General features: G+C 43.4%; 3 protein-coding genes across 6 annotated transcripts; 2 read left to right on the top strand and 1 right to left on the bottom strand.

Annotated features, from left to right (window-relative positions):
* Positions 1–572: 572 nt before the first annotated feature.
* Positions 573–3585, bottom strand: mb (myoglobin). Its single transcript, XM_035746502.2, has 4 exons — positions 3494–3585; positions 2243–2328; positions 1110–1326; positions 573–914 (listed from the first exon to the last, which is right to left on the bottom strand). The coding sequence occupies exons 2-4, from the start codon at positions 2323–2325 to the stop codon at positions 774–776; spliced, it is 441 nt and encodes a 146-aa protein (XP_035602395.1). The 5' UTR covers positions 2326–2328; positions 3494–3585; the 3' UTR covers positions 573–773.
* A 2040-nt stretch (positions 3586–5625) lies between these two features.
* Positions 5626–9093, top strand: LOC118364786 (serine hydrolase-like protein). Of its 3 annotated transcripts, none has more exons than XM_035746496.2 (12): positions 5626–5857; positions 6037–6180; positions 6377–6490; positions 6927–6968; positions 7076–7095; positions 7227–7301; positions 7403–7509; positions 7633–7712; positions 7858–7892; positions 8000–8076; positions 8236–8323; positions 8601–9093. In XM_035746496.2, the coding sequence occupies exons 1-12, from the start codon at positions 5800–5802 to the stop codon at positions 8739–8741; spliced, it is 981 nt and encodes a 326-aa protein (XP_035602389.1). In that variant the 5' UTR covers positions 5626–5799; the 3' UTR covers positions 8742–9093. The 3 variants fall into 3 exon arrangements, with proteins under 3 accessions (XP_035602389.1, XP_035602388.1, XP_035602390.1); XM_035746495.2 differs by having other exon boundaries at positions 5627–5857; positions 7400–7509; XM_035746497.2 differs by having other exon boundaries at positions 5627–5857; positions 6023–6180; positions 7400–7509.
* A 4990-nt stretch (positions 9094–14083) lies between these two features.
* Positions 14084–39316, top strand: LOC118364785 (neuronal-specific septin-3). Of its 2 annotated transcripts, none has more exons than XM_052527877.1 (10): positions 14084–14215; positions 28178–28441; positions 28976–29104; positions 29556–29637; positions 29926–30063; positions 30664–30781; positions 36333–36428; positions 36833–36929; positions 37137–37188; positions 37355–39316. In XM_052527877.1, exons 2-10 carry the CDS (start codon positions 28180–28182, stop codon positions 37482–37484), a joined length of 1104 nt encoding a protein of 367 aa, XP_052383837.1. In that variant the 5' UTR covers positions 14084–14215; positions 28178–28179; the 3' UTR covers positions 37485–39316. The 2 variants fall into 2 exon arrangements, with proteins under 2 accessions (XP_052383837.1, XP_052383838.1); XM_052527878.1 differs by lacking the exon at positions 14084–14215 and adding an exon at positions 15155–15345.
* Positions 39317–60948: the final 21632 nt, after the last annotated feature.

Here is a 60948-nt window from a genome sequence, read left to right as displayed (position 1 = left end):
AGCCTGGTCTGAACTCAGAGCCCCGCCTGAGATGCTGCTCTGTGGAGTGAGTCACGTCCACACTGACCGATAAGACTGCAGGAATGGCAAAGGACCGAGCCAGGGAAATGTCCAAAGAAACAGCGTGGTGGGGATTGTGTGTATGTAGCACTTTGGTGTGTTGAGTGCAAGAGAGATCATGCATGCGTTTCAGTCAAGGAGGGAGGAGATAAACTGCTGACTGACCGCTTGCTGACCTGCACTGGAACAGAAACCGGACAGTCAAAGATAGAGGGCTGTAGAGGTTACTACCAGAATAGAGGCAAAACAGGTTTGTCACAGAGCAGACTTAACTTCAACCCTTCCTTCTGTCCTAATCAGACCTAACCACATTTTATATTTTGTCCTTAAACCACAATTCAGCTTTTAACTGTTAATGTGTACAATAGCAAATCAACCTTACTATATAGAACAGGTATGAGAAAAAAGAACTTGTATCCTCCACCTCAGAAAATACATCTGTCCATGTCACTGGGTGAATGTTTGAAATTAGGCAAAGAGATGAAAGGCAGAATAGACACTTTAAACAGTCATTTGCAGCCGATGGAACATTTATTGGTTTAGTGAAAAGAGTAACAGCTTACATTCAGTAAGCCAACTACAATGAAAGGGTAGATTAAGGCAATATACTGTATAGAGAAATGTAGAATTTGCACAAATGCTTTGCCTCATACACTTTTCCAGTACGTTTTTCTGGAAGTCACAAGCAAACCAGCGTCGTTGAGGTAAACCCTTTACCCAGCAAAGCCCAGCTCCTTGTAGGTGACATCGATGTCAGCTATGATCACACCCATCACCTGCCTCAGAGCTTCTTGTCCTGCCCCATCCAGCCCTGCCTCCTCACCCATCACTTTGCAGATGATCTCAGTGATGAGCTGGGGAGCAGCAAGAGATGTTGATGTTTAACTTCATACTGAATAAAAGCACTAAAGGAAATTTCTCACTCAGCATTTTAGTAAACTAAGCATGACAGTGTCATGGTAAAACTGGAGTGAATGCAACAAATGTATGAATAAGGGGAAAGCACAGTTTCAGATAGAGGGAGGGAGACTGGAATCATTCATCCTCACCGTGAAGTTGTTGAGGGCAATCTTGTGCTTGGTGGCGTGGGTGGTTGCCAGGAGCTTGATGGCAGCGTGGTCACCTTTAGCTTTCAGCAGCTCACCCAGCTTCCTAAGCACAGTGGCCCCATGGGCAGCTACTGCTGCGTTCCCTGACAGGTCGCCCGCGGCGATGCCTGCGAACTTAGGGAACAACGTCAGGGTGTCTGGGTGCTCTGCAAACAGACTAGAGGTAAGGCGAGAGAGAGGAAGAGAGATTTGTAAGGAGAGTTCTGTGAGCCTCTACAGTACAAAAACAGCATTACATTTAAAAAAACTCATTCCTGATTGCTATATCTACACATTGGCATCAACCCATTTCTTAGTATTACATTCAACACAGTCTAGTAGTTGATGGCCAGAACCATTCTCCAGTCAATCGCTTAGCCAACTCAGTAAAGTCTGGCTCTGGTCCATGGCATTTCGTGCATCTTGCTGAGGTGTCTGCGCATCAGTAAGAAAAATGTAACAACTGGGCTCCCTGCCTGTGCCATTAAACCCCTACAACTCATCCAGAACGCCGCAGCCCGTCTGGTGTTCAACCTTCCCAAGTTCTCTCACGTCACCCCGCTCCTCCGCTCTCTCCACTGGCTTCCAGTTGAAGCTCGCATCCGCTACAAGACCATGGTGCTTGCCTACGGAGCTGTGAGGGGAACGGCACCTCAGTACCTCCAGGCTCTGATCAGGCCCTACACCCAAACAAGGGCACTGCGTGCGTTCATCCACCTCTGGCCTGCTCGCCTCCCTACCACTGAGGAAGTACAGTTCCCGCTCAGCCCAGTCAAAACTGTTCGCTGCTCTGGCCCCCCAATGGTGGAACAAACTCCCTCACGACGCCAGGACAGCGGAATCAATCACCACCTTCCGGAGACACCTGAAACCCCACCTCTTTAAGGAATACCTAGGATAGGATAAGTAATCCTTCTCACCCCCCTAAAAGATTTAGATGCACTATTGTAAAGTGGCTGTTCCACTGGATGTCATAAGGTGAATGCACCAATTTGTAAGTCGCTCTGGATAAGAGCGTCTGCTAAATGACTTAAATGTTATGTTAAATGTTAACCTGGGCCAAAGCAAACTACAGACCAATATTGTCCACTGACCGGCTCAGAACCAGTCCTCCGTGTTTGTTGTAGTCAGCCTCCACTGGCCCCCAGCACTTCAGAACCATGTCAAAGTTATCCATGACCTGAGGAAGACAGACAGGAGACTAAGGAGTGACATGACATACAGTACAAATCAGGGCTTGGGTCTTAACTAATAAAACGGCATCCATTTTCAGACGCGTAACTCAGGTTCTCGCGCTCGTTGTTGCCAGTTTATTCATTATTACGCACACCTGCTGCTACCATCGTTACATTCACCTGCGCCTCATGACTCACCTGGACTCCATCGCCTTCCTGATTACCTCCCCTATATCTGTCACTCCCGTCGGTTCTTTCCCCAGGCATTGTTTCTGTTTCATGTCTGTACGCTACTCATGTTTCGTTCCATTTTAGTTTATTTTTTAAAATTAGCTGCCTGTACTTAATTCCCGATTATTAACGTACACCTTACAAAAGCTATTTATTCCCAACATGTTTCTTTAAAAAAAAAAATCTAATTGACCTTCAATTTGAATTTACCTCCAGCCCTATTACAAACACGTACAATAGGAAAGCTAATATTTTCTGTGCCAAGCAGTCAGTGGGTTAGTAAGACAGGCTGAAGCTGGTCTAGTAGAGGAACAAATTAATATCAGATTGAACAGGACCAATGAAGCAGCCAAAAAGACAGAATTATAGTTTTAATTTACATTACACTAATTCAGTAATGCATTTATCTAATTAACATATGGCAAGTCTACTCAGCAAAACGCTATAGAAACGGTCAGCCATAAATCCTAGTGGAGGGGAGAGGGTAGCTACGGATTGCATGCATTGTTAGAGGTGGTAAGTGTTAGGTGGGTAGCAGGGGAGAGATTAGATGTCATACAGTTCAAGTAGTTTACTGAAATACATTTTGGGTTACAATATCAGCTCACCCAAACTCTCACTCATGATTACTAATGTGATGTGCTTTTGCAGCCACTAATGCTAGGTAAAAATGATAAACATTGTTTTTTAAAGTGAATAAACATTTGATCCAAAAATGTATTTCTAAAGCAGGGCTACCCAACCCTCTTCCTGGAGATCTACCATCCTGTGGGTTCAGTCCAACCTGAATTTAACACACCTAATTATACTAATTAGCTGCTCAACAAGACCTCAACTAGCTGAATCAGATATGCTAAATTAGGGTAGGACTGAAAACCTACAGGAAGAGGGTTGGGCAGCCCTGTTTTAAAGCGTGACATAGAGGCATTAATACTGTACCAGTAAAGCAGGTAAATGTCCCGTGTCAATATTTCAAACTCCAAAATACTTTATAGTCAAACCCATCCCCAAACCATACCTTTTATACCTCCTCCTCCCTCTCACGCACTCATCCCAGACCAACCATCAATCTCTCTCTCCAAGTTAACTCCACCTCTAAACCTTTTAGCCCGCCCTCCCGTTAGGTTACCAAATTATGATACCATACCAGTTAGATTCCTTTCTGTCCTGCACTGCATTGTGAATTCTATTGTCTCATATTAAATGGTCATATTAAGCCGAGCCTGTAAACGGTTTGGAGTTCTGATGAACTGTAGCAATAGAGCATCAGCATACCAACTTTGGAAATAATTTCTATTCAGAATTTGATTGACTTGGAAATCTTGATTTTGGAACCTTCTTACATTTACATTACATTTAAGTGATTTAGCAGACGCTCTTATCCCTTTTCTTATGAACTAACATACATAAATCTCTCAATTGTTCATAATGTGTAAGAAATGCCATTTGACTCAATCCTATGACCCTTAGTATACGACAATAGCAGTGGTGTGATGCCGACAGCATTGCTTTCTTTATGACACACTCATTGTTTTGAACAGGGCGAAAGAGCATCTGTCCTTTACAAATACATTATTGGCATGGTCAAAGACAAATGCTGCCAAAAGTCAGCAAATGAGAAAAGCAGTTGTTACACTGCAATGACATAAACTTTTGAACCTAAGGCCAAACAGGACTGTGACTCTCATATATGTCCATGAATAGGCAATACATTGTCACAATCTTTCACTATCTATCTTCCTTCCTTCCTCTCTCTCTCTTCTTTATCTCACACCTCTCTGTCTCTTTTTGCCATTATCCCCATCTCTTTCTCATCTCCTATCTTTCTCTCTCTTCAGTCACCATGTAGCATTCTCCTCTCCTATCTTTCTCTCTCTTCAGTCACCATGTAGCTTTATAAATAACTACTGGCAGCAGCCAGGACCACTAGACAGCTAGAGCATGTAAGAATGGATATGTTTAGTCCCTAGCCCTTTCCCTCCTTTACTGGGGTTCAAGTTCAGGTCAAGTTTAAACCTTGCCAGGTTGGGATATAACCAACTATTGGTATTCTCTATTTTGTTCTACTGAGCTATATGGAATTGTTTTAAGAAGGAACATTTAGCTATTTGATTTTGAATTTTAAGACCCCTTGAATTATCCCCAAAATATATTTCTACATAATTTAATAAAACAATATTTTGAGCCTTATTGCTATTAGCCCATACAAGCACATTGAATAACAGATTCACTACACGGAAAAACAGATAGTCCCTAAAAAATATCAAAAAGGAAGTTTGTTCTGAAGTGTCTCTCCTATATCTATTCTCAAACTATTTTAGGCTTAGGGTTTTACCATTTCTGCCACCTGGTGACCTTTTGCAGATACAACAGCATCCACTTTGTTTGTTTAAAAGGCCTTGTCGTCCACCTCTAGAATGTTTCCAAGGCTGGAATTTCCTCACTATTTTTCAAAATTATTTTTGTTTTTCATGCCGGTAGGCTAAATGTCAGGAAATATTTCAAAATTATTTTTGTTTTTCATGCCAATAAGGCTAAATGTCACGAAATGGTTGGAACAGACAAATTCTGCAACAAACTCTAGACCAATGCCTTGAGCTATACTCAGATGGAAAAAAATATATATTGGGGACAAAGACACGTTGTTCATAGTCTTGACCACTTGTTTGGTTTATTGTTAGAACGATATAATTCTGGATTGTAAGTATATGCAGGTCCCTTAAGGTCCTTGTGTAATTGTAATGTGATATTGTACCCCCTAGCTCGATTATCTATTGTTTGTGATCTATGTATGCTTGTGTTCCCTCATGTGCTTTATGTATTGATTTGTTATTAATAAAAATAAAATAAATAAATAAAAAATATATAAAATTCTGGATACTTTGTGACCGCACCTTGTCTTGTAACGCCTTGTGTTAACCCGCCCTGTTCTCCTGACAAAGAATGTGATTGGACAATGTCTGACATAGAATTGTGCGTGCACTTGTCAATCATTTAACCGGCCGCTAGCTGTCCAATGTTATTCGCTAAGGGGGAGACGCATTCACGTTTCATTGGGCAAAATAACACGTATCACTTCACCCGGAAGTAATGGAGAATCATTTCGAAGGTTACATAAGCGTGAATAGTTGTTGTTATTTCATAGCTAACGTTTTATTATATATATATTTAATATATCCATGCTGTGGACGTATAGTGCTTATGTTTAGTTAACAACCTGACGTTGAAGTTGGTCTTTCAGAATAATGCAAACTTTGAAAGGAGTCAGACACTTGATGACATCAGCTACCATGAAACAAGCAGGTAAGAATGAATCCTTTCTTGATCGTCAGAACTTATGGGAGCTGTCTTGACATGAACTTAGTGAACTCATTAGTGTGTTTGTTTGTTGAGCTTCTTATAACACTTCCTCAAGCACTATTACTGATTGTTGTGGCATGTTAAATGCTTAGTAATGTGTCTTAACAGTAATTGCCCTTCAGTGACAGAGTTCAATATGCCAGTGCCGTGGGGAGAGATAAGGGGCAAGGTCTGGGGTCCTGACCATGGTCGACCAATACTCTGCCTGCACGGCTGGGCAGACAACTGTGGCACTTTCAACACTCTCATTCCACTCCTGCCAAAAGGTGTGTAGGCTGCCTGCCCGCTAGGTCAGCACAGAGAATTATACAATAGATTCATGAGAACTTGTCATTGGAATTGGAAGGACATTCAGTTGCATAGTTGTTCAGTACAGAGGGAGTCAGTCTCTTACAGTCTCTCTCTCTCTCTCTCTCTCTCTCTCTCTCTCTCTCTCTCTCTCATATTCATATATACATACAGAGTGGAAGTGTGTAGCTGTGGATATGGCTGGCCATGGCCTCTCCTCCCATAGACCTCCTGGAGTCTTCTACAGCTTTCCTGCTTATGTGGCTGACATACGGCGAGTCATTGGAGGTATTAATAATTATTCAAATGAATTTAGTGGATGCATATATTTGTCCAATTTCACACAGGCACAAGTGTGTTTTAATACAAATGTGTGAATTGAAAATGTGTTTTTTGCATATCCCACTCTCTCTGAGACACCCTCTGAGAATGGGGTCATGGCTGCCTGGAGGCGACCCTGGAGCAATTAGGGTTAAGTGCCGACCTTTCGGTTACTGGCCCACTGCTCAAGCCGCTAGGCTACCTGCTGGTTTGAGCTTATTCAGACCAATGTGACCTTTGCTCCAGTAAGAGCTGAAAAGCAATGATTGAATGTAAAGTGAAGTTAGACACAGCTATATGAGGTTTCCTCATTCTTTCTCTCCTAGGTAGGTGTAATTTTAAAGTATGAAGCTACATTTAGCAGATTATCTCTCACTATCTAATCCATTGAAATGGTTTGCAGCTCTCCAATGGAAGAGATTCTCTATTATCGGACACAGTATGGGTGAGTGACTGTTCATCTTCATCTCTCTTCCACTCATTGTGTTCTGATCAGACATGGTTGTTTTCCTTTCTGTACAGACATCTGATCATGTGCTCTCCATTGTACAGGTGGCAATGTAGCTGGAATGGTAAGCATCTTAAAAAAATAAGCATGTTAATGCTGTTTGATATCTGTGTGTCTCTTCGCAATGAACAATATCCAGAGACAGTACCTGTGTATGGTGTGTGTGTGTAACCATGTCCTGTTGTCTTTGTCCAGTTCAGTGCATTGTATCCAGAGATGGTGGATTCAGTGGTTCTCCTGGACTCCTATGGATTCTTACCCACAGACGCAGTACTGAAATACTCAACTCTTTTATCATTTGCTCCTTGGAACTGTTCAGGACATCCACATTTTATAATGTCTCTCTACCATTGTGTCTCTTACCCTAGAAGGAATTGCATACGGTGATAAGACAGGGATTTGAAGGAATGCTTGAGTTTGAGAAGAAGAAAGATGAGAAGAAAGAGAAGGTTTACACCTATGAGAACGCATTGATGAGGTAAGACCACACTTCCTGGTTTTACAATGACACTTCTGTTATGTTGGGCTGTCTGGCCATAATCTCTCTGCTCTGATAATCCTAGTCATTGCGTCACTCCTATGATGTGTTAATTACTTCCAGGCTTTTGGCAGCAAACCCCTCTCTCTTGGAGCAGTCAGCCCACATTCTTCTAGAACGAGGACTCGCTCAGGTTGAAGGAGGTAAAATGATCATTCTCTCCCCCTCTCTCCCTATCTCACGTGGTCTTTTTTCTCTTTTCACTTTGTTTCTCCTTCTTGTCATCTTTCGTACTCATATCATTGTAATATAATAGTAATACTAACACTTTCTATTTTTATCTCATAGGGGTGGTGTTCACCCGAGACATTAGAATCAATCTGGTAAGACTGATCTTTTTGTGTTTAATAGTCCTCATAAAAAAAATATTTACTTAAGTTGATTTGTATATTTGATCTGTTTCTAGGAATGCTAATGTGTTCTGTTTCAGAAAAATGTTGTGCGTGTCAGTCTGGAGCAGAGTCTGGAGTTGCAGTCCAGGATACAGGCCAGAGTTCTAGTAGTGCTGTAGGACACTCTCCCATCATTACACTATTTCACAATTATTACAGGATTATTACACCGTTTCTATTGTAAACTACACTTTACCACACCGTCAGTCACTATTTTTTTTTTTTTTTTTACTGCTAATATGTTTTACTTGAAGAACTCTAATTCTCCTGATAGGGCGGAGGAGGGGTTTGAGAAGATGTTTTCTGAACCACAACAGAAGACATTTACCTCAACGCTACTTCTAGGGTATAAAGACCAAAGCGTGAGTATACTTATGTATACACCTATTTACAAAGAAACAATGTCCTACTCACATTCTAATGTCACTTTTAAGGTTGCGACTGAAACATTTTAGCGTAATATTTGTATGTTGTTACTACAGTCATATTGTGCGCTGCTCCTTGCAGCTACAGTACTGTATAGATAACAGTGGTAAAAGATTGGTCAAATGCAGGGTTTTTGGGAAAGTTAGTTTATATGTATTTGTTTTCAATCTCTCTCTCCCCCTCTGTCTGTCTGTCTGTCTCTCTCTCTCTCAGGGCATGGTGGTTAACGTACCTGGTGATCATCATGTCCACCTGAACACCCCTGAGACTGTGGCTCAACTCGTCACTGACTTCCTCCAGAAAGAAGCTCCTTCACACAGCACTGCAGAGGATACACAGGCAGCCAAGTTATAATCCCACGCCCCTCCCCCACTGTGTTAGTTAGTGTTTACAACTCTCAGATACATGCAGTGTGCCTGTAGCCTTCCGGGTGCCATCCATCCATTCATAACATGAGCAGTATTAAAGGTAGACTCAGCGACATGGCGTAGATGCAGAAAGTAAATAGCATAGTGGGTACATTTCCACAACAATTCCTGGTGAACCAGTGAGCTGGACTGTGTGAGAGCAAAGTCTTGTATCTCACTCATCTCAATATCTGCAGTGCTGCCCGTGTCAACGTCATTCTGCTGAATCTACGCATAATATGAGACTGGATCAGTTTACAAACCTGTAGACGCAGAATAAATTGCTACTACTAAACAGACTTTAAAGACTTTGAGACCATAATATTTATTATATTGTGCTGTATCTAAAACACACCAATACTTTTTTAACGGCAGTCTGTCGAGCTAGAATACTTGATGTTTACCAGTTGCTGTATGTCATGTCTTTTTAGAACTGGCCTGTTTTCTCCCAACTGATGACCCGGTGATGCCTTACAGTGCCTTGATACTGGTCAGAACCTATTGAAATGCATTCATATTTTAATAAATCACACATTTTTATTTAAAAAAATAATTGTATAGGATTTGGCTTCACACCAATCAGATGCAGACCTACATTTCCACTTCCTGGATGTGGCCCAATGAGAAGTGGATTAGAGGTTGATCTATTAAGCTTATCTTTCCTTCATATGGACCTAGAGCTGAGTAACAATCATTCAACTAATTGGACAAAGGCTTCTTCCTGGTACAGTTTGACAATAAATAGGTCATCCTTCCTGCTCTTCAGTCTTATTTTAGTCATTGTCTCAGATAAAAGTAATTGTCTCAGACGTCAAGAGAAAAAAAACATGACATGTTGTGCTTTGTAGATGAGCAGTCTCCTTATAAGGAAATCCTATTGCTTCTGCCTGAGTGACGGATATGAAGGAGAACATTACCCTCTTACTCTGTGATGGTTTGTGCATTAAATTAACTGTAATCGATTTCATGCAGAGGATGAAGGAGGCGACCGGAGACATCTGAAGGGTCCTGGCCCAAAAAAACACCACAATAACCGTTGCACAACATCCGCCTCCACCCATCACTAGGGCTGTTGTCATAGCAATGCCCCCCTCCTCCCCTCCCTTTGAATGTGACGTCAGAACCCAGAGCAGTATGATGAACCTCTCTGTCATCTGTACAGAGAGATAACCTTGGATTATATTATACCATCCAGCTGACGGTTGTGCTGCATTAGACCAATACATCATCTGATTAGTGACTCCATTGCTCCTCCATTTTACACAAACATCATATTCAGAGGAAGGCGGGCACAGCAGAGACCACAGGTATGTGCCGAAACCTGCTAGCTACTGTGCGATATTTTTTGTCATGATCATGTGCAGTTACTCTAGCAGCTAATGTGTGCAATCAGTTACAGTGGACATAATCTACTGACACAGTACAAGGATGGCGAAGCATGTTAGAGTATTTGAATGGCAATAGCCTGCCACAAGTAATATACCTTAACACAGAGGACCATTTTATAGTCAATTTTGACAGGGCAGTTGCTTGCACATAATAGTTGACGAGATTGTGAATAAGGAGTAAGTTTCCAGGTAAAGCTGCACCATGTGTACAATAGGTAGATTGTGTTTGTTATTTGATCATCAGCTCACAATCTAATGTCCCCCGTCCTCCTCCTGTACCGCTCCGTAACAGTACCATGACCTGGATGTTCCTGGACTGGTTCGTCCCCATCTACCTGCTGGTGTCGGTCCTGGTGCTGGCCGGCTTCGGCGCCTGTCTCTACTTCCTCGAGCCAGGGCTTCAGGACGCACACAAGTGGAGCAACAAGACTGTGAAGCACCATCCGCTGGTGGTCAGCTTGAACAGCAAAGACGAAGATGGCAATGCCCTCATATGATATGACCACACACACTACGGGAAGGACAGAAGCTGACCACATGGAGTGAAGCTGGGACTGGAGGACCGCAGGATGGTAGATAGAGACAAACACTTCCTGAGAGGTTTGGGACGTGAGAGGCCTGACTGGGAAGAAACAGCATTGAGAGGAAGGCACTGTGGTCAGGTGATGTCACCCGTTGAAATGTGAAATAACGTTTTCATCGAGAGGGGAAACAAAAAATGAGGTCATTTGAACAAAGGGATAGTTCCTGTTTTCATGTTCATATTTGTGCCATTTCATGATTGTGCCAATTTTTACATATCTTTTGTAACCAGACATTCACTGCATTTATCATGATGTTTATGTATCTTAGTGCATTTGAAGCTGACTAATAAAGTGCAATACATTTCTAAATGTTGAAACCACAAAATCAGTTTTCTGAAAATGTCAATATGGCAGCTGCTATCAAGATGTCTCTTGTTTGGAAGTATTTGTAAAGGTGTTTGAATGAAACTGTCAATTGCTTTCAGTAATGATATCAGTTATGTGCCAAATAGATTGATGAATAAATTCTTCAAGATGCCAAAATAATCCATTCAGAGGTCGATTCTAAGACAACATTTGTGTTTTATTCTCATCATGCTGCCCTTTTTTACTGAAGGGTGGTGGGAAAAAAGTATGTATGTATCATTTTGCACTTTTGACCATGTTACCATAATTATATATTCATAAAAAATAACAAAATAAATGGATTTATCACCATTTGAATACCCCGTGTTATGCACTAATTCTCAGCCCTGGAAAAAGTCAAACAAAAAGAGGAAAACTTTTCAAAGATTTGTTTCAAGATTCTCCACTGGGGAGCATTGTAGTTGTTTATCCACAGACACAGACTATGTTTCCCATAGACAAACAAAATGAGGGGGGTGGGAGTGGGTGAGTGAAACAGTGCAGCTTTAGATGAGAGGAATGGGGAGAATGTAACTTTGGTACACACAACTTCCAGCTGTTCTCCTTGTCTCTCTCGCTCTCTCTGTCTCTCACTGTCTCTCACTCGTTTTCTCTCTCACTCCATGTCAACGACCCAGATAGAGCCTATCGCATACACTCAGGTCAGTGCTTGTTTAACTGTATACTCATCTTTCTGTTTATTTTTAGTTGATCAGGCTTGCAGTCTTCTGTAATGCAATGTAATGCAGTTGACTATTTGAGAATGCAAGTTTTCTGCAATGCTTTTTACATTAAAGTTATGTTTCTGACAGACTTACTGCCAAACGTACAATAAAATATATAAACATAAAAAATTTAAAAATTAACATAAAATTTATTTCTCTCCCATTAACCTTCTCTCACTCCCTACTCATCAAAACTGTCAGGCTTTGCAGATACTCATAATTTCTCTTTGCAATGAGTTTTGATAACCACCTTGCAACTTTCACCTCTAAACAACCCCAGAGACACCTACAAGTCCCTTCGCCCCTTCCTCTCCAGCTCTCACCTATTGTCACAAAGAAACCCATCCAGATCTCCTCCTTTGACTGCCAGGGACTCCATCTTCACACAGAGAGGACTCTTGGCAACAGGACAGCACATCCTATTCTAAAGCTCAAACCTGGTGTCTCTCCGACACTTCCTACTCCTAAGGTCAGGCTAGGCCCATCCCCAACACTTCCTACCCCTAAGGTAAGGCTAGGCCCATCCCCAACACTTCCTACCCCTAAGGTCAGGCTAGGCCCATCCCCAACACTTCCTACCCCTAAGGTCAGGCTAGGCCCATCCCCAACACTTCTTACTCCAAAGCCTATTTGGAAAGTTCCTATTCAAAATCCTAGCACATCTCCAAAAGTTCCTATTCCAAATCATAGTGTTTCGCCACCACTTATCATTACAAACCCAGACCTCTCTCCAAGCCTTTCCATCCCAAAGATCCGGCTTGGCCCATCTCCAAAACTGTACTGTCAAACAATGCAATTGGAGAGCCAAGGCACAAAACAGACCTCCCCGGTGGCCAAAGAAATATGGGCCCGTTCAATCCCTATCTCTAGTACGAAAGGTCAGGCTGAGCATCGTAACCAGTGTTCCCCTAAACCAGCAACCCATGACATACTTGACCAAGAGGTTCTGATGGACTTTGTAACACGTTCTGGGTTGATGAAACCTGTACCAACATCTTATTCTAGAGGTTTAGGCACACCGCCTGATATGTACACCTATTCCTCTCCACAATCTCAACAGCCAGGGGCCTACAGGACAAGAGGCATGAAGTCTCAGGACCCGAACTTGTTGCAGGCCAGGCTCGGACTAAGGAAAACAGGAAGGATAACAAAATCCAGTCCTGGGTTTCTTCTAGGTAAGGATGGCATTTCCAAGCAAAAAGTTGCTGACACAATATCTGAACCAAGACCAAATGACCTGGTAACCCCATCAGGTACTGCTCTGTCAGGAGGTGTGTCAGCCAGACAAAATGTTGTCTCAAGGAGGAAAGTTCCAATTATTGTTGAGAATGATTCTCAATCAATTCATTTTCAGTTTAAGTCAAAGAGGGGTGGACAGGGGTCCCAATGTGGCCTTGCTTCACCAAAAACACTCAAACACATTGGACATCTTCAGAGGGGACTTCAGTCTCAGGCTGCCAGCATATATGCTGGTCGACTACCTTTCAGTCAAAAGGAATACTGTCAAAGTGCTTCTCCTCCTATGCCTCCCAAGACGCCATCTTGGAAAGAACACCTAAGTCGATCAACATCTGCAGCAGTTACAGAAGTCAAAAGAAGCAGCTATGACCTCAACCCTCGGGCAAAGAAGGGAGCAACATTCATAAAGGACTTTACCACCAAAGAGTCTCATCTGGAAGAGTCTACAAAGACAATCTTAGATGCTGCATTTCAACCTTTAGCACAAGCCAGCCCTAGTAGAAAATACAAGAACCTCCAAAGACCCAAATTCTGGACTAGACCTCAGTGTCAAAGTCTACCGACCGATACACAAACCATTGAGAGGAAACGGAATCAATCTAACCAGTCAAATAGCAGTATCTCACCATCACATGAATTGGATCACCCTCTTTCAAGCATGACGTTTGTTGACGAAGAGGCAGAGCAATTACATGATGACATCACCACACCTCCTCGAGTGTATTTGTCAATGGGTGAGTAATGAGGAAAAAGTTTAAAAGAAGGCTATGCACATGGTAGTGTAAACAAAATCGGATTTGTTGGTTATAATTTCTCTTTATTCAGACTTAACATATTACTCTGAAAGTCAGGATGAGAGAGAGAAAGAGAGAGAGAGAAAGAGAGAGAGAGAGGAGGGGGGTCAGAGAAGGTACTGGAGGGAATTTGAGACATGGCTCCTTATCAGAAGAGTAACAGACATGCAAAAACTGTGTGATAAAACCAAGTTTGGGGGAACAGTGGGGTAAAGTGAGTGACACATGACACAACGCAAAAAGTCTGCACAACATGTAGACTAGAGAGAACCAACAAACTTAGACAACATGAACACAAAATACATCAGTGCGAGAACCTAAGAGCTGACAACAAAACGCCATATATGTGAGTATGGTACTATTTGATCATTGGATGCAAATGCTTCTCCTTTCAATTTTGTGGTGTGCTGTGACTGATTCAATGCATTTTGAAATATGGAATGTTGTAGTTAGGCCCAGGGTTGGGGAGTAACTGATTACATGTAATCTGAAAGGGAAAAACTGTAACTGTAATCAGCTACGTTACCAGCAAAAATATTGTAATCAAGCATAATTACTTTTAAATTCAGAAAGGATGTTTGCAGAAGAAATACATTATGATACCTTTCAGCATTAAAAAAAGGTGAAAGTTTAGGTTTGTTCCACCTGAGAGAGTCTGACCACAAGTCAGAGACCACATTTGATGGATTATTTTCTCTTCTTCTAATGCCTCTTAATGGGTAAGTAGGCTAATCCAAAAGTAATTGAAAGTAATCAGATTACACTTTGGGTAATCAAACAGTTACTTTACTGATTACAATTTTGGACAAGTAACTAGTAATGGATTACATTTAGAAAGTAACCTAACCAACCCTGGTTTGGCCTACAGTGAATTATACAATACCAATGATATTTTGTTTGGTTGTTGCTTTTTAGTTTACACACAACAATTTTACATATTTTTTATCATTCATGTATACAGACTTGCTATTAAGCATTTCATGAGAATTGTCTGTCATGACTTTAAGTTACCAAAATGCAAATGAAAGAAATTATGAAACATGAGACAAGACTAATCTCGATAAATAGGCTACATGGATCAATATATTTTTCATGCAGATTTTTTCTAGATTTTTGTCAATTACAATTTGGTCTAATCAAATACTGATTGGTTGTGCAAAAATAACAAAAAACACTCAGGTGACGCCAAAAAAGTTGCCTAGGGGCAAGGTTCTGTTTGAGCATGCGTTCTGCATCACCTCTCTCTCATCTTGTCGCCTTGGTAACAAAAGGGGGGGGCTCTGGACTAGAGAGAGCAGAGAGGGACGGAGGGAAAGAGGTACTCAGACAAATCACACGACCCGTTTTCCTACATCTTTGCTTCTCTATGTTGGACATCTATCGTTTATTCTTGAGCATTGGGTTGAAAGACTAGTCGAAATTTTCACTAGCGCGGAACAAAACTATTTTGGAAATTGAATCTATAAACAGGAATCGGTAAGTCGCGCAACAATCAACATCACAGCAGACGAATGCGGACAGCTAGCATACCTAACGTTAGCTAGCTAACTTAGCATCATTTATCCAGCATGGATGGAGCCGGGACAATGGGTTGGTTAAACAGGTTTTTGGGATGTAGGTAATCAGCTGTTATCGTGTAGCTTGTGAGGTTAAACATGATCGGGGTTATTGTTCGGGATATTTATGATCAAGCTAGCGAAATGTGGATTGATCTGGCTATCCTTCAGTCAGACCGTAGAAACGACGTTAAAACGTAAATGAACCCTCCTCAGTTTGCGGAGCACAGTGGGAAATATGGCCCTAATTGTCGCCATCAGAAATCATACAAAGATACAATGTGGACGCTCTAACATCATCATTTGATGGGATGACAGACCACACATTCAGCCAGATAATTTAGATTTAAATTTGAGATATGATTTATGACAAAAAAGAGGTTATACCAGGTGAAATGACAGGGGGAGCTTAGTAGAGGCCAAATATGTATTTGTGTATTATTTTGTGTAGATCTAGCTATCATTTGTGATACCACTCCAAATTTTGAGCAGGCTTTGCATAATCTGTCAGAAGCCTATTTGATGTTGTGTATGCCTGTTTTATGTGCAGACTATTTGTGTGTGTGTGTGTGTGTGTGTGTGTGTGTGTGTGTGTGTGTGTGTGTGTGTGTGTGTGTGTGTGTGTGTGTGTGTGTGTGTGTGTGTGTGTGTGTGTGAGCAAGAGAGAGACAGCAAGCGACAGAATATGGTTATTCATTGATGCTCTAAATTCAACTGACAGACTCTGCTTTTCTGACCTGTGATCTACAGTACCAGTCAAAAGTTTGAACACACCTACTCATTCCAGGGTTTTTCTTTATTTTTACTATTTTCTACATTGTAGAATAATAGTGAAGACATCAAAACTATGAAATAACACATATGGAATCATGTAGTAACAAAAAAGTGTTAAACAATAATAGATTATATATTTGAGAATCTTCAATGTAACAACCCTTTGACTTGATGAAAGCTTTGCACACTCTTGGCATTCTCTCAACCAGCTTCATGAGGTAGTCACCTGGAATAAATGTCAATTTTTACTTTTTTATTCCACCTTTATTTAACCAGGTAGGCTAGTTGAGAACAAGTTCTCATTTACAACTGCGACCTTGCCAAGATAAAGCATAGCAGTGTGAACAGACAACAACACAGAGTTACACATGGAGTAAACAATAAACAAGTCAATAACACAGTAGAAAAAAATAAAGAGTCTGTATACATTGTGTGCAAAAGGCATGAGGAGGTAGGCGAATAATTAAAATTTAGCAGATAATTAACAGGTGTGCCTTGTTAAAAGTTAATTTGTGGAATTTCTTTCCTTAGTGCGTTTGAGCCGTTCAGTTGTGTTGTGACAAGGTAGGGTAGTATACAGAAGATGGTAGAGGTCGGCCGATTTCAAGTTTTCATAACAATCAGTAATCTGCATTTTTGGATGCCGATTATGACCGATTAGATTGCACTCCAGGAGGAGACTGCGTGGCAGGCTGACCACCTGTTACGCGAGTGCAGCAAGGAGCCAAGGTAAGTTGCTAGCTAGCATTAAACGTATCTTATAAAAAACAATCAATCTTAACATAATCACTAGTTAACTACACATGGTTGATGATATTACTAGGCTAACTAGCTTGTCCTGCGTTGCATATAATCAATGCGGTGGCTTTTAATTTATCATCGAATCAAAGCCTACTTCGCCAAATGGGTGATGATTTAACAAATAGTGCCTTATAGTGCCTATAAGAACATCCAATAGTCAAAGGTATATGAAATACAAATGATATAGAGAGAAATCATCCTATAATTCCTATAATAACTACAACCTAAATCTACTTAATTGGGAATATTGAAGAATCATGTTAAAAGGAACCACCAGCTTTCATATGTTCTCATGTTCTGAGCAAGGAACTTAAACGTTATCTTTTTTACATGGCACATATTGCATTTTTACTTTCTTCTTCAACACTGTGTTTTTGCATTATTTTGTTTCAGTATTTATTTGAGACCAAATGTATTTTTATTTATGTATTAAGTTAAAATAAAAGTGTTCATATTTTTAAAAATCGGTATCAGCTTTTTTTTGTCCTCCAATAATCGGTATCGGCGTTGAAAAATCATATCTAGAAGATAGCCCTATTTGGTAGAAGACCAAGTCCATGTTATGGCAATAACAGCTCAAGTAAGCAAAGAGAAATGACAGTTTATCATTACTTTAAAACATGAAGGTCAGTCAATCCGGAAAATCTCAAAAACCTTTAAAGTTTCTTCAAGTGCAGTCGCAAAAACCATCAAGCGCTATGATTAAACGGGCTCTCATGAGGACCTTCATGGTTGAATTGCTGCAAAGAAACAACTACTAAAGGACACCAATAATAAGAGACTTGTTTGGGCCAAGAAACAAGAGCAATGGACATTAGACCGGTGGAAATCTGTCCTTCAGTCTGATGAGTCCAAATTTGAGACTTTTTGTTCCATCTGCTGTGTCTTTGTGAGATGCAGAGTAGGTGAACGGATGATCTCTGCATGTGTGGTTTGCGCTTAGTGGGACTATCATTGTTTTTTTTTAAGGACAATGGACCAATACAATTCCAGGCTGTTTAAGTGCTCTTTGACCAAGAAGGAGAGGGATGGAGTGTTGCATCAGAGGACCTGGCCTCCACAATCATCGACCTCAACCCAATTGAGATGGTTTGGGATGATTTGGACCGCAGAGTGAAGGAAAAGCAGCCAACAAGTGCTAAGCATATGTGGGAACTCCTTCAAGACTGTTGGAAAAGTATTCCAGGTGAATCTGGTTGAGAGAATGCTAAGAGTGTGCAAAGCTGTCATCAAGGAAAAGGGTGGCTACTTTGAAGAATAAACATCTAAATTATATTTTAATTTGTTGAACACTTTTTTGGTTACTACATGATTCCATATGTGTTATTTCATAGTTTTGATGTCTTCACAATTTTTCTACAATGTAGAAAATAGTAAAAAATAAAGAAAAACCCTTGAATGAGTAGGTGTGTCCAAGCTTTTGACTGGTATTGTATGTCAAGGCTTATGGATGATCTCATACTCATACACAGAAGCAGCTAAATTTGTATGCCCTGTAGTGTCCTTGGCTCAAATTGCGCATGCATAGCCATATGTCTGTTTTCATCGCCATCTGTTGTACAGTAGTGCACTATTTACTGTGGTAAAACAGTCTGCTACAGGTATCATTCTCTTTACAGTGCCTTCAGAAATGCGCCATACCTGTTTATTTATTCCACATTCTATTGTGTTACAGTCTAAATTCAAAATTGATTAAATATTTTTTAAATCTCACTCACACAACACCCCATATAGACAAAGTAAAAATATGTCTTTCAAAATGTTTGCAAATGTATTGAAAATGAAATAAATATCTCATTTATGTAAGTATTCACATCCCTGAGTGTTAGAATCACCTTTGGGAGCGATTACCGCTGTGAGTCTTTCTGGGTAAGTCTCTAAGAGCTTTGCACACCTGGATTTCACAATATTTGCACTAGAGGTTACCGATTAATCGGCATGGCCAATTAATTAGGGCCGATCTCATGCTTACATAACAATCGGTATGCCGATTACATTGCAATCCACGAGGAAACTGTTACGCGAGTGAAGCAAGGAGCCAAGGTAAGTTGCTAGCTAGCATTAAACTGATCTTATAAAAAACAATCAATCTTCACATAATAACTAGTTAACTACACATGGTTGATGATATTACTAGGCTAACTAGCTTGTCCTGCGTTGCATATAATCAATGCGGAGGCTTTTAATTTATCATCGAATCAAAGCCTACTTCGCCAAATGGGTGATGATTTAACAAACGCATTCGCAAATAAAGCACTGTCGTTGCACCAATGTACCTAACCATAAACATCAAAGCCTTTATTAAAATCAATACACAGAAGTATATATTTTTTAAACCTGCATATTTAGTTCAAAGAAATTCATGTTAGCAGGCAATATTAACTAGGGAAATTGTGTCACTTCTCTTGCATTCAATGCAAGCAAAGTCAGGGTAAATGCAACAGTTTGGGCTGCCTGGCTCGTTGTGAACTAATTTGCCAGAATTTTACATAATTATGACATAACATTGAAGGTTGTGCAATGTAACAGACTTAGGGTTGTCACCCGTTTGATAAAATACAGAACTGTTCCGTATTTCACTGAAATAATAAACGTTTTGTTTTCAAAATCATAGTGTAACGGTCGTCGATGGTGGAAGAAGTTGAGAACCAAGGTGCAGCGTGGTATGTGTCCATATTTATTCGAATGAACACGGAAATAACAAAATAACAAAGAGAAACGCCCGAAAACAGTTCTGGCTGGTACAGACACAACAGAAAACAGAAAATAATCACCCATGAAACACAACAGAAAACAGGCTCCCTAAATATGGTTCTCAATCAGGGACAACGATTGACAGCTGCCTCTGATTGAGAACCATACCAGGCCAAACACGGAAATAGCAAATCATAGAAAAACCCACCCAACTCACGCCCTGACCATACTAAAACAAAGACATAACAAAAGAACTAAGGTGACAGTATCCCCCCCCCAAAGATGCGGACTATGGCCGCAAAACCTGAACCTATAGGGGAGGGCCTGGGTGGGTGTCTGTCCGCGGTGGCGGCTCTGGCGTGGGACGTGGACCCCACTCCACCACAGTCATTGTCCGTCTCTTAGCCCGCCTCCGTGGCCTCTTAAGAGCGGCGACCCTCGCCGCCGACCTCGGATTGGGGACCCAAGCCAAGGGTCCCGAATGGACGTGAGATTCTGGCAGCACCGGACAGGTGGGAGACTCCGGCAGCTCCGGAATGAAGGGCGATTCTGGCAGCTCCTGGCTCACTGACGGCTCTGGCAGCTCAGGACAGACGGGCGACTCTGGCAGCGCTGAGCAGGAGGAAGACTGACAGTGCTGAGCAGGTGGGAGCACCTGTAGGAAGGAAACGGAGAGACAGCCTGGTGCGGTGGGCTGCCACCGGAGGGCTGGTGCGTGGAGGTGGCACCGGATAGACCGGAACGGGAAGGCGCACTGGAGCTCTCGAGCACCGAGCCTGCCGAACCTTACCTGGTTGAATGCTCCCCGTAGCCAGGCCAGTGCGGCAAGGTGAAATAGCCCACACTGGGCTGTGCTGGCGAAGCGGGGACACCATGCGTAAGGCTGCTGCCATGTACCCTGGCCCGAGGAGACGCACTGGAGACCAGATGCGCTGAGCCTGCTTCATGGCACCTGGATTGATGCCCACTCTAGCCCGGCCGATACGAGGCGCTGCTATGTATCGCACCGGGCTATGCCTGCGCACCGGGGACACCGTGTGCCTCATGGCATAACACGGTGCCTGCCCGGTCCCTCTCTCTCCACGGTAAGCACGGGGAGTTGGCGCAGGTCTCCTACCTGACTTCGCCACACTCTCAGTGTGCTCCCCCTCCCCAAGAAATGTTTGGGGCTGCCTCTCAGGCTTCTAACTGCGCTGCCTCCTCATACCACTCTCGGCTTTCGCTGCCTCCAGCTCTGCCTTTGGGCGGCTATTCTCCAGCCTGTGCCCAGGGTCCCTTGCCGTCCAAAATCTCCTCCCATGTCCAGGAGTCTTGCGCTTTCGGCCGCTGCCCGTTACCACGCTGCTTGGTCCTTTGGTGGTGGGTGATTCTGTAACGGTCGTCGATGGTGGAAGACGTTGAGGACCAAGGTGCAGCGTGGTATGTGTCCATATTTATTAGAATGAACACGGAAATAACAAAATAACAAAGAGAAACGACCGAAAACAGTTCTGGTTGGTGCAGACACACAACGGAAAACAGAAAATAATCACCCACGAAACACTAACAGAAAACAGGCTCCCTAAATATGGTTCTCAATCAGGGACAACGATTGACAGCTGCCTCTGATTGAGAACCATACCAGGCCAAACACAGAAATAGCAAATCATAGAAAAACGAACATAGACAACCCACCCAACTCACGCCCTGATCGTACTAAAACTAAAACATAACAAAAGAACTAAGGTCAGAACGTGACAGATAGTTTCCGGATTTGACCAAATTATGACCAAAGGCTCATATTTCTGTGTTTATTATATTATAATTAAGTCTAAGATTTGATATGCGGAGGTAGGCAGCAGCAGGCTTGTAAGCATTCATTCAAACTTTACTGCGTTTGCCAGCAGCTCTTCGCAATGCTTGAAGCACAGCGCTGTTTATGACTTCAAGCCTATCAACTCCTGAGATTAGGCTGGCAATACTGTAGTGCCTATAAGAACGTCCAATAGTCAAAGGTATATGAAATACATATGGTATAAAGAGAAATAGTTGACACGTCATAATTCCTATAATAACTACAACCTAAAACTTCTTAACTGGGAATATTGAAGAACTGGGAATATTGAACCACCAGCTTTCATATGTTCTGAGCAAGGAATTTGAGACGTAGCTTTTTACATGGCACATGCACTTTTACTTTCTTCTCCAACACTGTGTTTTTGCATTATTGATTTGAAACTAATTAGATTTTATTTATGTATTTTAAGTTAAAATAAAAGTGTTCATTGTTCATTCAGTATTGTTGTAATTGTCATTATTACAAATATATATATATATATATATATATATATATATATATATAAATCAGCCGATTAATCAGTATCAGCTTTTTTTGGTTCTCCAATCAGTATCGGTATCGTCTTTGAAAAATCATAATCGGTCGACCTCTAATTGCACATTATACTTTAAAAAAAATCTTCAAGCCATTTTCAAGTCTTGCCATAGATTTTCAAGCCGCTTTAAGTCAGAACTGACACTCAGGAACATTTCATGTCGTAAACCAGAGTAGTGGGACAAAGGTACAGGACTGTAGGCAGGTTTAGAGTCAGCCAGGCAGAAAGGTCAAAACCGGGAAAACTAGGAAATAGGCACTATGGACAAGACAGGAGCAAGGGGAAAAACAGGAGACAAAGGGCTGTGAGACATGTTTAATTCTGGACACATGAAAGGTAGGATGTATACGAAGGGTCCGGGGAAACAGAAGACGAACAGCAGAGGGGCTAATGATTTTGGAGATGGGAAATGGGCCGATAAACCGGGGGAAGAGATTGCAGGATTCCACCCGGAGGGGCAGATCCCAGGTGGACAGCCATACTTTCTGCCCGAGATGATACCGGGGAGCCAGGGTCCGGTGGCGATCCGCTTGTCGTCGATACCTGGAGGTGGTCTTGAGGATGGCCTGACTGGCCTCGCCAAACTTCTGGGCAGAAGGTATGCCGACCTCCTTCGGCTGGGAACGATGCACCTCCCGAACCTGTTTCCCTATTCTCCAGCTGTGTGCCGTTGCCAGGCTATAACGGCGAGAGTGCATCTGGCTTGACATTCTGGTGAAGTGGTATTTGAGGTCCCAGAACGCCCGGTCAGCAGCAGGGGACCACGTGAACAGAACCCTGGGAGAGGTGAGTGCTGACGGGGGAAACCAGGGTGCTGTAACCCTGGTGATAGACGTTGGCGAACCCCAGGAAATGTTGTAGCTGCACCCTGGACAAAGGCTGGGGCCAATCCACCACCTCCCTCACCTTCCTGGGATCCATCTGAACACTCCCAGCAGAGATGATGTACCCCAGAAAGGGGATGGTGGAGTGACGGATCTCGCATTTCTCTGTCTTAACAAACAACTGGTTTTCCAGGAGGTATTGAAGAACCTATCGGACGTGGAGCACATGTTCTTGGGGGGAGTGGGAGAATATGAGGATGTCATCAATGTAGACAAAGATGAACTGGTTCAACATGTCGCGGAGAACATCATTTACCAGAGCCTGGAACACAGCAGGGTCGTTGGTGAGGCCAAATGGCATGACCAAATACTCGTAAGGGCCGCTGGCCGTGTTGAAGGCAGTCTTCCACTCATCCCCCTCCCGTATCAGCACCAGGTGGTAGGCGCTTTGTAGATCCAGTTTAGAAAACACGGTGGGTCCCTGGAGCGGCTCGAAGGCCGAAGAGATGAGTGGTAGCAGGTAGCGGTTCAGGCGCAGGCTATTGTCCCTCTTCTCCACAAAGAAGAACCCTGTGCCGGCGGGAGAGCACGAAGGACATATAAATCATGCAGTTAGGGAGTCTCCAATGTAGGTGTCCATAGGCTTGGTCTCTGGGCCCAACAGCGAGTACAGTCGTCCCCGGGGAGCAGTGGTGTTAGTGAGAAGGTCAATCCCGCAGTCATATGGTCGGTGCGGTGGAAGCGAAGTGTCCCGAGCCTTGTTGAACACCTCCCGAAGGTCCTTGTACTCCGCGGGAATGGTGGAGATGTCCGGGGCACCTTCCAAGCTCCCAGGAAGACATCCCGGGGCATGTTGCGCTGACTTCAGACACTGGGCGTGGTAGAACAGACTCCAGCCCATGATGGCACCAGTAGACCAGTTGATCAGGGGATTGTGTCGCTGAAGCCAGGAGAATCCCAAAACCATGGAAATCTGAGGGGACTTGATGAGCAGGATTTGAATAGTCTCACTGTGATTCCCTGACACCCGTAGGTTGATGGGAGTGGTAATATGAGTGACCTGGCCTATAGAGCGCCCGTCTAGCGCTCTAACGTCCATGGGAGTGGAGAGGGGCTGAGTGGGGATGTTCAGCTCGGAAGCCAGGGTATCATCCAAAAAGAGTTAATGAGGACCCATAGAGATTTAGACTGGTTTCCCCACAGCATAATGGCATGAAAAATTGTGTGAGCAAGGGAGGCAGGAAAGTTCTCCATATATCCCACCAGACTACTCACTCCTACCAGTGAGCCTGTTTTTTTAAAGGACAAGAAGACACAAAATGACCAAGAGTCCCGCAATACAGACAACTCTTCGTGTTGATCCTGTATTGCCGTTCCGCTGGCGATAGCCCAGCTCTACCTAATCCTTGGGTTCACTCTGCAATGGGATCGTTGGGGACCTCCGGGTGACTCGGAGGCAAGGTGGAATCCCTGTATGTGCGAGCAAAGTTGAATTTCCTCTGCCTCCGTCGTTCCAGTAGTCGTCCATTGATTCGGATGGTCAAAGCATTGAGGGAATCGAGATCCGTAGGTAACTCCCGAGCTGCAAGCTCGTCCTTGACTACCTCAGAGACACCGTGCAGGAACATATCGAACAGTGCTTCCTGGTTTCAAGCACTCTCCGCTGCCAACGTGCGGAAATCCCCCGCATAGTCTGCCACACTGCGGGAGTCCTGCCGAAGCTGAATCAGCTTCCGGGCAGCTTCTCTCCCAGAGAACTGGGCGTAAAAAACCTTCTTCATATCCTCCCACAAACCCCTCTAGACTAACGCATAGGGCCGGCTGCTGTTCCCATACAGCAGTAACCCAGATGAGAGCCGTCCCGGACATCAGCGTGATGAGATCCAAGGGGAAGGAGGAGGGCTGAAGCTCGAAAGCGAGGGCACACGGAGCTAGAAATGCCCAACAGGTGCTCGGCTCTCCATTGAAGCATTCCGGGGAGGGGGTAAGTGGGGCTCCCGAGAAGGTGGAGTGACCGATGATACGGCGCTGCTAGCCGCTGGGTTACTGAGGGGCTGTGGGGTTACCACCATGGTAGGCTGCCTCCCAGACAACCTGCGGAATTGCTCCAGCAAAATGTCTGAAGCCCAGTCATGGCATTCAGCCAGCAGTTTGAGGAACTGCTTCGTTCAGCCACGAAGCAGTCCCTCATGCCTCCCAATGGTGGCCCCTTGGGAGGAGATGGTGTGGCAGGCAGAAAACTAGGAAACATGCACTATAGACAGGACAAGAGCAAGGGTAAAAACGCCGGTAGGTCTGAATGAACAAAACGAACTGGCAACAGACAAATAGAGAACTTAGGTATAAATACACAGGGGATAATGGGGAAGATGGGCAACACCTGGAGGGTGTGGGGAGACAATCATAAAGACAGGTGAAACAGATCAGGGCGTGACAGATGACAAGCATACCGATAACATGATGCAGCCACCATCTTGCTTATGTCACGGCTGTTGAAGGATGCGGACCAAGGTGCCCCGTGGTGAGTGTGCATCTTACTTAATTTAAGAAATGACGCCGACAAAACAATAAACATTACAAAACAACACGTGAAGCTTAAGGCTATGTGCCATCAAACAAAGTCAACTTCCCACAAACACAGGTGGGAAAAAGGGTACCTAAGTATGGTTCCCAATCAGAGACAACGATAGACAGTTGTGCCTGATTGAGAACCATACCTGACCAAAACATAGAAATAGAAAATCATAGAAACACAAAACATAGAATGCCCACAGCTTAAAAATATGTGACAGCTTAAAAATATGAAGAGTGGAACTCAGTGATGTGTTGTGTTGGATTTTCCCCAAACATAACGCTTTGTATTCATAAAGTTAATTTCTTTTCACTCTCATTTAGGTTAGTATTGTGGAGTAACTATAATGTTGTTGATCCATCCTCAGTTTTCTCATATCACAGCTAGAGGTCGACCGATTATGATTTTTCAACGCCGATACCGATTATTGGAGGGCCCCCAAAAAACGATACCGATTAATCAGCCAATTTGTATTTATTTATTTGTAATAATGACAATTACAACAATACTGAATGTACACTTATTTTAACTTAATATAATACATCAATAAAAGTCAATTTAGCCTCAAATAAATAATGAAACGTGTTCAATTTGGTAAAAAAAATGCAAAAACAAAGTGTTGGAGAAGTAAAAGTGCAATATGTGCCATGTAAAAAAGCTAACGTTTGAGTTCCTTGCTCAGAACATGAGAACATATGAAAGTTGGTAGTTCCTTTTAACATGAGACTTCAATATTCCAAGGTAAGAGGTTTTAGGTTGTAGTTATTGTAGGAATTATAGGACTATTTTTCTCTATACCATTTGTATTTCATATACCTTTGACTATTGGATGTTCTTATAGGCACTATAGTATTGCCAGTGTAACAGTATAGCTTCCGTTCCTCTCCTCGCCCCTCCTTGGGCTCGAACCAGGAACACATCGACAACAGCCATACTCGAAGCAGCGTTACCCATCGCTCCACAAAAGTCGGGGGGAAGTACTACTCCAAGTCTCAGAGCGTGTGACGTTTGAAATGCTATTAGCGCTCAGCCCGCTAACTAGCTAGCCATTTCACATCAGTTACACCAGCCATTAGGCAGATAGGCTTGAAGTCATAAACAGTGCTGTGCTTGCGAAGAGCTGCTGGCAAAACGCACAAGCAGCCTGCTGCTGCCTACCATCATCGCTCAGTCAGACTGCTCTATCAAATCATAGACTTAGTTATAACACACAGAAATACGAGCCTTTGGTAATTAACATGGTCGAATCCGGAAACTATAATTTAGAAAATAAAACTTTTATTATTTTAGTGAAATATGGAACCGTTTGGTATTTTATCTAACGGGTGGCATCCCTAAGTCTAAATATTCTTGTTACATTGCACAACCTTCAATGTTATGTCATAATTACGTAAAAGTCTGGCAAATTAGTTCGCAATGAGCCAGGCTGCCCAAACTGTTGCATATACCCTGACTCTGAGTGCAATGAACGCAAGAGAAGTGACACAATTTCCCTGGTTAATATTGCCTGCTAACCTGGATTTCTTTTAGCTAAATATGCAGGTTTAAAAATATATACTTCTGTGTATTAATTTTAAGAAAGGCATTGGTGTTTATGGTTAGGTACAGTCGTCCAACTACAGTGCTTTTTTGCAAATGCGCTTTTGTTAAATCATCCCCCGGCGTTGCATCGATTATATGCAACACAGGACACGCTAGATAAACTAGTAATATCATCAACCATGTGTAGTTAACTAGTGATTATGATTGATTGATTGTTTTTTATACGATAAGTTTAATGCTAGCTGGCAACTTACCTTGGCTTCTACTGCATTCGCGTAACAGGCAGTCTCTTTGTGGAGTGCAACGAGAGGCAGGTGGTTATAGCGTTGGACTAGTTAACTGTAAGGTTACAAGATTGAATCCCCCGAGCTGATAAGGTGAAAATCTGTCGTTCTGCCCCTGAACAAGGCAGTTAACCCACCGTTCCTAGGGCGTCATTGAAAATAAGAACGTGTTCTTAACTGACTTGCCTATTTAAAGAAAGGTATAAAAAAAAGAATCTGCAAAATCGACACCCAAAAATACAGATTTCTGATTATTATGAAAACTTGAAATCGGCCCTAATTAATTGGCCATTCCGATTAATTGGTCGACCTCTAATCACAGCGATTAAACTCTGTAACTGTTTTAAAGTCACCATTGGCCTCATGGTGAAATCCCTGAGAGGTTTCCTTCCTTTCCGGCAACTGAGTTAGAAAGAATGCCTGTTGTGCCTGGGTGTATTAATTCACCATCACTGCCTGACTGAGGCACCTTACAGATGTATGTGTAGAGTACAGAGATGAGGTAGTCATTCAAAATTAATGTTAAACACTATTATTGCAGACAGAGTGAGTCCATGCAACTTATTATATGACTAGTTAAGTATATTTTTTCTACAGAACGTATTTAAGCTTGCCGCAACAAAGGGGTTGGCTACTTATTGACTCAAGACATTTCAGCTTTTCATTTTTAATAAATGTATAAACATGTCTAAAAACATAATTCCACTTTGACATAATGGGATATTAGGTGTAGGCCAGTGACACAACATCTCAATTGAATCCCTTTTAAATTCAGGCTGTAACACAACTATATGTGGAAAAAGTCAAGGGGTATGAATAATTTCTGAAGGTACTGTACAGTATATAGCCCAATGAAATAGGCCTAATAAAAGCATATTTTACCCTCTAGACATGTCAGAGTCCATTGTTCCCCCTGAAGTGAGACCCAAACCTGCTGTCCCTGCCAAGCCCCCTCATGTGGCAGCACCATCCCCCACAGCACCCCATGGACCATCAGGGCTAGGTGGTGGGGTCGGGGTTGATCGAGTTCCAGGGTTGGGACACTCTGGCAGTGGATCCACTTTGCTGGGATACATTGGGATTGACACCATCATCGAGCAGATGAGGAAGAAGACCATGAAGGCTGGTTTCGACTTCAATATTATGATAGTGGGTAAGTAAGGAAGGACAACCTCTTCAGTTTGTGTCTGGTATGATTGATATATTTAGTGTCTTTCAGAAGAGTATGTGAACCCATGGTGTGCTAGCAAACACAGAGACATGAAACATGAAATTAAGTCGTGCCTCTCCCTTGTTCTGTCTCTCCCTTGATCTGTCTCTCATCATGCCTCAAACCATGCTCTCCCTCCACTAACTCTCTCTCTCTCTCTCTCTCTCTCTCTCTCTCTCTCTCTCTCTCTCTCTCTCTCTCTCTCTCTCTCTCTCTCTCTCTCTCTCTCTCTCTCTCTCTCTCTCTCTCTCTCTCTCTCTCTCTCTCTCTCTCTCTCTCTCTCTCTCTCTCTCTCTCTCTCTCTCTCTCTCTCTCTCTCTCTCTCTCTCTCTCTCTCTCTCTCTCTCTCTCTCTCTCTCTCTCTCTCTCTCTCTCTCTCTCTCTCTCTCTCTCTCTCTCTCTCTCTCTCTCTCTCTCTCTCTCTCTCTCTCTCTCTCTCTCTCTCTCTCTCTCTCTCTCTCTCTCTCTCTCTCTCAGGTCAAAGCGGGCTGGGGAAGTCAACGCTGGTGAACACGCTGTTCAAGTCCCAGGTCAGCAGGTGGAGCTCAGGATGGGGCGGCGAGCATAAGATCCCCAAGACAGTTGAGATCAAGGCTGTGTCCCACGGTGAGAGAGACATTTCCTCTAAGCTCTATGTGTGTGTGTGAGCAAGAGAGAAGGATAGAGTGTGTGTGTGTGTAAGCAAGAGAGAGGGAAAGAGTGTGTTTGCGCGCGTGCATGGGTGGGAGTGTTTGTGTGTGAGTATGTATGTATGTATCTTCTACTGTTGATATTTGTCTTAGACTGGCACAGCTGGCACGTGCAGCCCACATGGCATTCCAGACAGACACAGAGGCAGACTGTCTGGCCAAAAACACTGTAGTGCTAGCTTTACTTCTGCATCGTTGCACATTTGTTATCCTCACTGACATCAAAGAAAAATCCCCATCTACGAGTCAAGGAAAAAACGTACATATCATTCATTGACTGCTTGCGTGTTTAACTTTTTGTCACCTGATTTTGGCAAAAGTACTTACAGTGTGAATGTTGTATTGAATGTGGTAATTGAATGTTGCAGTGATTGAGGAGGGCGGAGTGAAGATGAAGTTGACAGTAATCGACACACCGGGTTTTGGTGATCAGATCAACAATGAAAACTGGTGAGCATGTGGGAAGAATGTTCATTATTGTGCGCTTACACACAGTCTATGTTTTGTTTGGGGTCACTACATTTTTCAATTAGTTAAGCACAATGGCATGCGTAGGATTTAGATTCAACCGTGCATATGATTCAGAGAGGAATAGAACTGCCAAACTATAAAATATTTTTTACATACTGTACATTCTCCTTATCCTGACCGTACCCAACTACCCACCACGGCTATAATGGTTTTGTGTGTATTTATACTCTATATTCCTAACACCCACCTTGTTCCATTCATCTGCAGCTGGGATCCCATCTCCAAGTACATCAACGAGCAGTATGAGAAGTTCCTGAAGGAAGAGGTCAATATTGCCCGAAAGAAGCGAATCCCTGACACCAGAGTTCACTGCTGCCTCTACTTTATCTCCCCAACCGGACACTCGTGAGTTAAAAATAAATCATGTGATTCAGAAATAGAAATGTCCTAATTTAGAACATACTCAAATGTATGCACGAGTTACATCCACTTCTCTCTGATTGGCATTTACGCGTGCACTCATGGATGGAAGCTCACGTACACACGCAGACTCTCTCTCAGTTCTCTCTCTCATTTCTAATGAGTTTACTTCCAGCTGTACTGACATTTACTTTGAGATCTAAACACATTCTTGAGCTACATCACAACACAACCAGGCAACATGGTTCGCTCCAACAGATGAAGCCAACTCATCTGAACTGTGAAATTGCTCTTTACATAAACAGTTAGTCTTCTGTGTGCCATGTTCTTTTTCTTGCGTTGATCATTGCGACTAATGGGATGTTTTCTGTTAACGGGATGTTTTCTGTGCTGTCACCTACACCCAAGGACCTCGATCAGGGACAGAACTGTTGTTCAATGAGCCTGTATCTGTCCTAAAGTCGGGAGACAGACATAGAACTCTTCTGAAAAGACTGGGTTTTGCCAGTCCTGCTGTAAGATTGCTAATTGTTTCTATCCCAGCTGACAAGGTAATGTCTCTCTTTGTCTCTTTCTCTCTCTCAGTCTTCGACAGCTAGACATTGAGTTTATGAAGCACCTAAGTCGTGTGGTGAACATCATCCCCGTCATCGCCAAGTCTGACACCATGACCCCTGACGAGAAGAATGAGTTCAAACACAGGGTGAGGGATGAGAGACCTTGACCCTTGACCTCGATGAACCCTAATACAGTGGGGCAAAAAAGTATTTAGTCAGCCACCAATTGTCCAAGTTCTCCCACTTAAAAAGATGAGAGGCCTGTAATTTTCATCATAGGTACACTTCAACTATGACAGACAAAATGAAAAAAAAAATCCAGAAAATCACATTGTAGGATTTTTTATTAATTTATTTGTAAAATTATGGTGGAAAATAAGTATTTGATCAATAACAAAAGTTTATCTCAATACTTTGTTATATACCCTTTGTTGGCAACGTTTTCTGTAAGTCTTCACAAGGTTTTCACACACTGTTGCTGGTATCTTGGCCCATTCCTCCATGCAGATCTCCTCTAGAGCAGTGATGTTTTGGGGCTGTTGCTGGGCAACACAGACTTTCAACTCCCTCAAAAGATTTTCTATGGGGTTGAGATCTGGAGACTGGCTAGGCCACTCCAGGACTTTGAAATGCTTCTTACGAAGCCACTCCTTTGTTGCCCGGGCGGTGTGTTTGGGATCATTGTCCTGCTGAAAGACCCAGCCACGTTTCATCTTCAATGCCCTTGCTGATGGAAGGAGGTATTCACTCAAAATCTCATGATACATGGCCCCATTCATTCTTTCCTTTACACGGATCAGTCGTCCTGGTCCCTTTGCAGAAAAACAGCCCCAAAGCATGATGTTTCCACCCCCATGCTTCACAGTAGGTATGGTGTTCTTTGGATGCAACTCAGCATTCTTGTCCTCCAAACACGATGAATTGAGTTTTTACCAAAAAGTTATATTTTGGTTTCATCTGACCATAACATCTTCTGGATCATCTTCTGGATCATCCAAATGCTCTCTAGCAAACTTCAGACGGGCCTGGACATGTACTGGCTTAAGCAGGGAGACACGTCTGGCACTGTAGGATTTGAGTCCCTGGCGGCGTAGTGTATTACTGATGGTAGGTTTTGTTACTTTGCTCCCAGCTCTCTTTAGGTCATTCACTAGGTCCCCCTGTGTGGTTCTGGGATTTTTGCTCACCGTTCTTGTGATTATTTTGACCCCACGGGGTGAGATCTTGCGTGGAGCCCCAGATAGAGGGAGATTATCAGTGGTCTTGTATGTCTTCCATTTCCTAATAATTGCTCCCACAGTTGATTTCTTCAAACCAAGCTGCTTACCTATTGCAGATTCAGTCTTCCCAGCCTGGTGCAGGTCTACAATTTTGTTCCTGGTGTCCTTTGACAGCTCTTTTGTCTTGGCCATAGTGGAGTTTGGAGTGTGACTGTTTGAGGTTGTGGACAGGTGTCTTTTATACTGATAACAAGTTCAAACAGGTGCCATTAATACAGGTAACGAGTGGAGGACAGAGGAGCCTCTTAAAGAGGAAGTTACAGGTCTGTGAGAGCCAGAAATCTTCCTTGTTTGTAGGTGACCAAATACTTATTTTCCACCATCATTTGCAAATAAATTCATTAAAATTCCTACAATGTGATTTTCAGATTTTTTTTCTTCTCATTTTGTCTGTCATAGTTGAAGTGTACCTATGATGGAAATTACAGGCCTCTCTCATCTTTTTAAGTGGGAGAACTTGCACAATTGGTGGCTGACTAAATACTGTTTTGCCCCACTGTACATGGCTGTTGACTTCTATGGCATCAAAGGAGACAACAGCCATGTATCAGAGAGACCTTTATGGATGATACTGTTTATGTGTAGATCAGGGGTCTTCAACCAGGGACCCCAGCCAAGGCAAACAGCAACCCAGGGACCCCCATCATAGCAAAAAAATGTATCATCAGGTGAATGATAATGACAAGAAGTAATCAACATTTTAAAATGAATAGATTTGGTTGATAGTTTTTCATTATTTTGACCTCCCCACATTACAATTGCAGAGTGTAAAACAGGGGTCTTCAATCGTGAGCTACCAGTAGCTCACAGCCCACCAATGAGTAGCTCGCCAAACAATTCTGAAAGTATGTGCAATTTTCAGGTGTTCCACCGCAAACTGTCATAAACAAATCTCACAATTATCAGACATCGCAAGCTCTCTCAGCTACTATCTAATCAACATGGACATTATCCCACCCCTGGTTAACAAGACAAATTGGGTTAAAAAGCCAATCCGGACACAATATTTGCCAATTAATTTCCATCAATATTGCCCTTCTGTCTATGTGGTGCTCACGTTTGTTTATCACTGGGTTTTGCCAGTTATTGTGATAACCGTCTTGTTGGTTGACAGAAATACCTGTCCCAAAACCTTCTCAATTAAATGTTATCTGCAAAGTAGGCTTACCTGGCAGAAGTACTGTATATCATGAGTAAGTACAGTACCAGTCAAAAGTTTGGACACCTACTCATTCCAGGATTTCATTTTATTTGTACTATTTTCTACATTGTAGAATAACAGTGAAGACATCAAAACTATTAAATTACACATATGGAATCATGTAATAACCAAACATATGTTACACAATAGATTTTGTATTTGAGAATCTTCAAAGTAGCCACCCTTTGCCTTGATTACAGCTTTGCACACTCTTGGCATTCTCTCAACCAGCTTCACCTGGAATGCTTTTCCAACAGTCTTGAAGGAGTTCCCACATATGCTGAGCACTTGTTGGCTGCTTTTCCTTCACTCTGCGATACAACTCATCCCAAACCATCTCAATTGGAATGAGGTTGGGTGATTGTGGAGGCCAGGTCTGATGTAGCAGGTCTGATGCAGCACTCCATCACTCTCCTTCTTGATCAAATATCCCTTACACAGCCTGGAGGTGTGTTGGGTCATTGTTCTGTTGTGGAAAAAAATCATAGTCCCACTAAGCGCAAACCAGATGGGATGGCGTATCGCTGCAGAATGCTGTGGTAGCAATGCTGGTTAAGTGTACCTTGAATTCTAGACAAATCACAGACAGTGTCACCAGGAAAGCACCCCCACACCATCACACCTCCTCCTCAATGCTTCATGGTGGGAACCACACATGCAGAGATCATCCGTTCACCTACTCTGCGTCTCACAAATCTAAAATGTGGACTCATCAGACCAAAGGACAGGTTTCCACCCGGCTAATGTCCATTGCTCGTATTTCTTGGCCCAAGGAAGTCTCTTCTTTTTATTGGTGTCCTTTAGTAGTGGTTTCTTTGCAGCAATTCGACCATGAAGGCCTGATTCACTCAGTTTCTTCTGAACAGTTCATGTTGAGATGTGTCTATTACTTGACCTCTGTGGTACAATCTGAGGTGCAGTTAGTTGCTGATTTCTGAGGCTGGTAACTCTAATGAACTTATCCTCTACAGCAGAGGTAACTCTTGGTCTTCCTTTCCTGTGGCGGTCCTCATGAGAGCCAGTTTCATCATAGCGCTTGATGGTTTTTGCGACTGCACTTGAAGAAACTTTCGAAAATTTTACAGATTGACTGACCTTCATGTCTTAAATGGGGAGGCAGGTAGCCTAGTGGTTAGAGTGTTGGGTTAGTAACCGAAAGGTTGCTGGACCGAATCCCAGAGCTGACAAGGTAAAAATCTGTCATTCTGCCCCTGAACAATCCAGTTAACCCACTGTTTCCTGGTAGGCCGTCATTGTAAATAAGAATTTGTTCTTAACTGACTTGCCTAGTTAAATAAAGGTTTAAAAAAATATTTTAAAAAAGGGGGAAAAAGGTAATGATGGACTGTCGTCTCTCTTTGGTTATTTGACCTGTTCTTGCCATAATATGTACTTTTATTTGACTAAATAGGGCTATCTTCAGTATACCAACCTGACCTTGTCACAACACAACTGATTGGCCCAAAGAAGGAAAGAAATTCCACAAATTAACTCTTAACAAGGCACACCTGTTAATTGAAATGTATTTCAGGTGACTACCTCATGAAGCTGGATGAGAGAAGGCCAAGAGTGTGCAAAGCTTTCATCAAGTCAAAGGGGGTTACTTTGAAGAATCTCAAATATAAAATATATATTTTTTGTTACTACATGATTCCATATGTGTTATTTCATAGTTTTGATGACTTCACTATTATTCTACAATGAAGAAAATAGTACAAATAAAGAAAAACCCTGGAATGAGTAGGTGTGTCCAAACTTTTGACTTCTACTGTATATTGACAGAAAACAGTGCACTACTTTCTCTTGTACACTAAGGACCTGGTTGCAGAGTTGAGTTGCAGGGGAGAAGAGAAGAATGTACCTATTTGAAAGCTAGAAAGAAATGAGTAGCTCGCGACTTTTCATTTTTTTTATGCTAGAAAAGGTTGGAGAACCCTGGTGTAAAATCTAACATAGCCTATTAGCTAAAAATGTAACTCCAAACACATTTTTTGATAGTAGTAGCTGTTTAGCTGGTTAAACAAAGGTTTGCCATTTATGTCCATGTCAAGAAAGCTTACGAACAGCCAGCGGCACTTGCTGCAACTGGTACTTGCGGGTGCTTTTTCAAAGCCTATGTCAGATACTCAAGTGAGTGTAATTAGCACCAATGAGTGTAATTAGCTCAATTAGGAGTTGAGAAATAATGTTGGCAAAGAAGATATTTTCCTATTTTCTACTGTAGATATGTAATTTAAAAATAAAAAAGTCTGTTTCGCTAACAATATTCATAAAAACATTGGAATAAAACATATTTTTTCACTTTTTCACTTTTTTTTATATATATATATATATACATACAGTGGGGTCTTAAAATTATTTATACCCTTGTTAAAAATTTGCAAAAATTTGAAAGTAATACTTTTTTTCTCAAAAAGTCAAAATGATTGACTCCCCTGTTTTCAGTACTTTTTAATTCCTCACCTTGTGAGGGTAATGGCACTGAGCCTTTTTCTAAAATGTTTTATAAGTTGGAGAACACATTGGAAGGGATCTTAGACCATTTCTCTATATACTGTAGAATCCTCCTGAATCCTTGATTTCCTTTGTCTGCGCTTATGGACTGCCCTCTTCAATTCAACCCACAGGTTTTGAATGGGTTTCAAGTCCGGAGACTGAGGTTGCCATTGCAAAATTATGATTTTGTGGCCAATTAACCATTTCTTTGTGGATTTTGATGTTTTTGGCAAAAATATCCTGGAACTGGGTAAAGTTAATGATGCTGTTGACCTTAACAAGGGCCCCAGGACCAGTGGAAGCAAAATAGCCCATAACATCAAATATCTTCCACCATATTTTACAGTGGGTATGGGGTTGTTTTCTGCTAATGCATTATTTTTTGGACACCAAATCCAGCACTGGTGTGCGTGGCCAAAGAGCACTATTTTCATGTCATCTGTCCAAAGCACCAGTTCCAATCCAAGTACCAATGCTTGTGAGTAAACTCCAGGCGTTTAGATTTGTTGGGTGACATGAAAATAGAGCTCTTTGGAGCTCTTTGGTATGTATATTTTCACGGACCCCCAGCTATACTAGGGGCCGCGGACCCCAGGTTGAATATCCCTGGTCTAGATAGAAGTCATGGTAGAACTTGTTATGGATAACCAAGTCATGAGGGAACACATTATTCTAGGGCACAGTAGGATATGTAACCTCTGCCTCCTCTTCATCTCTTAGGTGAGGAAGGAGCTGGAGACGCATGGGATTGAGTACTACCCGCAGAATGAGTTTGATGATGATATGGAGGATAAGAATGAAAATGACAAGATTAGGGTAAGGGCCTCTGTTCCAATTTTTTTTAAATCCATGACCTTACATCCTACTGTAAAGGACTCAATCACTTCAATTGATTATGTCTCCCTAATACTCTTCCTCTCAAGTGGAATAATGTGAACACGAGATAAATCTGTACCTCTCCCTCCTTTTCTCCCATGCCTCAATGGTATGAGCATGCAAAATAGCGATTGCCAAAATGGTTAGGCAATTCAAATATTGAAATTAATTTCATATGAATATCAGACTATTTCTCTTATTCTACCTTTCTGGTTCTTTGTCATTTTAGCTGTCTTTCTGACACCCCTCCTCAGAAGAATAACTCCTGTCTATTGCACGGGATTTGTACATTTCTTATGTTTTCCTCGTCCAATTGAACCCTGTTTAAACGAGTCTGTTCACAGGAGGCCATGCCCTTTGCAGTGGTGGGCAGCGACAAGGAGTTCCAAGTGAACGGCAAACGGGTTCTGGGGAGGAAGACAGCCTGGGGTGTGGTAGAAGGTAGGTTTATTTATAACCTCAATATAATTAATTAGGTCCTATATTAATGCCACGCATATTATCTTGACCTTTCTCCTCAGAGAGGCAGAGGGAATGGATTTATGGAGGTTGTTATACTGTAGTTGGGCCAAAGCTTAGACATGTGAAGCAAATGTGATTCAGATTTTTTTTTATGCCAAATGGGTTCTTTCTTGTATTTTGTTGCAGTTGAAAATCCCAATCACTGCGAATTTGCTCTGCTACGAGATTTCCTCATCAGGTAAAGCAATCAATCGTACATTGATCTATCTTTTACTAATGCTTTATAGCTTTCCTATTCTTACAATACAATTACAGATGAGTCTCTTATGGCTTTGAAGTTGACTTTAGTGACCAAATCCAACTGTATGTAGCTATCAGCTAATGCTCTCCACTCTCCCTCCCAGGTCTCACCTCCAGGACCTGAAGGAAGTCACCCACAACATCCACTATGAAACCTACCGCGCCAGGAGACTCAACGACAACGGAGGTCTGCACCCCATCTCGGCCAACAACACTCAGGAGAGCAACCTTTAAATTTAGGACTAGGGATTAAGGAAAGAGAGAGATAAACAGAGAGATCAAAAGATATTGATCGACAATTCTATGTTGTGATATGAGCATCACTGCATGCTTTGGAGAACATTATAGATGTGGAATTCATTGTCAAAATATCATGTTAGGAGAGCTTTCATTCCAAAACACGTCCTACGTCTCCCTTTACTCCGCCCATCGTCCTAAACCACCCACACTCACATCTCAGTTACACCTGGGATTAACCTTTGATCCTGCAATCTAAAACAAGGCCAACCCCAGTGTTTCCCCCGAATGCATTTTGCAACGGCGCAATAAATAGTGACCGCCACTGCAAATGTTTTTTGTTATAATGTAGATGTGTAGATGTATGCAGCAGGAAGAACCCATCCGCCGTCCCCGCAGGAAGACCCCATCTGCCACCCCCAGCTACATCTGCAACCCAAAGCATTTTGGAATTGAAGGGAATGAATCAAATGAAGTACTTCAAATTCGAGGGAATTCCCTTTATTCATAAAAAATGGATTTCCTATTTCCGCTCACCTTGTGCTCTACTCATCCTTGCCCTGTAAGTATACAGTATGTTATGTAGCTGCCACCATAAGAATAGATTTTGAGCCGAAATACTTTATAATGGGGCTGGTAAATGAGCACCTCAACTTCCACGGAAGCAACGTGACGTAAATATAAATTGACAAAGGGCTTTATTTATTTACTATATAGCTATTTTGTCACTTTTGCACAAAATATAGAAATCACAGTCTGAAATTCATAGTATTTGCCATTTACAACTTTTGTGGGCTTTTTTGAAAGCTCTGATGTCAAAGTGACGTGTCAATTCCCTTTAATGCTTTAATGCCTGCTTTCCTTCTCTCTGCCACACGAGGGCAGCGCTTCCCTGCGCATACTCACCCTGTGACAGGAAATGGTTTATTCATAGACTTAGATAATGTCTCTTTTTAGTCGTGTATCTATCTCTATAGTTTTCTTCCCTCACTCCTATTCACTCCCTCCACTTCATCTGGTGACCCATGCCCAGTGCATGTTTACAACAAGTCCTCCTTTACCAGAGTAATCAGTCCAAATATAACCGATCAGTTATGACATGGTAATGTTTACCAAGGTTTCTTATGGAAATCACCCTTCGAAAGAGCACAGGTATTCCAGAAGTAGCCTACAAGCAATTACGTTTCTCTATATTTATCAAACAATTCACTTTTGACCTAAACTGTATCCTGATAGGGGTTTCCCTGCTAACTTTTTATACAATCATACAGCGTGTGTGTGTTTGTATGTGTGTGTGACTGAGAAGTGACTCAATTTGGTGTCTTAACGTTTGGAAATGTGTAGTTGTATATCATTAGTGTGGTATTAGTGAAGACGTTTTTTCAAGGAACAATTTAAATAATACAAAAAAACTATTCTCACTCTTGTTTCTATACAATGTTTTTATGTGTGCATGTCAGGAAACGTCTCTCCTAGTCCTTCTGTCATTTTCATTTAAGGATATCCCCAGCTCGCATATCAATGCACAGTAATTTCAATACATTAACCATTTTTGAACGTGGTGTGTACATCAACCAACCGCGAATAACAATGCATCACTAAAACTCCAGTAACTCAAATCATTCCACATCTCTTAAAAACAGCAGTGAAACCTTTGGCTGTGAATTTCCTGTTATCGTTTCATTTAAAACCCATTTTTCTTAAAAGTTGTTCTGATATGCTGAGATGTCAATTCAGTATTGCATTCATTATTTATTATTTATATATTCATGTATTATTTATAGTAATTTATTGTTTATTTAATAAAAAATACTTTTGCCATCTCTTGAGTAGTGTATTGACTCATCTTCTTATCTTAATTCATTCTTTATTATCTCTGTATTGCCTCTACTTGACAATAGTTCACATTTGGAAATACCGTACATTTAGTATTTACATACAGAGAGGGAAGGGTGCTCCCTACTGGTCCTCCTGTTTCAATACAATATCAATGTATGAATCACAAATGGGTACATTTCCCCCTCCCAGGAACTATGGAGACAATTATGCTTGTAAATTAATCAGTGGTGTAGAGTACTGAAGTAAAACTACTTTAAAGTACTTCTTAAGTATTTTGGGGGGGTATCTGTACTTTACTATTTATATATTTTTACAACTTTTACTTTTACTCTACTACATTCCTAAAGAAAATAATGTACTTTTTACTCCATTCAGTGCATTCGGAAAGTATTCAGACCCCTTTACTTTTTTCAAATTTTGTTACTTTACAGCCTTATTCTAAAATGTATTATATTTGGGGGTTTCACGCAAATGTACACACAATAGCCCATAATGACAAAGGAAAAACAGGTTTTCAGATTTTTTTCAAACCTATTAAAAATACAAAACTGAAATATTACATTTACATAAGTATTCAGACCCAATACTCAGTACTTTGTTGAGCACCTTTGGCAGTGATTACAGCCTCGAGTCTTGGGTAGCACAACACAAGTTTGGCACACCTGTATCTGGTGCGTTTCTCCTTTTCTCTGCAGATCCTCTCAAGCTTTGTCAGGTTGGACTGGGAGCGTTGCTGCACAGCTATTTTCAGGTCTCTCCAGAGATGTTAGATTGGGTTCAAGTCCGGGCTCTGGATGGGCTACTCAAGATTTGTCCAGAAGCTACTGCTGCATAGTCTTGTCTGTGTGCTTAGGGTCGTTGTCCTGTTGAAAGGTGAACCTTCGACCCAGTCTAAGTTTCTGAGAGCTCTGGAGCAGGTTTTCATCGAGGATCTCTGTACTTTAGAATAAGGATGTAACGTAACAGCCTTACGACTGAACACATGACTGAACAGTAGTCCAGGTGCGACAAAACTAGGTTCTGTAGGACCTGCCTTGTTGATAGTGCTGTTAAGAAGGCAGAGCTGCCCTTTATTATGGACAGACTTCTCCCCATCTTACAAACTGTGGTATTAATATGTTTTACAATCCAAAATTTACAATCCACGGTTACTCCAAGCAGTTTAGTCACCCCAACTTGCTCAACTTGCTCAATTTCCACATTATTCAATACAAGATTTAGTTGAGGTTTAGAGTTTAGTGAATGATTTGTCCCAAATATAATGCTTTTAGTTTTTTAAATATTTAGGACTAACCTATTCCTTGCCACCCATTCTGAAACTAACTGCACCCCTTTGTTAAGTGTTGCAGTAAATTCAGTTGCTGTAGTAGTTGAAGTGTATAGTGTTGAGTTATCAGCATACATAGACACATTGACTTTACTCAAAGCCAGTGGCACGCCATCAGTAAAGATTGAAAAAAGTAAAGGGGCCTAGACAGCTGCCCTGGAGAATTCCTGATTCTACCTGGATTATGTTGGGGAGGCTTCCATTAACAGGCTCTGTTAGACAGGTAACTCTTTCTCCACAATATAGCAGGGGGTGTAAAGCCATAACACATATGTTTTTCCAGCAGCAGACTATGATTTATAATGTCAAAAGGTGCACTGAAGTCTAACAAAACAGCCCCCACAATCTGTTTATCATCAATTTCTCTCAGCCAATCAAGTGCTTTGCTTGTTGAACGTTCTTCCGTATAAGCGTGATGAAAGTCTGTTGTCAATAACATTGTATCTGGTCAAACACCATTTTTTCTTAAGTAACAAAATTACTTTTGCTTCCCTCCAGGCCTGAGTGCACACACTTTCTAGTAGGCAATATCATCTGGTATTATCCTCAGTAATTTTCCAAGTTGTCAGACCACCGTGGCTTGTCATTGTTGACAGACGACAATTTTTTCACCTCTTCCACACCAATTTTACGGAATTCAAAATTACAATTCTTGTCTTTCATAATTTGGTCAGATATACAGTACCAGTCAAACGTTTGGACACACCTACTCATTCAAGGGGTTTTCTTTATTTTTTAAATATTTTCTACATTGTAAGTCGCTCTGGATAAGAGCGTCTGCTAAATGACTTAAATGTAAATGTAAATGTTGTAGAATAATAGTGAAGAGATCAAAACTATGAAATAACACATATGGAATCATGTAGTAACCAAACAATTGTTAAACAAATCTAAATAGATTTTAGATTTTTCAAAGTAGCCACCCTTTGCCTTTTTAATAGCTTTGCACACTCTTAAGATTCAATCAATCAGTTTCATGAGGTAGTCACCTGGAATGCATTTCAATTAACAGGTGTGCCTTGTTAAAAGTTAATTTGTGGAATTTCATTCTTAATGCATTTAAGCCAATCAGTTGGGTTGTGACAAGGTAGGGGTGATATACAGAAGAGCGCCCTATTTGGTAAAAGACCAGTAGTTGGCAATATCAGTGGGTTTTGTGATGAATGAGCCATCTGATTCAATCAATTATGGATCTGTTTGCCCTTTTGCCCAAAATTTCATTAATTTCTTTGTTTCATAGTGTAGTTTATTTTCTTCAGTTTACTCACATGATTTCTCAATTTGTAGAATGTTTACCAATTGGTTGTGCAGCCAGACTTATTTGCCTTTCCATTTGCATCATCCCTCTCAACCATACAATTTTTCAATTCCTCATCAGTCCACAGGGATTTAACAGTTTTTATAGTAATTTTCTTAATGGGTGCATGTTTATTAGTAACTGGGATAAGCCATTTCATAAATGTGTCAAGTGCAGCGTCTGGTTACTCCTCATTATACACACCATGGACCAACAAATATTATTTATCAACAACATGGAATCACTACAAAACTTGTATGACCTTTTATATACTATATTAGGCCCAGCCTTTTGAACTCTGGTTTTCCTAGATATGGCTACTATATTGTGATCAGTACATCCGATGGATTTGGATACTGCTTTAAAGCAAATTTCTGCAGCATTAGGAAAGATGTGATCAATACATGTTGATGATTTAATTCCTGTGTAGGTTGACTGATAACCTGAACCAGGTTGCAGGCACTAATTAGTTTGAAACTTTCTCTTGAGTGAGCAGCCTGAATGAAAATTTGCATGTGAAGTTAACGGAACCTGCCAGTAACCTTTTAAGAGGTCCAACTTAGTTACATACTTAGCAGCACCAATAGTGTCGATACAGTCGTCAAGTCTGGGTAACGGGTATGAATCTGGCATTGTAACAGAATTTACCTTTCGATAATCCGTACATAACCTGGACGTACCATCAGGTTTAGGAACCAGAATGCAAGGAGAACTCCAAGGGCTTGAACTTGGCTTAGCCAGGTCATTCTCCAACAAATATTTCACCTCATCCCTCATTATCTTCCTCTTGGAAGCGTTGATACGATATGGGTGTTGCTTGATAGGTGTAGCATTTCCAACATTAATGTCATGTTGGTGGTCTTCTGTAGCTCAGTTGGTAGAGCATGGCGCTTGTAACGCCAGGGTAGTGGGTTCGATCCCCGGGACCACCCATACGTAGAATGTATGCACACATGACTGTAAGTCGCTTTGGATAAAAGCGTCTGCTAAATGGCATATATTATTATTATTATTATATTATGTTCCAACATGTTTGTGCGAGTAGGAACGTCATTAAAGAGACATGGAAAACTGTGTAGTAGCCTCATAATATTGTTGGCCTGTCCGTCCGTTAAATGAACCAGACCTTACTGGATAGGCAGCAGCATTTCTGAGTTGGGCAATCTAACACACTGCTGCTGAGTATTGCACAACTCCAATCCATCTCCATCAACATCATCAATATGACAGTCCACTATCATAGCAGTAGTAGCAGAGGAGACAGCAGTACCTTCCTCTGTTTTTGAACTATCTAACTGTGTGATGGGTCAGGTGTGGTATGCTTTCAACATGTTAATGTGACACACACGAGATTGGCGTTGTCTATCAGGAGTTTGAAGCACATAGTCCGTTTCACTTATTTTCTTCTCTATGAAATAAGGACCAGAGAAACGAGCTGACAGTGAAGATCCTGGAACACTTGGTCACCTGGCTGTAGTGGATGAGAAACAGCCTCTTTATCATAGTGTCTTTTCATGCTCCTCTGTGAGGAAGACAGAGCTTTCTTTGCGAGAGCACAAGCTTGGTGTAGGCGCTCACGAAAGCGACTAACGTAGTCCAACACATTATCATCTCCTGCACACAACTCCTGGGACAAAAACTGTTCTTTAAGGACTTTCATTGGTCCTCTCACTGTGTGACCAAACACTAGTTCAGCCGGGCTGAAACCTAGGGACTCCTGCACAGTTTCATGAGCAGCAAACAAAACTAGAGGAACTCCCTCATCCCAATCTTTCTCAGATTCCAAACAATATTTACGTAGCATAGACTTCAGTGTCTGATGCCATCTTTCAAGCGCACCCTGAGACTCTGGGTGATATGCGCTTGCCACACGGTGCATAATTGACAAGGATTTTAACACCTGCTTGAAGAGCTTGGATAGGAAATTGGTACCTTGATCACTTTGTAGAACCTTAGGTAACCCGAATGTCGTGAAGAATATTATTAAGGCTTTACTCACTACCGGGGCTGTAATCCTTCGCAGAGGAATGGCCTCAGGGTATCTTGTTGCCATACACATAATCGTTAACAAAAACTGGTTACCCGATTTTGTCTTCGGTAACGGTCCGACACAATCAACCACCACATGTTCGAATGGTTCACATATGACAGGTATGGGACAAAGTGTCATATATATATATAATATATATATATATATAATATATATAAATATATAAGTGTCATATATATATATATATATAATATATATATATATAATATATATATAATATATATATTATATAATATATATATATATAAATATATCATATATATATATATATATATATATATATATATATAAATATTCATACACATAGCTCATATATTATACAGCGCTAAGCTAATCCGCCACAATCAAGTCATTGCACGTACCCCTGCTAAAACAGGAACCAACACACACACCCAGCAATAAAATGCCCCCCTCAGTTTCACGACCCCAGGAAACACAGACATTCCATCGCACGAACACACATACCCAGCCATAAAACTGCCCCCCTCTGTTCTCCTGCCTCACGATCCCCTGACACACAAATACCTTCTTGCATAAACACACACACCTCACTCCCCCATCTACTGGTCGGGTGCCCAGAGCAGAAGACTCTGCTATGCACCAATGGGGCTCCTGCTCTGGCTAGAGCAGGTCCGCCTCCAACCCTTCGGGACCATTCAGAAGGCGACACGACAAGAGTCTACCTACATTATTCAATGTATAAAAATGACTGCAACCTCTGTATAGGCCTCTTTTTTCACCTGACTCCCTACTGAGTTATATGAACTAGATCCATGCACGTTAAACTGCAGGACAAGATATATTTTGACTCAATAAACTGCCTTTTGTTACAACTGAAATCCACTCTGTCCAGCGTCCGTGATTTGGTCTCAACTCTCCAGTATTTGAACATCAACAGGAGGAATAACCTGATTTGGTTTTCCTGTTATCTGACATGTGTGGCATGTCCTACAGAACTGAGCCACATCTTGTTTTAAACACGCCAAAAGAAATGTCGAAGGATCCGATCATAAGTCTTTGTGATTCCTAAATGACCAGACCACTGGTGATCATGGGATAGCAAGGGATAACACATTTTGTTGAAAGGCTGTAGGAATCACTATTTGGTAAACAGCATTCCAATCTCCACCCGCGTCATCATGGGATGTCCATTTACGCATGAGGAGATTACCATCAATGAAGTAAGCCACATTCTATTTCTTCGCATCTTCCAATGAGACAACACTAGAAAAACATTTAGCAAGTTTGTTGTCAACCTTTTGGTTAGTAATCAGCTGCTCAGAGTGACTGGTATTGTATCAGCAATAAGTTCAACATTCTTCAATTCTTTCCTGGGTTGTTTGTCAGAGATGATCAGCTTCCCTGAGGTAGCACAAAACCCAGCCTCTTGATCAACCTCTTTGAACAGAACAGTGTTCGACAAATCTATCTCATCACCCTCTTGTCGTGCCTGAGCATGAGTGACAGCACAAGTGGGGAACACATGTGGATAACTCTGTGCCAGCTCATTAGAGAGAGAGTGGTCACTTTTATCCAATACTTCCAATATGGGTACTACCTTTCCTCCGGCAATATCGTTACCCATTATAAAGGTCACACCTTTCACTGGCAACATAGGACGTACCCCCACTTTGAATATTCCACTGACTAACTCAGAGTGTACTTTCACAAAGTGCAATGGTACTGGGACAAAACCAATTTCAATACCCTGCACTAACACACTGGAACCACAGTATGTATCGTCAGATAAGGGCAACACATCAGACAATATAAACGACTGCGCCGCACCAGTATCTCTACGGATTTTAACCGGACGCTGAGACGCTTCGTCATTAGTTAGGGACACAAACCCCTCGAAAATGAACGGTTCATAACTGCTGTCGGGGACTGGGTCTTTCAAACTGCAGTTACCCTGAGGCACCTGTTTTGTTTCAGACCTCACAACCGTACGAATTAGAGCAACACCTGTTGGTGGCTTGGCACGAAGAGGCATCCCTTGTTTGCGTTTAAGCAGGAAGCAATCATTAATCATATGTCCCACTTTATGAGAATAGAAACAGGGACGCTCATTCTTCTGGCGTGCTTGATATACTCCTGGCCGACTAGGGCTAAAGGTAGGCAACTCAGTGGCTCTACTCTCAGTATGAGCCGAAAACACACACATCAACACAAACTCGTCTGCCAACAGAGCTTCTGCCAGGGAGAATACTTTCTGTTTGTTTAGGTAAACTACAATGCGTTCGGGTAAACAATTTTTAAACTCTTCCAACAAGATTAACTCCCGAAGAGAGATGAAATCAGTTACCTTATTAGCAGCATGCCATTTATCAAACAGATTTCCCTTGTCTCTAGCAAATTCGACATAAGTCTTACTAGAAGACTTTCTATGAGACCTAAATCTCTGTTGGTATGCCTCAGGCACAAGCTCATAGGCACGAAGAACAGTAGCTTTGACCACTTCATAATTCAAACTGTCCTCCAGAAGTCGCGCTGACAAAACCTCTTGGGCTTTACCAGTAATTTACACTGAAGCAATATGCACCATATGTCTTCAGGCCATTTCAATGCAACAGCTATACGTTAAAATACACAAAAATAGGAGTCAACCTCAGACTCCCTGAACAAAGGTACTAAGGCAATCTGCCTCCTAATGTCAAACGTGTTTGAGGACACAGCTGGTGAGGATGACTCACTAACAGTCACAGCAGGACCGGAGGCTAGCCTCACTGTCTCTGCCTCCAGTTCCATCTGGCGCATTTTAAACGTCATCTGCCGCTGTTCTTTTTCTGCCTCAATTTTACACTTCTCCAACTGGAGAGTCTCTCGCCTAATTTGGGCTCTCTTCCGCCTCCAGTTGGAACTGTGTTAAACGGACATCCCTCCTGGCATCACCGTTTGACAGTGGGAAGAGTTGATCAAAACGGGGCAATGTGGCTGGAGCTTTAGCCTCAGACACCAACAGGCTTAGAGGAGCAGCAACATCCCCATACAGGGGTAGTAGGCTCAGGCAGCGGTAACACAAGCACCTGCTCTTCCAACAATACATTTAACACTAGCTGTTTAACCTCTGCTTTAACTACATTCTGTGGAATCGATACTGAATAATGGTCAGCCAAGGTCTGTAAATCAACTACGACATTTATCAAAAACCTCCCACGAAGGGTTATCCAAAAAGGACTTCAAATCAAAAGTATCCATCTTAAACTACTTCACAAGAGCCAACAAAAATAGCAAACACTAATGCTACATCAGCTATAACGCTCAACACTGAACTCTAGCACTACAACAATCTGCATGAGCGGCATGGGTGTCAGTAAAGACAGATCCAGGACGAGCCCCCACTTATGTTACGAATCCCTTTTGGCCCGACAGTCTAGGGGTGATAGTAACGAGACCCGTAACATAACTCATGCAATTTAAAATAGTGACAAAGTAAAAGTGAGAACGAAATAACCATGATAACTGAAATCTACCGTCAAACTCAGGGTTTATTAGTAAACACACGGTAATGGGGGGAGCAGGAAAAGGGGCTGAGCTGGACCCAAGGAAAGAAACAATAAGCATCCAAAAACACCCCTAAGCTAGACTAGCCTATTTCAACAACAGCTAACTAACTAACCAAAAATACAGTGGGTGGTCCGCCCAGTTCTAACTAGGGTATTTAACAAAGTTTACCTACGGGTAGTGTATGCCCATGGGCGACTTGTCTTAGTTCCCCCTTTTCCCACCAGCAAACAAACATAAACACCATAACACCACAAACAACACTCACAGGTGAGGACAAAGTGATATGGAGGTACTCAAACGAAAGATAGCTCAATCTCTCTGTAAATGACATGTCTGCAGATCTCTCTGTTTCGCGCTCTCTTTATGTATTGAGCTATCTTTTGTTTGAGCACCTCCATATCACTTTGTCCTCACCTGTGAGTATTGTCTCATACTGAGAGTAGAGCCACTGAGTTGCCTACCTTTAGCCCTAGTCAGCCAGGAGTATATCAAGCATGCCAGAAGAATGAGTGTCCCTGTTTCTATTGTCATAAAGTGGGACATATGATTAATGTAGTCCCGATGGACTACACCGGCCAGGGGAACGGACCCAAGGGCGAGTAGTGGGCTGGTCCGGACAACAAAGGTGGAAATCTCAGATGATGTTGGGATCTAGCGTTTTGCTACCGGAACACAACACAGATCCTCTAGACCATACCTCTCCCAATCCACCAGGTACTGGAGCCAACCCCCACGATGTCGGGGGTCTAGGAGGGATCTGCTGATGGCACAGGACGGGCACCCCTCAATGTCCAAGGAAGGTGGAGGGGTGTCGTGTGGGATAGCATCAGCAAGGGAACCAGGAACCACCGTCCTGAGAAGGGAAACATGAAAAGATGGTGAGATCTGGTAGTTAGTATGGAGTTGTAATCAGTAAGTTACCTCATTGACCCTCCGGAACTTGAACGGCCCCACAAACGAGGGATTCAGCTTCTTACAGGGCAGGCGGAACGGAAGGTTCCTAGTGGAGAGCCAGACACGATCACCAGGATGGAACACGGGAGCCTCACTGCGGTGGCGATCCACCTGCTCTTTCTGACACTGGACGACGTGCTGGAGTCTCACGTGGGTATCGTTTCATACCTCTTCTGCATGCCTGAACCACTTGTCCACCGCAGGAGCTTCGGTCTGGCTCGAAGTTCACACAGCCAGGGGCTGGATGATAACCCAGAACACACTGGAAGGGAGTCAGCCCGGTAGAGGAGTGTCGCAATGAATTATGGGCGTATGCATCCCCTGCCGGTCCTGGCAGTGGCTTCTTAAAAACTCCCCAGCTCCTGGGTCATCCTCTACACCTGTCCGCTAGACTGAGGCCGGGACCTGGAAGTGAGGCTGACCTTGACCCCCAGCTTTTCCATGAAGGCCTTTCATACACGTGATGTGAATTGGGGGCCACGATCGGTAGGCTTGATTACCAACAACGACGAGACGGCCTACAGGGAGGAGGTGAGGGCCCTCGGAGTGTGGTGTCAGGAAAATAACCTCACACTCAACGTCAACAAAACTAAGGAGATGATTGTGGACTTCAGGAAACAACAGAGGGAACACCCCCCTATCCACATCGATGGAACAGTAGGGGAGAGGGTAGCAAGTTTTAAGTTCCTCGGCATACACATCACAGACAAACTGAATTGGTCCACTCACACTGACAGCGTCGTGAAGAAGGCGCAGCAGCGCCTCTTCAACCTCGGGAGGCTGAAGAAATTCGGCTTGTCACCAAAAGCACTCACAAACTTTTACAGATGCACAATCGAGAGCATCCTGGCGGGCTGTATCACCACCTGGTACGGCAACTGCTCCGCCCTCAACCGTAAAGGCTCTCCAGAGGGTAGTGAGGTCTGCACAACGCATCAACGGGGGCAAACTACCTGCCCTCCAGGACACCTACACCACCCGATGTTACAGGAAGGCCATAAAGATCATCAAGGACATCAACCACCCGAACCACTGCCTGTTCACCCCGCTATCATCCAGAAGGCGAGGTCAGTACAGGTGCATCAAAGCTGGGACCAAGAGACTGAAAAACAGCTTCTATCTCAAGGCCATCAGACTGTTAAACAGCCACCACTAACATTGAGTGGCTGCTGCCAACACACTGTCATTGACACTGACCCAACTCCAGCCACTTTAATAATGGGATTGATGGGAAATGATGTAAATATATCACTAGCCACTTTAAACAATGCTACCTTATATAATGTTACTTACCCTACATTATTCATCTCATATGCATACGTATATACTGTACTCTACATCATCGACTGCATCCTTATGTAATACATGTATCACTAGCCACTTTAACTATGCCACTTTGTTTACTTTGTCTACATACTCATCTCATATGTATTTACTGTACTCGATACCATCTACTGTATGCTGCTCTGTACCATCACTCATTCATATATCCTTAAGTACATATTCTTTATCCCCTTTATCCCCGTATAAGACAGTAGTTTTGGAATTGTTAGTTAGATTACTTGTTGGTTATCACTGCATTGTCGGAACTAGAAGCACAAGCATTTCGCTACACTCGCATTAACATCTGCTAACCATGTGTATGTGACAAATAAAATTTGATTTGATTTTATTTGTTTTGAGATGATATTCTCCGGAAGGCCATAGTGCTGGAAGACCTGCTGGAACAGTGCCTCAACAACCTGAATAGCAGTAGGGAGACCAGAGAGAGGGATGAAACAGCATGATTTTGAGAATCTGTCCACTATCACAAAAATTGTGGTAAAACTGTGTGCACCCAGGTCAACAACCGATCCCTTATCCCCGTGAGAATGTAGGTGCATTCAGGAGGACAGGCTAGCAGGTGCGGGTTCCCTCTCCAGGGACTGGCAAATGTCCACATCAGCATCCCAGAGCACAGGGGCTAAGACTCGAGAGGGTGAAATTATGGGTGCACTCAAGATAGGAACCTCTCCTGAATCATAGAGATGGGACAGGTCATCGGCTTTAATGTTTTTTTGACCCTGGGCAATATGTCTGCGGGAAATCGAATGTGGTGAAGAAAATGACCCACCTGGCTTTTGTGCGGGTTCAGTCGCCTCACTGTCCGTATGTACTCCAGGTTCCAATGGTAGGTGAGGATGATAAATGGGTCCTGGGCACCCTCCAGCCAGTGTCTCCACACTTCTAATGTCAACTTCGTGGATTACCTTGATGTTGGGACAGGACAACCCCCACACCTACTTCTGAAGCATCCACCTCCACCATAAAGGGCAGCGTAGGATCTGGATGTTTGAGCAACGGGATGGAGGTGAAATGTCCCTTCAGTAGGAAGAAGGTGTTGTCAGCTGCAGGATTCCACCCCAACTTCCCGAGGACCACCCTTGAGGAGAGAAGTGAGAGGACAGGCGATCTGTCAGGATTTGGCCAGGATTGTTCCGGTTTTGGCCACTAGATGCCCCCATTGTGCTTTTTGACCCTTTTGTTTCCCCTCGTTTCCAGTTATTATTTGCACCTGTGCCTCGTTTCCCTTAAATGTACTTAAACCCTTCGTTTTCCTCAGTTCTTTGCTCTGTGTTTGAATGTTAGCACCCAGCCCCAGCGATGCTGTGAACATTTGTTACTCCAGTTGGACTCTCTTGTGGTACTTATTTATTTATTTTTGATTATCTTTTGAGGATTTGTCCCTGCTGTACCTACCACCTTGTGGATGTACCTTTTGACTTAGAGGATTACCTTTTTCTCTTGGAATTACTTTTGACGTTGTGGATTTATATTTTTGCCTGAAGAACCTTCCTTTTTACTTTATTAAAACACTGTCTCAATAACTGCTGTGTCTGCCTCATCTTCTGGGTTCTGCCGACAATTAGTGGCTCAGTTTGCTAAGTGACTGTTTCTCACACCGGAGACCTGAGTTCGTAACTGGGTCCTGACATGATCGAGCCAAAGTTCTTAATGAATCGGCAGGAGAAGTTGGCAAATCTCAAAAACCGTTGTAACCCCTTTTGGTGGTTGGGACTCACCATGACATGACAGCCAGCATCTACCTCCTTCTCATCCATCATGACTCCTTGTGGGCTGATCTGGTAACCCAAAAAGGAGACATCCTCCTAATGGAATTGACACTTCTCCGCTTTGACGTAGAGGTGGTTGGCCAGGAGGCATTCCAGGACTTCTCTGACTTGGGCGATGTGATCCTGCAAAGTAGACCAGGATGTCATCGATATACACGTCCACCTGGCATCCAAGCACGTCCAGGAACACCTCTTTGATGAATTCCTGGAACACTGACAGAGCATTGGCTAATCCAAAAGGTATCACCAAGTTCTCATAGTGACCAGACATAATGCTGAAGGCAGTCTTCCTGTCACGTAGTTCCTTTTTTATCTCTCTATTTTAGTTTGGTCAGGGCGTTAGTTGGGGTGGGCATTCTAGGTTCCCAATCAGAGGCAGCTGTCAATCGTCTCTGATTGAGAACCATACTTAGGCAGCCTGTTTTCCACTGTGGGTTGTGGATAGTTGTTTTCTGTGTCTGTTTCACCATACAGAACTGTTTCGATTTTCATTGTTTCACTTTGGTTATTTTGTATTCAGTGTTCAGTTATATATTATTAAAATGGACACTTACCACGCTGCGTTTTGGTCCGATCTTTCATACTCCTCATCAGATGAAGAAGATCGTTACTACCCACCAAAAAAGGACCAAACAGCGTGGTAACAGGGAGCAGAGGGTTCTAGACTCCTGGACTTGGGAGGAGATACTAGACGGTAAGGGACCCTGGGCACAGGATGGGGAATATTTAGCCCGTTTTGGCCCAGGGTATCCTGCGCCGGCGCTGCGTGCTGTGTCTCCGGGGCGCTGGGAGGGTGCAGTTCGCCCTATGCCTGCGCTCCGCCCGTGCCGGGTGAATGTGGGCATTGAGCCTAAGGGAGAGGTGCGAGTGGTATGCACCAGATCTCCAGTGCTCCCCCACAGCCCGGTTCAACCTGTGCCTGCACTCTGGAGTGTCCGGGCTAAAGTGGTCATCCAGCCTGGAGGAGTGGTGCCAAGGCTGCGCACCAGAGCTCCAGTGCTCCCCCACAGCCCGGTCCATCCGGTGCCTCCTCCATGCACCAGGCCTCCTGTAGGTCTCCCCAGACTGGTGGGTCCTGTGGCAGCCCCACGCACCAGGCTGTCTCTCCGTCTCCTCCCTACAGGTTCTACCGCCTGTCAGGTGCTTCCAGAGTCTCCCTCCTGTCCGGAGCCGCCAGAGCCGCCCGTCAGTCAGGAGCTGCCGGACCCTCCCGCCTGTCCGGCGCTGCCGGAGTCTCCCGTCTATTCGGGGCCCGCTGTAAGGGTCCCCAATCCGGGGTCGGCGGCGAGGGTCGCCGCTCCAAAGGCGCCACCAGAGTGGGCCAAGACTAAGGTGGAGTGGGGTCCACGTCCCGCGCCAGACCCGCCACCGCGAACAGATCCCCACCCAGACCCTCCCCTATGGGTTTAGGTTTTGCGGCCGGAGTCTGCACCTTTGGGGGGGGTACTGTCACGTCCTGACCTTAGTTGCTTTTTTATGTCTCTATTTTAGTTTGGTCAGGGCGTGAGTTGGTGTGGGCATTCTATGTTTTTGTTCTATGTGTTATAGTTCTATGTGTTTGGCCTGGTATGGTTCCCAATCAGAGGCAGCTGTCAATCGTTGTCTCTGATTGAGAACCATACTTAGGCAGCCTGTTTTCCCACTATGGGTTGTGGGTAGTTGTTTTCTGTGTCTGTGTTTCACCATACAGAACTGTTTCGATTTTCATTGTTTCACTTTGGTTATTTTGTATTCAGTGTCCAGTTATATTTTATTAAAATGGACACTTACCACGCTGCGTTTTGGTCCGATCTTCCATACTCTTCATCAGATGAAGAAGATCGTTACACTTCCATTCATCCCCCTCCCGGATGCGGATCAAATTGTTGGCACACCACAGTTCCAACTTGGTAAAAAAAACACGGTACCGGTACCGACACTCCAGAAGCAGGTTATCTAGACGGATGGCCATTGTGATGATGGCGTCCAAGGATAGGTTATCGTCTCGGCACGCCAACTACGTCTGGACTTCTCCACACAATCCTCTTCTGAATAGGCTGCTGAGCACCGGTTCATTCCATCCGCTGGATGCTGCCTCTGTCCGAAAGGTGAGCACGTACTCCGACGCAGTCTGGCCATCCTGCTGTAGTTGGAGTAGGTGCTCAGCCCCCTCTCTGCCCTCCGGTGGATGGTCGAAGACCCCCCTGAATAGAGCTATGAACCCCACATAGGAACCCAGATCCTCTTCTCATCTCGCCCAGACCGGCCATGGCCAATTCCAACGCCTGTCCGGTCAGCAGAGAAATAACAGTGGAAATCCTAGACCTCTCGGTGGTGGGGGCTCCCATCTGATGAGTGAAAATAGAGGGAGCACTGGAGTAGGAAGCCACAGCATTTCGATTGAGTTCCGTCATATTTGTCCGGGAGGGACAATTGGGCATCGCTGACCAGGATGGACTGCTGGATGTAAAATGGATGGGTACTGGCTCGATGGGTCGACTTGTGGTAGAGAATCCTCCGCTGTTTGGAGATGATGCCCCTAGTTGAAGAACGAGTAGGACCTCATCCATTCCCAAATGAGCCAGCCGGTCATGGTGTTGATGAAGTAGGTGTCCCTGTTCATGTTCACCGACCATCTGGGGGATATCTTGATTAACTGCTGCTTCCATTTGTTGAGATAGTATTCTGTAACGCAGACGCAGGGAGTCAGGAAGCAGTTAGTGAGTTTAATGATAATGAACATGTAATGATACAAAACGAGAGAAGCGTCTGACATGGAGACATAAACAATACTACCTGATGACTGACAAAACAGAGTGCTAGATAAATGGTAAGTAATGAAGGTAGCAATGAAATATAGGTGTGACTGATGATGGTGAGCATGTGTGCATAATGATGGTTGCTAGGTGTGCGTAAAGATGGGTTGTCACGACCGGTGGTTAGTAGACCAATGACGTTGAGCGCCGGAGCGGGAGTTGAAGTAACAAGCACTTGGTGGTCAATAGCAGCTTCCCACCAGAATGGGCTTAAGGTGAGGTCAGATGAACCTGTAGTCATATTACTTCGACAGTGTTTAACATGAGGTCCTCTTCTAAGCTGGTTAGTAGTACTTCCGGCGCCGACAGAGATTTCCACCTCGCTTCGCGTTCCTAGGAAACTATGCACTATTTTGTTTTTTTACGTGTTATTTCTTACATTGGTACCCCAGGTAATCTTAGGTTTCATTACATACAGTCAGGAAGAACTACTGAATATAAGAGCAACGTCAACTCACCATCAGCATTTAACAACATAGTACCCTCCAAACTCGTCATCAAGCTCGAGACCCTGGGTCTCGACCCCGCCCTGTGCAACTGGGTACTGGACTTCCTGACGGGCCGCCCCCATGTGGTGAGGGTAGGGGCATCTCTAGCAGGGCAGAAACTGACTTGTTGGAAAAAAGTGATGTGATTAGGCACGTGCATAGATAGGGGTGAACTCATGGCCAAGCACTTACCCTCCAATGAAAAAGTGCCCTCGCAACTCGGTGGATTTGTATTTATTTGATGAATTAGCCTATATGGTATTTTTTCATTTTTCATGTGAATTTGAAATGTAACTAATTGCACATCAAATTAGCAAATTTTAAAAGCTCTTGAATCGCCTAAAATACCCCCTCCCCCAACCTCCAAGAGTGCGCTGATTTGCATGCAGTGGCTGCGGGCGCTGGGCAGGGACACTTGAATACTTGTAGGAGGCTACTTTTGATCTTTCTCTCACTGTTAGGGACAAAGAATGGGGAAATTGTTAGTAAGAGGCAGATGTCAGCAGCAGACCAAACTCAAATCAAGTAAAAACGAGTTTGTTTCGACAGCATAGCTAACTAGAGCACTAGCTAACATATTTACATCATCATTTGCTCTGATCAGCTGAAAGCCACTCTTCTCGATGTCAATCATCTCTGGTCCTCTCTAGGCCGAGGAGGCACTGGCTTGCTTACAATGTGTGATGAGTGAGTGTATTGTTGCAGAAAATAAGACTTTATGAAGTTTTGGCTACAGAGGCAGTTGGTATGTTATGTATTTCGTGTGAATGAATTATGAAAGGCGATTATTTTTTATTTCTGCCCTATTATATTTTGAGCACCTGTCCTCCAAATGTCTGTGCACGGCCCTGCATGTGATCAAATGTCATGCAGTTTTTGATTAAGTCGACGCTGTTGCTTTTTTCCAACAACAGCCATCACCTGCAATTGTGAGAGGCACTATTTGTCAACCAGTCATTTGGTTGATTTTGCCTGACCCAAAGGGAACGTGACCTGAAACAGGAACCAACTTTGCTGCGATTCTAACACTACACTACGGGGGACACAAATTAAAGTGATATTTGAGACCTATGTTTTTAGTTTGTGATTGTGTGATATGGGGGTATAGAAAAATGTATTAAGACATTTATAAAGAAAAACCTTTATAAACAATAAAAGCTATGTTCACACTGCATTGTTGATCTGAGCCTTGCTGTTGGAAAACCCCTACAGTGTCCGATTTTCAGCTGTCGTAGATGTACCTCCCCTGACTTTCATCTATTGCCGACTTATCTACAGTTGGCTTTGCTAGCCTTTTCATGCTCTTGTGACACTTGATATTCTGGATTTCCCTTGATTTGTCTGTGATTAAACTGTGGGTCAAAAGGGAAATAAAAGTATTATCTGATTTTTTAGGGGGGGGGATGAATCCCACTGTACTGGTGTCCTAGACAGCTAGCTACCAGTGTCGCCCCCTCCTCCTGTGTACCGGGGACCTCCAAGCTAGCTAGCACCAGTGTCCTTCCCTACCGCCTGCAAAACACCTGCTCTTGAAGTTAACAGAACTGTGGGAAAACAGTGCCTGACACACGGGGGCGAAGTACACTGTCTACCGATATGCTACCTATGCGGCATTCTGTGCACCAGCGTCGCTGTAGTCCTAATTAGCTAGCTACCGTTGTCACCACAACCTCTTCTGTGGGTTTTATCGGCGGTTGGTATCCAACCTAATGGTGCATTTCCGCCTTCCGCCTGTGTACCAGAGTCCTATCTTAAAAATTGACCAATAGAAATATTAAGAAGGGCTGTTGCAGGAATGCAATCTTGCCCGAATTGCCGGCTGCAATCGTACCCTTCTTGACCAAGCAGCCAACTTACCAGCAGAGAGCTCCCTGCAGCCCTGCAGCCCATTTGAGCAGCCTTCAGACTAGTTCTCTTTCAGCCTACTTGGTTTGACATCTCATTTTGTGACATCTCACGATGTCATTGGTTGAAGCCTTATTCAATCGCTCAATCAATCAAATGTATTTATAAAGCCCTTTTTACATCAGCCAATGTCACAAAGTGCTGTACAGAAACCCAGCCTAAAACCCCAAACAGCAAGCAATGCAGATGTAGGAAACAGCACCTCCACTTCGCTGATCTTCAACACAGGGGCCCCACAAGGGTGCGCACTCAGCCCCCTCCTGTACTTCCTTTTCACCCATGACTGCGTGGCCATGCACCCCTCCAACTCAATCAAGTTTGTAGATGACCGATATGGTCATCCAAGATGGCGTAGCAGTCAGACGTCTTGTCGTGTCTTGTCCCTTGTATATATCGTTTTTTTAACATATTTTTCTTCGCATATCTTTTAAAACATTTTGCTAAACCTCAACATCTAAATACCCTCCTGCAACCTGCCTCACCCAATGTAGCGTGGATCTGCTTTTTTTCCTAAAGTATTTATATTTACTTCGGATCCGGAACCCCTCAACTGAAGCTAGCCAGCTAACTACCAGCTATCAGTCAGCAAACCATTGCTAGCGGTCATCAGCTAACCGGTCATCAGCTAACCTTTAGCTCGGAAAGCTCTCACCAGTTCGAACAACGCGACTCTAACCAGAGCATAACGGACCTATTATTTTTATCCCCGGATTCCCACCGCAAACGGAACATTCAGCTGGATCTTCACAACTAGCTAACCGCAACCCCAGATGATTACTCCTGGCTAGCATTTCCATCCACTTAGCTTGAAGCTAGCCCGGCCAGAGCTCCTGAGCTACCACCGAAGCATACTCCTGGGCTACAATATCCGGACCCACGACCTGTCTATCGATGTCACCGCATGAAGAGGCATAAACAGACTCACCCCATCGCGACGTCCCCCAAAGGCTAACTTTCTAGCCCTTGCTATCTGCTTGCTTGCTAATTCGGCCTGCTAACTGCTAGCTTGTTTAGCCCCGGCCTACTAACTGTTAGCTTGTTAGCACAGGCCTGCTAACTGTCTGAATCGCCATGTCCGCAGCCAGCCCAACCACTCACTGGACCCATATTTACTTTCAATCTCTTTTTGATTTTTAATTCGATTATACCTTCCGGTAACCTGCCTCACCCAATGTGATACGGAATCGCTCAAGAACCTCCAGAAGCTAACCAGCTAAGGAGCTACAAGCTATTTAGTCATTGTTAGCCACTGCTAGCGGCTTTTACCTTCTGCACAGCCAGCCAGTTTGGATAATACTCACCAGTCTAGCTTCCCTGCCCCATCCACCGCTGCCCCCTGATCACTTGGCTACATAGCTGATGCATGCTGAACTGTCCATTAATCACGGTACTCCATTCTGCTTGTTTATGTTTTATCTGTCGGCCCCAGCCGCACTCAGGCTCTGTGTGTAGTTAATCTGACCCTCCCTGCCTAGTCAACGCCATTTTACCTGCTGTTGTTGTGCTAGCTGATTAGCTGTTGTCTAACCTACTGTTTTAGCTAGCTCTCCCAATTCAACACCTGTGATTACTGTATGCCTCACTGTATGTCTCTCTCAAATGTCAATATGCCTTGTATACTGTTGTTCAGGTTAGTTATCATTGTTTTAGTTTACAATGGAGCCTCTGGTTCCACTCTTCATACCCCTGATACCTCCTTTTTCCCACCTCCCACACATGCGGTGACCTCACCCATTACAACCAGCATGTCCAGAGATACAACCTCTCTCATCATCACCCAGTGCCTGGGCTTACCTCCGCTGTACCCGCACCCCACCATACCCCTGTCTGCGCATTATGCCCTGAATATATTCTACCATGCCCAGAAATCTGCTCCTTTTATTCTCTGTCCACAACGCTCGAGGCGACCAGTTTTGATAGCCTTTAGCCGCGTCCTCATACTACTCCTCCTCTGTTCCGCGGGTGATGTGGAGGTAAACCCAGGCCCTGCATGTCCCCAGACACCCTCATTTGTTGACTTCTGTGATCAAAAAAGCCTTGGTTTCATGCATGTTAACATCAGAAGCCTCCTCCCTAAGTTTGTTTTACTCACTGCATTAGCACACTCTGCTAACCCTGATGTCCTTGCCGTGTCTGAATCCTGGCTCAGGAAGGCCACCAAAAATTTGGAGATTTCCATACCAAACTATAACATTTTCCGTCAAGACAGAACTGCCAAAGGGGGAGGAGTTGCAGTCTACTGCAGAGAAAGCCTGCAAAGTAATGTCATACATTCCAGGTCCATACCCAAACAGTTCGAATTAGTTATTTAAAAAAATTACTCTCTCCAGAAATAAGTCTCTCACTGTTGCCACCTGCTACCGACCCCCCTCAGCTCCCAGCTGTGCCCTGGACACCATTTGTGAATTGATCGCCCCCCCATCTAGCTTCAGAGTTTGTTCTGTTAGGTGACCTAAACTGGGATATGCAGTCCTACAATCTAAGCTAGATGCCCTCAATCTCACACAAATCATCAAGGAACCCACCAGGTACAACCCTAAATCTGTAAACAAGGGCACCCTCATAGACAAGGGCACCCTCATAGACGTCATCCTGACCAACTGGCCCTCCAAATACACCTCCGCTGTCTTCAACCAGGATCTCAGCGATCACTGCCTCATTGCCTGTATCCGCTACGGAGCCGCAGTCAAACGACCACCCCTCATCACTGTCAAACGCTCCCTAAAACACTTCTGTGAGCAGGCCTTTCTAATCGACCTGGCCCGGGTATCCTGGAAGGACATTGACCTTATCCCGTCAGTTGAGGATGCCTGGTCATTCTTTAAAAGTAACTTCCTCACCATTTTAGATAAGCATGCTCCGTTCAAAAAATGCAGAACTAAGAACAAATATAGCCTTTGGTTCACTCCAGACCTGACTGCCCTCGACCAGCACAAAAACATCCTGTGGCGGACTGCAATAGCATCGAATAGTCCCCACGATATGCAACTGTTCAGGGAAGTCAGGAACCAATACACGTAGTCAGTCCGGAAAGCTAAGGCCAGCTTCTTCAGGCAGAAATTTGCATCCTGTAGCTCCAACTCCAAAAAGTTCTGGGACACGGTGAAGTCCATGGAGAACAAGAGCACCTCCTCCCAGCTGCCCACTGCACTGAGGCTAGGTAACACGGTCACCACCGATAAATCCATGATTATCAAAAACTTCAACAAGCATTTCTCAATGGCTGGCCATGCCTTCCGCCTGGCTACTCCAACCTCGGCCAACAGCCCCCCCCCCCCACAGCTACTCGCCCAAGCCTCTCCAGGTTCTCCTTTACCCAAATCCAGAGAGCTGCAAAACCTGGACCTGTACAAATCAGCTGGGCTTGACAATCTGGACCCTCTATTTCTGAAACTATCCGCCGCCATTGTCGCAACCCCTATTACCAGCCTGTTCAACCTCTCTTTCATATCGTCTGAGATCCCCTAAGATTGGAAAGCTGCCACAGTCATCCCCCTCTTCAATGGGGGAGACACCCTGGACCCAAACTGTTACAGACCTATATCCATCCTGCCCTGCCTATCTAAGGTCTTCGAAAGCCAAGTCAACAAACAGGTCACTGACCATCTCGAATCCCACCGTACCTTCTCCGCTGTGCAATCTGGTTTCCGAGCCGGTCACGGGTGCACCTCAGCCACGCTCAAGGTACTGAACGATATCATAACCGCCATCGATAAAAGACAGTACTGTGCAGCCGTCTTCATCGACCTTGCCAAGGCTTTCGACTCTGTCAATCACCATATTCTTATCGGCAGACTCAGTAGCCTCGTTTTTTTCTGATGACTGCCGTGCCTGGTTCACCAACTACTTTGCAGACAGAGTTCAGTGTGTCAAATCGGAGGGCATTCTGTCCGGTCCTCTGGCAGTCTCTATGGGGGTGCCACAGGGTTCAATTCTCGGGCCGACTCTTTTCTCTGTATATATCATTGATGTTACTCTTGCTGCGGGCGATTCCCTGATCCACCTCTACGCAGACGACACCATTCTGTATACTTCCGGCCCGTCCTTGGACACTGTGCTATCTAACCTCCAAACCAGCTTCAATGCCATACAACACTCCTTCCGCGGCCTCCAACTGCTCGTAAACGCTAGTAAAACCAAATGTATGCTTTTCAACCGTTCGCTGCCTGCACCCGCACGCCTGACT

The sequence above is a fragment of the Oncorhynchus keta genome, chromosome 10 (assembly GCF_023373465.1).
Source record: "Oncorhynchus keta strain PuntledgeMale-10-30-2019 chromosome 10, Oket_V2, whole genome shotgun sequence".
Taxonomy (NCBI): Eukaryota; Metazoa; Chordata; class Actinopteri; order Salmoniformes; family Salmonidae; genus Oncorhynchus; species Oncorhynchus keta.
Note: the sequence above shows the minus strand (reverse complement) of the source record. Positions and strands in the feature narration are given on the sequence as shown.

Coding starts and splice junctions, on each gene's coding strand:
- mb (XM_035746502.2), bottom strand. CDS start 2,325: ATGGATAACTTTGACATGGTTCTGAAGTGCTGGGGGCCAGTGGAGGCT. Junction 1,327..2,242: donor GGAGGACTGGTTCTGAGCCG/GTCAGTGGACAA, acceptor CCTTACCTCTAG/TCTGTTTGCAGAGCACCCAG. Junction 915..1,109: donor TTGCCCTCAACAACTTCACG/GTGAGGATGAAT, acceptor GCTGCTCCCCAG/CTCATCACTGAGATCATCTG.
- LOC118364786 (XM_035746495.2), top strand. CDS start 5,800: ATGCAAACTTTGAAAGGAGTCAGACACTTGATGACATCAGCTACCATG. Junction 7,510..7,632: donor TATGAGAACGCATTGATGAG/GTAAGACCACAC, acceptor AATTACTTCCAG/GCTTTTGGCAGCAAACCCCT. Junction 8,324..8,600: donor TAGGGTATAAAGACCAAAGC/GTGAGTATACTT, acceptor TCTCTCTCTCAG/GGCATGGTGGTTAACGTACC.
- LOC118364785 (XM_052527877.1), top strand. CDS start 28,180: ATGTCAGAGTCCATTGTTCCCCCTGAAGTGAGACCCAAACCTGCTGTC. Junction 29,105..29,555: donor GATCAAGGCTGTGTCCCACG/GTGAGAGAGACA, acceptor TGAATGTTGCAG/TGATTGAGGAGGGCGGAGTG. Junction 30,782..36,332: donor AGAATGAGTTCAAACACAGG/GTGAGGGATGAG, acceptor TTCATCTCTTAG/GTGAGGAAGGAGCTGGAGAC.